This window comes from Neoarius graeffei, chromosome 4 (assembly GCF_027579695.1).
Source record: "Neoarius graeffei isolate fNeoGra1 chromosome 4, fNeoGra1.pri, whole genome shotgun sequence".
Lineage (NCBI taxonomy): Eukaryota > Metazoa > Chordata > Actinopteri > Siluriformes > Ariidae > Neoarius > Neoarius graeffei.
In genome coordinates, this window is record NC_083572.1 from 84,325,510 (window position 1) to 84,397,598 (window position 72,089).

The 72,089-nt window shown below is 42.8% G+C and overlaps 3 protein-coding genes across 3 annotated transcripts; 1 reads left to right on the forward strand and 2 right to left on the reverse strand.

Annotated features, from left to right (window-relative positions):
• Positions 1-6,105: 6,105 nt before the first annotated feature.
• Positions 6,106-6,846, forward strand: cldn34a (claudin 34a). The gene has a single exon (XM_060918345.1). It carries the CDS (start codon positions 6,106-6,108, stop codon positions 6,844-6,846), a length of 741 nt encoding a protein of 246 aa, XP_060774328.1.
• A 14,600-nt stretch (positions 6,847-21,446) lies between these two features.
• LOC132885327 (putative claudin-24) lies at positions 21,447-24,111 on the reverse strand. The gene has a single exon (XM_060919876.1). It carries the CDS (start codon positions 23,931-23,933, stop codon positions 23,259-23,261), a length of 675 nt encoding a protein of 224 aa, XP_060775859.1. The 5' UTR covers positions 23,934-24,111; the 3' UTR covers positions 21,447-23,258.
• Positions 24,112-51,045: 26,934 nt separating this feature from the next.
• LOC132884493 (putative claudin-24) lies at positions 51,046-51,824 on the reverse strand. The gene has a single exon (XM_060918346.1). The coding sequence runs from the start codon at positions 51,747-51,749 to the stop codon at positions 51,075-51,077; it is 675 nt and encodes a 224-aa protein (XP_060774329.1). The 5' UTR covers positions 51,750-51,824; the 3' UTR covers positions 51,046-51,074.
• Between the last annotated feature and the right edge of the window lie 20,265 nt (positions 51,825-72,089).

The following is a 72,089-nucleotide window of genomic DNA, read 5'->3' on the forward strand; positions in this document are numbered from 1 at the left end:
GCCAAATAGTAATGGCTGGATGACTGGGTCTGAGCATTTCCAAAATGGCACATCTTGCAGGGTGTTCCCAGTATGCAGTGGTTAGTACCTACCAAAAGCTGTCCAAGGAAGGACAACCAATGAACCAGCAATGGTTCATGGGTGTCGAAGGCTCATTGATTAATATGGGGCACGAAGACTAGCCCATATGGTCCAATCCCACAGAAGCGCTACTGGAGCACAAACTGCTGAAAAAGTTAATGTTGGCACCTTTCTGTTTTAGCCACCATTAACTTTTTGAACCGGAAAAGCTTGTGTAAGCTTCATCACCCTCAAGAACATCTAGCAGTCTAAAGAGTTTAGAAGGAGGGCCAAGATCAAGATTTTTAATTTGAATGTGAAAACCATGCTGTTGTATGGGTCCGGGACATGGCGAACCACAGAAAGTGCCATGGAAAAGATACAGACCTTTATCAATAGATGCCTCTGAAGGATACTAAACATCTACTGGCCACAGAAGATCAGCAATGCTGCATTATGGGAGATGACAAGACAAGAACCAGTGAAAAGTGGCATCCGGCAAAGGAAATGGAGATGGCTGGGACACACACACGAAGGAAGCCTCCAAATAATATCACAAGGAAGGACCTAACATGGATTCCGCAGGGACAGAGGAAACGAGGAAGATCACAGTACAGCTGGCATAGGGACCTAGAGGCAGAGGTGACAAAAACTGGGCACAACTGGAGGGAACTGGAGAAGATTGACCAAAACTGGGACAAATGGAGAGTGGCCATTAATGGCCTATGCCCCACCAGGGGCTATGAGCTGAAGTAAGTCACTTTTTAAGACCCAGTCATCTAGACATCACAATTTAGCCCTTGTCAAAGTCACTCAGATCCTTACACTTGCCCATTTTTCCTGCTTCCAACACATCAATTTCAAGAACTGACTGTTCTCTTGCTGCCTAATATATCCCACCCCTTGACAGGTGCCATTGTAATGAGATAATCAATGTTATTCCCTTCACCTGTCAGTGGTTTTAATTTTATGGCTGATTGGTGTATTTGTCTTAGACACTGATATCATTTTACATGAAAGTGAAGTTCTGTTAATGTTCTTAAAGGAAAAATCCACCCTGAACACCTGCTGATAATAGCACCAGTGGGAATGAGTCTTTCACCACTTCATGTGTACACTCTGCTTAAATACATCAGCATCCAAACTGTCAACTTTCATGCTCATATCAGCATTAGTGACACTGTGCTCGTCACCTCATAGATCCCTAACTTACAAAACCAAGTTGCCGCTGTAACTCAGTGTAACTGTGTTCAAAAGTCAAATTCAGTTCAATTCAAAGCTTTATTTACGGTACAACCCCAATTCCAAAAAAGTTGGGACAAAGTACAAATTGCAAATAAAAACGGAATGCAATAATTTACAAATCTCAAAAACTGATATTGTATTCACAATAGAACATAGACAACATATCAAATGTCGAAAGTGAGACATTTTGAAATTTCATGTCAAATATTGGCTCATTTGAAATTTCATGACAGCAACACATCTCAAAAAAGTTGGGACAGGGGCAATAAGAGGTTGGAAAAGTTAAAGGTACAAAAAAGGAACAGCTGGAGGACCAAATTGCAACTCATTAGGTCAATTGGCAATAGGTCATTAACATGACTGGGTATAAAAAGAGCATCTTGGAGTGGCAGCGGCTCTCAGAAGTAAAGATGGGAAGAGGATCACCAATCCCCCTAATTCTGCGCTGACAAATAGTGGAGCAATATCAGAAAGGAGTTCAACAGTGTAAAATTGCAAAGAGTTTGAACATATCATCATCTACAGTGCAAAATATCATCAAAAGATTCAGAGAATCTGGAAGAATCTCTGCGTAAGAGTCAAGGCCGGAAAACCATACTGGGTGCCTGTGATCTTTGGGCCCTTAGATGGCACTGCATCACATACAGGCATGCTTCTGTATTGGAAATCACAAAATGGGCTCAGGAATATTTCCAGAGAACATTATCTGTGAACACAATTCACCGTGCCATCCGCCGTTGCCAGTTAAAACTCTATAGTTCAAAGAAGAAGCCATATCTAGAGCCCTGCACTCCCGCAGGAGTCCCGCGGGACTCGCGGGACCCGCTGCAAAGCAGTGAGGCGCGGGACAAATTTTGAAAGCTCATTGCGGGCGCAGGCGGGACCGGAAGTGCACATAAGCGGGTGCGGGCGGGAGTGCACATAAGCGGACACGGACGGGAGCGGACATAAGCGGGCGCGGGCGGGAGTGCACATAAGCGGGCGCGGGCAGGAGTGCACATAAGCGGGCGCGGGCGGGAGTGCACATAAGCGGACACGGACGGGAGCGGACATAAGCGGCGCGGGCAGGAGTGCACATAAGCGGGCGCGGTGATAAGCTGCAGTCCTGCTAACTAAAAACATGTTTGAAATAAAATTTATAAATTATTAATTTATGTCTATCTTATATAATTTGTGCTGGATATTTTATTTGGTATTAATAAAAACATTTTAAGATGCCTAAATTTGCAGCGAGAGTCAGATTGCCAAATTGAGTGAGAAATAGCATCTTAAATTTACCATTAATCACTCTAATGATTTGCTGTTCACACACAGCTAGCAAGAGAACCATGAGTGAAGTGATTTACTGCTTGAGTTAGTCTACAACTCTAATCAGAGAGACAGGTTACACAGTGACGGTAGGCTTGACTCAATGCTATCCCAGAAATCCTTCCTGTAATATGCAAATTTGGCTGTCCAATCAGAGGCGGCCAAATTTGCATATTACAGAAAGGATTTCTGGGATAGCATTGAGATCAAGCCTACCGTCACTGTGTAACCTGTCTCTCTGATTAGAGTTGTTCATTCATAGTTCTCTTGCTAGCTCGGCTTTGCAAAAAAAAAAAAAAAAAAACATTGGTACAAAGCAAGCCCATTCACTTTTTTATGCTGATCAGAGAATTACAATGGTTTCTCATGTGACAAAGATGTGCGATTTGCTATTAAATATTTTAATCGCTTGACAGCACTAATTATTATTATTAGAGACACTACATGCTGAATTCAGAAACAAGGTAAATAATAACAAACGTGAACGTGAGCTGTAGATATTTATGCTCAAATCCACTCAAAGTAGCGGGCGGGGCACCATCACGCTGTGTCAAGACAAGAACTTTCCTGAGAAATGACGCGAACGTCTGCATCATGTGGGATTTGCGGGCGGGAGCGGGACAAAATATGGCAGGCGCGGGTGGGAGCGGGACTGAAAATCATAATTCTTTGTGGGCGCGGGCGGGAGCGGGACTGAAAAATCCGACCTGCGCAGACCTCTAGCCGTATCTAAACATGATCCAGAAGCGCAGACGTCTTCTCTGGGCCAAGGCTCATTTAAAATGGACTGTGGCAAAGTGGAAAACTGTTCTGTGGTCAGACGAATCAAAATTTGAAGTTCTTTATGGAAATCAGGGACGCCGTGTCATTCGGACTAAAGAGGAGAAGGACGACCCAAGTTGTTATCAGTGCTCAGTTCAGAAGCCTGCATCTCTGATGGTATGGGGTTGCATTAGTGTGTGTGGCATGGGCAGCTTACACATCTGGAAAGACACCATCAATGCTGAAAGGTATATCCAGGTTCTAGAGCAACATATGCTCCCATCCAGACGACGTCTCTTTCAGGGAAGACCTTGCATTTTCCAACATGACAATGCCAAACCATATACTGCATCAATTACAGCATCATGGCTGCGTAGAAGAAGGGTCCGGGTACTGAACTGGCCAGCCTGCAGTCCAGATCTTTCACCCATAGAAAACATTTGGCGCATCATAAAACGGAAGATACGACAAAAAAGACCTAAGACAGTTGAGCAACTAGAATCCTACATTAGACAAGAATGGGTTAACATTCCTATCCCTAAACTTGAGCAACTTGTCTCCTCAGTCCCCAGACGTTTACAGACTGTTGTAAAGAGAAAAGGGGATGTCTCACAGTGGTAAACATGACCTTGTCCCAACTTTTTTGAGATGTGTTGTCATGAAATTTAAAATCACCTAATTTTTCTCTTTAAATGATACATTTTGGGCGGCACGGTGGTGTAGTGGTTAGCGCTGTCGCCTCACAGCAAGAAGGTCCTGGGTTTGAGCCCCCGGGGCCGGCGAGGGCCTTTCTGTGCGGAGTTTGCATGTTCTCCCCGTGTCCGCGTGGGTTTCCTCCGGGTGCTCCGGTTTCCCCCACAGTCCAAAGACATGCAGGTTAGGTTAACTGGTGACTCTAAATTGACCGTAGGTGTGAATGTGAGTGTGAATGGTTGTCTGTGTCTATGTGTCAGCCCTGCGATGACCTGGCGACTTGTCCAGGGTGTACCCCGCCTTTCGCCCGTAGTCAGCTGGGATAGGCTCCAGCTTGCCTGCGACCCTGTAGAAGGATAAAGCGGCTAGAGATAATGAGATGAGATGAGATGATACATTTTCTCAGTTTAAACATTTGATATGTCATCTATGTTCTATTCTGAATAAAATATGTAATTTTGAAACTTCTACATCATTGCATTCCGTTTTTATTTACAATCTGTACTTTGTCCCAACTTTTTTGGAATCGGGGTTGTATGTTCAATATGTACAATGAGTCAAAGACTTGTAACAAATACATTCAAACTAATAAAATATCTGAATTAAAAATATTTTTAAAAATATTGAACTACTATAATAGGTAAATATCAAATATATATATATATATATATATATATATATATATATGTATGTATATATATATATATATATCTCATTATATCAAGAAAGTCCTATATAAAACATAAAATAAAAAAAATTTAAAACATTATTAAATCAATAATATAACAAAATGCAATTTAACTCATTAATCATTTAAACTCTAACTCATTAATATATTTAAATGTGTGTCGTACAGAATATCTGCATTGCATTCTGGGACTAAACCAACATTTGCTGACTCGACTACTTCTATATTTAATTTTTTTAAAAAAATATCATATTGAAGAGGGGGCGGCACGGTGGTGTAGTGGTTAGCGCTGTCGCCTCACAGCAAGAAGGTCCTGGGTTCGAGCCCCGGGGCCGGCGAGGGCCTTTCTGTGTGGAGTTTGCATGTTCTCCCCGTGTCCGCGTGGGTTTCCTCCGGGTGCTCCGGTTTCCCCCACAGTCCAAAGACATGCAGGTTAGGTTAACTGGTGACTCTAAATTGACCGTAGGTGTGAATGTGAGTGTGAATGGTTGTCTGTGTCTATGTGTCAGCCCTGTGATGACCTGGCGACTTGTCCAGGGTGTACCCCGCCTTTCGCCCATAGTCAGTTGGGATAGGCTCCAGCTTGCCTGCGACCCTGTAGAAGGATAAAGCGGCTAGAGATAATGAGATGAGATGAGATATTGAAGAGTGAGAACAAGATTTTACTCTTTTGTTTTTAAGCGCTATTATCCTTTACGTTCGAGATTTTTCTCCTGGGCAGCACGGTGGTGTAGTGGTTAGCGCTGTCGCCTCACAACAACAAGGTCCGGGTTCGAGCCCCGTGGCCGGCAAGGGCCTTTCTGTGCGGAGTTTGCATGTTCTCCCCATGTCCGTGTGGGTTTCCTCCGGGTGCTCCGGTTTCCCCCACAGTCCAAAGACATGCAGGTTAGGTTAACTGGTGACTCTAAATTGACCGTGAGTGTGAATGGTTGTTTGTGTCTATGTGTCAGCCCTGTGACCTGGTGACTTGTCCAGGGTGTACCCCGCCTTTCGCCCGTAGTCAGCTGGGATAGGCTCCAGCTTGCCTGTGACCCTGTAGAACAGGATAAAGCGGCTAGAGATAATGAGATGAGATTTTTCTCCTGTTAAACTCCATTGCAACTACACTAACAGTGACAATGTCACCGCTAACTTCTCACAGAAATCCAGTACAAAGTAGCAAACTTGCACGAAACATTTCACACATATTTCAATAATCCTATTCCATGTAGCACTTACTGTAACACTTGGATTTTTGATAGTAACACTGATATTTTGTTCATATAGGTAGCTTAATGAACGTCTAATGTTCCAGAAAGCTACATGCAACAACGTTTACAGATGTCCATGACTGAGTTCTCATTTAAATGATGTACTACCTGGTCCACACGGCCCATTGGCAGTTCTTTGGTTTGGTGCTGGGAGTAGTGGGATTGATCCTGACAGTTGCTACCAGTGGAGTGGATGACTGGAGAGTGTGGCATGTGGGCGACGTGTCCGTCATCACCTCTGGCATGGCCTGGGTCGGCATCTGGAGGGCTTGTTTTTATAGCAACGTCCTCGACACGGCTGAGTTTTGCCGAAGCATAAGCATCACAGACTCGTTCATTCCTCCAGACATTGCTGCAGCACAGGTGCTGTGTATGACGGCCATCCCTGTGGGAATCGCTGCGAACCTGATTGCAGGATACGCCATGAGACGTGCTTACTTTAACATCGATGGAGGGCATGTCAGACGTTTCTTCTCATCAGCAGGAGTTTTGTATTTCCTCACTGCAGTGTGCTCACTGATTCCTGTTTTTTGGACCATGAGCTCAGTGCTGGAGAATCGTACGATTGATTTTCCGCCAGAGTTTCTTCTACCTCCTGCACCGTATAAACAGGAGCTGGGCCTGGGCATTATAACAGGAATTGGCTCCTCTGTCCTGCTTATTATAAGTGGGCTGCTCTTCCTGTCCTACAGCAAAACACGTAAACCCAGGAAACACAAAACTGAAGGAACTGAGGAGAAAAACCAAGGCAACACAAACTTCAGAAGTGGTGCTCTGGGCCCTGCTAGTGTGAGAGAAGGGACTGATAACTTGGCATTCAAGTTAGAGGATAAACTGTAATGTAGATTTATGAACATGTCAAATATAATCTGCACCAGCGTATCTCCTTTGAGTCATTTCAAAACCATGGAATGTAATCCGTTTAAATATGTTTACCTTACATTTGCCAACCAATGAGATTTCACTCCACTCTGTCACAAAGTTTATACAGCACTAGACATGAGATGTGCTCTTTACCTTTCAATTCTATCTCCCACTTCTATTCACAGTCTATCCTGAATCTAGATGCAGTGCACAGTAAACAGGATTATGGGTTAGATTTAGAAGCAAATTCAGCATCAACAGATCTATGTTTTGAATCGCCATGTTTTAGCAATTTTACTGTTTTTATTTTTGCATTTTGTTTGGTCTATGAAGTGTCTTTAGCGCTTTCAGGGCTTGAGGCTGCTGCTGTGCTGTAAAATCACAGGATGTGCCATTACAGTTGGCTGTAGAAGTGTTTATCAGGACTAAAACATCCTCTCCGTTTTTTCCTTTGAATGATCGAGGTGTTTGAACTAAACTACAATAAATGAAAAAGGACGAAACGTGTTGGACTAATTCTGGTTTTCAATATCTAGTGAAAAGAACATTTTAAAAGGATGTGTTTAAAAGCATGCATTTCCAATAAGTGTTGAATTAAAGCATATTAAACCACACCACAGTGCTGGTGAATTCTCTAATCATTTTTGCAGAAGGGAACCATCAGGGCCTTCTAGGCCTTCAGAGACGGCCCAAACAAATCAGCATTTCAAATGTTTATTTAATTTCTTTCATTCTTTAATTATAATTATTATCTTCTAGTTTTAATTAAAATTTTCTATCAAATTTGCTTCAGAAATGAAAGGGTTACTGATCTGAAAACATTAAAACGGAGTTATCCAATGAGATTTTTTGTTTGTTGTGTCTAGGCTGAGAAGAGTTTCGAGCTGGCTCACTCATTGGTTAGGACTTCATTGCCGGGACAGAAGGCCATGTCAATGTATGTTTATGTAGGAAGTGACAGATGAATTAACCAATCAGATTTTGATTTATAGTGGGAGGGACCGGTGACATGGTGGTGTAGTGGTTAGCACTGTTGCTTCACAGCAAGAAGGTTCTGGGTTCGAGCCCAGCGGCTGACGAGGGCCTTTCTGTGTGGTGTTTTCATGTTCTCCCCGTGTCTGCGTAGGTTTCCCCCACAGTCCAAAGACATGCCGGTTAGGTTAATTGGTGGCTTTAAATTGACCATAGATGTGAGTGTGAATGGTTGTTTGTCTTTATGTATCAGCCCTGCGATGACCTGGCAACTTGCCCAGGGTGTACCCCACCTCTTGCCTATAGTAAGCTGGGATAGGCTCCAGCTTGCCTACGACCTTGCACAGGATAAGTGGTTATGGATAATGGATGGATGGATGGGAGGGACCAAAAATTTATCGTCCTATGCCTTTTCGAAGGCCAACGCGAGCTTAACTGTGAGTCGATGCCGTCAGCGTAACAGTGAAGTCACCTTCGAGCCAGTGTAGTTGTTCATCGGTCATGTTAGCAAATGCTAATAAAGCAGTCAAGCCAGTGCTATCGAAAGCAAGTAGCACAGGCTAACAACTGAGAAACTAAGATTTCTGTCTCCAGACTCTTCTTCCACACACACTCAACACAGTATTTTTCACTTATACTTAACTATTCATTTTCTTGTGTAAGTTACTTAGTTTTAAAATCAACATCGACAACTACACACAAAGCCCTGCGATGACATGGTGACTTGTCCAGGGTGTACCCCGCCTCTCGCCCATAGTCAGCTGGGATAGGCTCCAGCTTGCCTGCGACCCTGTAGAACAGGATAAGCGGCTACAGTTGATGGATGGATGGATGGATGGATGGATGAATGGAACTACACACAACAGAGCAAACTAGCACCCTGCCACTAATCCCTTGCAAAATCCTTTGCCCTGTTGCTTTTTTGGTGTGTCTGGCTAGGGTTTGGCTGAGCTCCAGTCCCAGCTCTAATAGTAACTGTTCGCCACTGCATTTTTGATTGGTCAGAAGGTGTTAATTAATTTTCTAGAGCAGCTCTTACAGTAGTTCCAGCTGCAGGGCACATCACAGACTTGTACAATTGTTGGTGAATTTTTCTGTTGATTTAACATTTCTAGAAAAAGGAGAGTCCAGTATCAGTGCATTGTAAAAGTCAGTGGTAAAGCTGTATCTTTAAGTTTTCCAACAGTGCATTTTCTCAGTAACATGATTTTTTTGCCTCATTAACTTAGAGAGAGAGAGAGAGAGAGAGAGAGAGAGAGAGAGGAGGGATGGTAAGGAAATCACTGTATGTAACTGCTCTCACACAAATGATAACAGTAACTAATTTGATTCACGGATGTTCCAAAAATTAAATGTTACTATAAAAAGATAAAAAAGTATACTCTCATTCTTTAATGAATTAAGAATAGTCATTTTTGTTCAATTACTGTAGTATGAGTTATACAATACTTTCCAACTTGCTGTAATTGGAAAATAATCAACTTTGCGACGGGAGCAGTGAATCCGCTTAGTGGAGAGTCCCATCGTACCACTCTGTTGTTGATTATTTTGCTATAAATGCACATTCCATTGTTTTATCTTTTACTTATATTGAGGGAAGGAGTGAATGGTTTATGTGAACAGCATGTGGGACTAAGATCATGTATTACACTTTGATGGAAATGTACCGTAACTCATGGCAAATTGGCGGTAATCATATTGATGATGTAATATAGGTTCACATACGGTAGGTTTGCTGCTTTATAGAGAAATGCTTTCATTTTACAATTAAAGCAAAATGTGTTCATTTTGTAGCTGAAAATCTTTTTTGTATCATGCATCATGTATTGATAGTGTTTTATATCAACACAGATGAAGAAAATTACAGTATATTTGGCCAAAAACAAGCCTTTAACACAGGAACAGATTCACTGAAACCCCATTCTGAGCACATTTCCATGAGTCCTGAGATCTCCACATGTTGTAATTTCACTCCTATTTTCTGTTAATCTTGATAATTCCTTATAATAACACAGAAAATGCAGTGACACTATTGTAAATCCTCCTGAGAACCAAGAAAAAAATGTGTCTCTCAATTTCTCTTTTGTTGTGATTTCCTTACTATGAATTTCCCAGCAACCCTCCTAGTCACATGATATATCATTGGCAAGCCCAGGACGTACTCTTTACAAGACACCAGGATTCAACTGAATAGCTTGAAAGAGTAAGAGGATATGCACGTAAAACAAATGTCAACTACAGGCATAGACACAAGTCTATGGGTTGGTTCTCAGGAGGATATGTACTGAAGGGTTGCCCCACTTCCTATAACCTAAATTCTTCATTCTGCACATGACACTCCATTGTGCAGCCATTTATAGTCGAAAGAGTTGAGTTACTGTACTTTACCTTTTATAATGATTACAATAAAAATCTTTAGTGTAATTTCTCCTGTCATTGTAATAAATGTTAATCTCTTATCTATAACCATGTTTGCATGATGGTGCTTGCACTATAATGATTAGAAGCTTGTTTGAGGTTTGGCTTTCGGCCCAGTTATGTCTCCACGTCACTGCCAAGCCCTGGTTTATGGTGGTGTTTAGACATATGGGCTTGTTTACTATTAAAATGTTTATCTGACCATAATTCTCATTTACAGAGATAATGGGACTAAACCTCTCATCTACCATCAGCCTTCTCTGATGTGACTCCGGTTCAGGTTCAGCTGATTTGTGAACAGAGGGATAAAATGTTTCCTACCTTGAACCGGAGGCTTTTTTGACCCCTGCTAGGACTGGAATGAACTTTGTCATTAGCTCACAGCATGACACCATCCCTTATTACTGTATTTTATTGTAGCCTTACATGGCTTAATCTTATTATTATTATTATTGAAGAACAATCTCAGAAATCTCATTGTGAATTACAGGATGTTCTCTTTTTATAAAACCACATAATCCATCTGATTACACAATAAAGGGAAATTATTTCTTGTAGATTTAAGCTGATTTTATTTTCTCTTTGCGTTGTACTATACGAGGATTTTTTATGTATTTTAGGTTAAGTGTGCAAATTGTGCAAAAGTCTAAGACACCCTCATATTTTTTAAGACTAATTTTGTCTTAATTTGATGACTTGTGCATTATTGTGTCAGTAAATAACATTTCAGCTTTCCAAACGTTACAAACTTTTCCGACAAAAAATGAAGTGTCACAGAAAATTGTTTGGATGTCAGAAAAGGTCATTTATTATATAACAAATGACTCTTCAGACAAAGAAAAGAAAGAAAGCTGGCTGTCAGGTTTTACTCACAAAACCAGAAGCAAGCTGCGACACTCAAAGTCTCCAGAACTGAGGCAGATTCCTCAAGCTGCTGAGTAAAACGTACTCCACAAGTTCTTTATAAAACTGTAGAAAATGTATCTGAGACTCATGCAGTTTTAAAGACAGGTTTATCATGCCAAATATTAACTATGTTTAGATTAGAGATGTTTTCTGCTCTTTCCAGAAGTTTATTTTTATAATAGAAAACATTTAATTGCATTATTTTTGAAGGCATATTTACTTTACACCATTATTTTATACAGTATGGGCCAAAGACTTTTGCACAGCACTGTATGAAATAAGGTTGCTTTGTTTTCCAAATCCGGTCTAAAATAGTTCAATATAATAAAATATCAGGACAACAATTCATTATCAGGCTTTCCGTATGGTCAAAGGCCTGGATATCTGACAGTCACATTAGGAATGGAAGTGAATATGAATCCATAATTCTGACTGAACAAACAGTGTATATACAAATACAGACATGAATAGGAGGCACAGTATTTGTGTGCTTGTTGTTGTTTTTGTCCATCAGTGATTTGCTCCGGTAGCCTAACACAAACCCTGCCTTACACAAGTCAAATGAATTATGAAAATTAAAACTATATTTTTATCATATTTCTATATAAACTGGCCCAAGATTCACATCTATAAAATATATGTTATTTACCAGCTGGGAGGTCCGTATCGTGAAATACTGTGACCGAGGTCTTGAAAGTACTGAGCGAGGCCCTCTGGGCTGAGGTCAGTATTCAAGGCCGAGGTCACAGTATTTCACCATATGGACCGACCTTAAGCTGGTAAATAATATATTTATTTTTTTCTTTATCAAATTCTAACAGAAAACTGAACCGAGGCGAGCCACCATTTTGAATCCTCATTCACGGCTCATGCAAATGGCTTCCTCCTCAGTATACAAGTGCACTTCCATGGCAGGAAAAAAACTACATATTGCCACCTATGTAGTTCCCTATTTATACAAAATTGAGTCATTCAGGATTCAGCCATGTTTTTGTTCGGTGTTACCAACAGTTACAGGTTTTTAGCTTTCTCCTGAAATGTTTTATTTGATTTCTTCTTCCTCAGGGTAGTAAAACTCACTTTTGCTGTGAACACTGTCGTTATCACTGTCCATGATGTAAAATTAATGCTATTCTCCTGAGAAATGAGAAAATAAATGTTGACAAAAATTGCTACTATGTTTGTTGTTGTTGTTGTCAACGAGCGAGTCGCCAGAGGTCCGTAACCGGGGTCTGTAACCGGGATCCATATCATATGATACGGACCCGCTTGCCAGCCAATCAGAGCGCAGGATTTGATGGAAACCAGACCGCGAAAAAAATAATTAACAGTTATTCATGAAATCGAGTCGTACATGAGCTGATAGCTGACAAGGTGCGTAGCGCCAAGTCGGCTATAAGCCATGTACGGCGAGATTGAGTGGAATAACTGCTTTCTTCTATCCACATTCACTGGATTTTGAGAAACAGGGCAATTTTATTTTAATATTTTTGCAAATTCTATAAATAAAAACTTTATACAAAACGTCTGACAAAATCATTTCCACTTAGAATGTAAACAAACCGGGGAAATGACAGTAGCAATTTGTGAAAAGTGCGATAATAATAATTCTTGGAAAAAATGCAAAAAAAGATATGTTCTTACCATTAAATACTTTTATTCCATATTTTGTTGCTTTTTTTTTTTGTATTTTTTGGGGTTTTGTTTTCAAGTAGAGTTTTTAGTTGGTCCTCGGTTGGTTCAGGAACATGTGCCGCCATTTTGTTTTTCTCTACTCACGGTATATGAGCTGATAGCCCAGTAGTAGAGTAACCAATCAGAGTGCGCAATTGCTCATATCCAGTGAATGTGGATAGAATAATAATATGTATACTGATGCCTTTCCATAGAGCGCCATGTTTTTTGAATGTTCTGAAATTAATGTTGTCCATCCTTACTAACAGATAATCTTCCCAGAAATTCAAACAATTATAACAATTATAATGAAGAAATATTATATACAAATATACAGCAGCACTGTAATTGCATCCCAGCATCATAGTAAGTTCTGAAGCATGTCCAGCAAACTTTTCTGATCTTTCTAGAATGCCTTAAAAAAAGAAAAACATTAAATTGGAATAATATTATGAGGTAGCTAATGTTGTCAACTATAAACAGCAGTTTCTTGATTTTAAAAAGACACTGCTGTTTTGAGACAGAGTTCCACAGCTTATTCAGTCGTGGTACAAGTTATATGCATGATATATGCATGCCCTAATGTGCATGACTGTGTCTGGCTATTGTACACTCACTGGCCACTTTAATAGGAACTTGTTCTTGATTCTAAGATTCCTGTTCTTGGCTGCAGGAGTGGAACCCAATGTGATCTTCTGCTGTTGCATGCTGAGATGCTTTTCTGCTCACCACGGTTGTAAAGAGTTGCTATGAGTTGGTATATACTTCCTGGCAGCTCGAACTAATCTGGCCATTTTCCTCTGACCTCTCTTATCAACAAGGCATTTCCACTTACAGAACTGTCACTCATTCAGTGTTTTTTGCTTTTCACACCATTCTGTGTAAACTCTAGAGACTGTTGTGTGTGAAAACCCCAGGAGATCAGCAGTTTCTGAAATACTCAAACCAACATCCATGCCACAGTGAAAGTCACACTTTGAGATCACAATTTTTCCCATTCTGATGTTTGAAGTGAACATTAACTGAAGCTCTTGATTTGTATCTGCATGATTGTATGCATTGTGCTGCCGTCAAGGGATCGGCTGATTAGAGAACTGCGTAAAACCACAGGTGGATGGGTGTAACTAATAAAGTGGCTGGTGAGTGTAGTTGTCATCATATGATATTGTTTGCCCTGTATCTTGTACAACCCATAATAGCCAGTTTTAGATGTACAGTATATTATTTTAAAAGCCAAAACTGTATAAAAGTCAAACAACAGCCAGTGTGCCTTTTAAATATATTCATACACTGTAAAAATGTATTGTGTATTCACACATTTAATAGGTGATGCTGTATGTGTTACAATTTTCTTGTCCAGTTATGCCTTTGGTTTAATTCATCACCTGGCACACTTTTTGTTACTCAAGTTTGGCCTCCAGTACAAATCAAGCTCCAGTAACAAACTTTTATGAATGTACAATAAATCAGTTATTACACAATTACCGGTGCCACAAGGTAAGTAAACAAGGCAAGTATCATCAGTTAATTATATTGGCATTTTCATCAACTAGCACCGACCTTGAACTAAATAAATCTGAAAGATGTCTTAAAGGTTCAGTGTCAGATCACACAACAATGAGCGTTTTCTCAAATCGTTTCTTTTTAGTGTATTTATGTTCATTTTGTATATATTATATTTATTTACTTATCACCTTTCTTAGCTCTCAGGGACCTTTTTTTTTTATCTTTTTTTTGTCTTAATATTTTTTCACCTTAACTTTTTGCATCTTTGGGGCCAGCACAAAAGAAATTTCATTGTGCCTTAACAATGACAATAAAGAACTTGAACTTCTGCTTCGGCTTCCCATCCAGCTGTGTGTGTGTGTGTGTGTGTGTGTGTGTGTGTGTGTGTGTGTGTGTGTGTGTGTGTGTGTGTGTGAATGAATTTGGGGAACCATATGATACTCTAGACTTAACAGCCACTTAATGTTAAATGATACATGGAGTATAATAATACTGCACACTACATTGTGGCCATAGTCAAGGCTCCTACTTGTATTTCTATAACATATGTTCTAAGCAGTACTTAAATGCTATGTGAACATGTACAAATGACGCTTCAGTTTACTGCCACTACAAAGAAGAGATAAGTGTATTTCAGGGACACATTATATCAGTGACTGGTATAATCAGTGGATATCTACATGAGATAAATGAGTAGATTAAAAAGCCTGTAGGTTGCATAAGTAATTTCAACATCTGTGGTGGAAAATAACACCTTTTATTTTTCCCTTTTGGGCGCTCTCGTTTTCTGTTAGAATTTGGTAAACAAAAAAATTAATATATTATTTCTCAGGAGAATAGCATTAATTTTACAGCATGGATAGCGATAACGACAGTGTTCACAGCAAAAGCGAGTTTTACTACCCTGAGGAAGAAGAAATAAAATAAAACATTTCAGGAGAAAGCTAAAAACCTGTAACTTGCTAACGCCAAGCAAAAACATGGCTGAATCCTGAATGACTCCAATTTGTATAAATAGGGGACTACATAGGCGGCAAAATGTTTTTTTTTTTCCTGCCATGGAAGTGCACTTGTACTGTATACCAAGGAGAAAGCCATTTGCATTACAGCCGTGAATGAGGATTCAAAATGGCGGCTCGGCTCAGTTTTCCCTTTCGGGCGCCCTCGTTTTCTGTTAGAATTTCTCATCTCATCTCATTATATCTAGCCGCTTTATCCTGTTCTACAGGGTCGCAGGCAAGCTGGAGCCTATCCCAGCTGACTACGGGCGAAAGGCGGGGTACACCCTGGACAAGTCGCCAGGTCATCACAGGGCTGACACATAGACACAGACAACCATTCACACTCACATTCACACCTACGGTCAATTTTTAGAGTCACCAGTTAACCTAACCTGCATGTCTTTGGACTGTGGGGGAAACCGGAGCACCCGGAGGAAACCCACGCGGACACGGGGAGAACATGCAAACTCCACACAGAAAGGCCCTCGCTGGCCACGGGGCTCGAACCCGGACCTTCTTGCTGTGAGGCGATAGTGCTAACCACTACACCACCGTGCCGCCCCTGTTAGAATTTGGTAAAGAAAAAAATTTATATATTATTTACCAGCTTAAGGTAGGTCCGTATGGTGAAATATCGTGACCTTGGCCTTGAATACTGACCTCGGCCCAGAGGGCCTCGCTCAGTACTTTCAAGACCTCGGTCATGGTATTTCACGATATGGACCTCCCAGCTGGTAAATAAATTTTTTTTTTTTTTTTTGCGGTCCAAATCCTGTGCTCTGATTAGCTGGCGAGCAGGTCTGTATCCTACGGTACGGACCCCAGTTATGGACCCCAGTTACGGCCCTCTGGCTACTTGCTCGTTCACAACAACAAACATAGTAGCATTTTTTGTCAACATTTTTTTTTTTATAAGATTTATTTATAAGATTATCAAAAATCTTATAAATTTTTGCCAGCATTTCTCAGGAGAATAGCATTAATTTTACAGCATGGATAGCGATAATGACAGTGTTCACAGCGAAAGCAAGTTTTACTACCCTGAGGAAGAAGAAATGAAAGAAAACTTTTCAGGAGAAAGCTAAAAACCTGTAACTTGCTAACGCCAAGCAAAAACATGGCTGAATCCTGAATGACTCCTATTTGTATAAATAGGGGACTACATAGGCGGCAAAATGTATTTTTTTTCCTGCCATGGAAGTGCACTTGTATACCGAGGAGAAAACCATTTGCATTACAGCCGTGAATGAGGATTCAAAATGGCGGCATGGCTCAGCTCAGTTTTCCCCTTTCAAGTGCTCTCGTTCTCTGTTAGAATTTGGTAAAAATATATATATATATATTATTTACCAGCTTAAGGTTGGTCTGTATGGTGAAATATCGTGACCTCGGCCTTGAATACTGACCTCGGCCCAGAGGGCCTCGCTCAGTACTTTCAAGACCTCGGTCATGGTATTTCATGATACGGACTGACCTTAAGCTGGTAAATAACATATCTTGATTATTATCTTTTTTTTTATTATTTGATGTGAATCCACAGATAGAGTGTCAGCCATGTCACAAAACCTGGTGACAGAAACTGTCGGCCAACACCTCTGAACTTTCTAATGGAGCATGTGCTTGTCATTACATTAAATCAGAATGGAGAGATTCTCAACTTTTTTGACCATTGACCCTGTTTTAAAAAGCCTTAAATTCCTGCGACCCCAAAACCCTCAATAATTCTTTTTGTGACAGTTATTGTAGAAATGATGTGCATACTATTTTTAAAAAATGACAGTGCATTATTGAAGTACTGTAAATAAGTGCATAAAGCACAGAATGCTGAGTAAATTTCTAATTTAAAGATTCAAATTTATATTAATACATCACGTTCATTTGCTGTTGTTTATGCATAAAATTCATTATATTTACACTTTTATCAATGCTTTAATGAATTGCTGTATGTAAGAGCTCATAACTGCAGGTAACTACTCTGCAGTCCACACATCTAACAGGAGGACTGGGATTGTGCGGTGCACTACAGCATATTAATGTCAGGTGACTTTGTCAAAAGTCGGCATCTCAGCTCTGCTGTTACATACAAACCTGGATTACTACCAGGGGTTAAATTGGGCCGGGGCTGTCCGGGGCTGAGCCCCGGCACATAAGTTCGGAGCGGATGGCATATGATCACGCACACATCAAAAGCAACAAACCCTTTTCACGATTTTCAGTTCTGAATAATTAAATATCGTTTTATTAATCAATAAACCCATGACTTTTATGAGATAGATCATAGTTTTCCTGATAACAAGACGACCTGTCAAAGCTATTTAGAACAGAACTTGCGATCAGAGATTCTGGTTTCTGGAACACTGCGTGGGTTGCCAATTCTGCTTTTTATAAGCGACTTTGGGGTTTCTTTTTTTGTGAGCTCGCTTTAAAAAAAAATCAGAAGTCGTGGTTTGCGGGTTTTTGGGCTTGTGTTTCAGCGTTGTGACTTGTTTATAATTTTCTCCATACACTGTCTCCCCTTTTACCTGCATACGAACATAATCATTATCACGAACATTATTATGAACATAATCATTTAGCAAAACACATACTGTCTAAAAATAAAAACACAACATATTTAGATCAGTATTATTTTTCCCCTCTTCAGTATTATTTGATATTTTGTTTTTAATAATAAAAAATATGATAATGATCATGTTCACTGTATTGTTAATATTATTAGTGTTTTATTATTTATTGTTAATATTTAATTTAATGTTAATTTATTATTATTTATTGTTAATATTATTAGTGTATTATTAGTGTAATTATTATTGTTATTATTATGTATTCAATTATTTATTTGGCATGTGGTGCTTTTTGTATTGTCTAGAACATACATAAGATGAGCATATTATAGCAGCAAAATAGAAGCACAATCATTTGAATGCAGCAAAAGTTTTGCTGCATTCAAATTATTGTGCTTCTATTTTGCTGCTATAATATGCTCATCTTATGTATGTTCTAGACAATACAAAAAGCACCACATGCCAAATAAATAATTGAATACATAATAATAACAATAATAATAAATGCTTCCAATGTTATAGTGTTGTTTGTATTTGGTTGCATTCACTGCATGAATATATTTGATTGACAATTTGACTGACAGTGTTTTGGCATATTTAACATTTATCCTCCAAAATAAATCAACTGTTTTGGTTTAAGATTGTGCAAGCCTTCAAATTTTCTCACTGAACATTTCTCCTTCACATTTTTCACCTGTAGGCATGTGACAAGATTTAACATGATATTGCTCAACCTACCTCTGTAAAGTCAGCTAACAACTTATTAAAATGCACCAGAATTCAGCAAATAACATGTATGATAATAAAAAAACTTCTGGGGGAGGACCCCCAGACCCCCCACTAATCATTTCCTTCAAACCAATGTACAACAACCTGTACAATCTGTTACATTGGCCAACCAATCTACATTCAAACTGCCATAATGTGTAAGGGGGCACTACAAGACACACATAGGCCTACAACACACAGATAAGGTGTATATCTCTGTGCAATATGATATGGTTATCAAATTAGAGGGTTCTTTTCCAAAAAGTATATTGGGGCAGGGCGGTGGGGGCAGGGGCGGGTACGAGGCAGAGCCCCCCCACATAACCAATCCCAATTTAACCCCTGGTTATTTTCCAAAAAGTATATTGGGGCAGGGCGGCGGGGGCAGGGGCGGGTACGAGGCAGAGCCCCCCCACATAACCAATCCCAATTTAACCCCTGATTACTACAGTGACTTGAAGCCCAGAGGTGCACTCAGCTCTGTATCCTATAAACACATATTAGCAAATGGTTGGGTTTATTGGTTTACTCTGCTTCACTACTGCAGTTTCATGAGCATAAAGCCCGGTTTAGTTTATTTTCATTTGGATGCATTGTTTGTCAGAATCATCAAGGAAGTTGGTTTACATTAACCTTTGGACACAGAGCAAATGCAGACTGCATGGAAAGGTCCCAAAAATACTGGAGTGTCTATATACAGACCTGGCTGAAAATCACATTGCCCATACAGTCCAGTTAATTGCACACTAAAACACAAAAAAAGGAGTGTCCATGCATAACACAAAAGGCATATCCTTATAAAACATCATCTCATCTATAAATAAACACTGTGCTGTGCTAAATTAGCTTGTTTAGCTAATGTTACCTCACTAATATGGTAATCAAGGTATGTGAATTGAGTACCTGAGCAAGTTTATCCATCCATCCATTATCTGTAGCCGCTTATCCTGTCCTACAGGGTCGCAGGCAAGCTGGAGCCTATCCCAGCTGAGTATGGGTGAGGGGCGGGGTACACCCTGGACAAGTCGCAAGGTCATCACAGGGCTGATGCATAGACACAGACAACCATTCATGCTCACATTCACACCTACGGTCAATTTAGAGCCACCAGTTAACCTAACCTGCATGCCTTTGGACTGTGGGGGAAACCGGAGCACCTGGAGGAAACCCACGCGGACACGGGGAGAACATGCAAACTCCACACAGAAAGGCCCTCACCGGCCGCTGGGCTCGAACCCAGGACCTTCTTGCTGTGAGGCAACAGTGCTAACCACTACATCACCATGCTGCCCCCTGAGCAAGTTTATGAGCAAGTTCATGATAGGCTAATGTTAGATCACATAATAAAACCTGAGCAAACCCGAGGATAACTCTTGTGTTAGTAGCCAGATTTGCTATCACTGGCTAACTATCATATAAAACTGTGAGCCAGGCAGAAATTATCCATGACTAAACTAAGAGTGTCTGCCCAGTGAAAAACAAAAGAAAGTCACACACTCTAATATCTCACATTCACCGTGGCGTTGTTTCAACAACTTTATGGAACATCACAATATTTATCTCCATCCAGAATTGCATTAAAGGTAGACTGCCTTTCAGATTTTTCAAGTGTAGGCCATAAAAAGAATTTCCCTGACATGCAATTCTTTTTGTTTAGTGGACCGAAAGCTACCGAATTTGAATCACAGACTTCCAATTTTATTTCTTTGTTGTTCTTGTTTTTTAATAGAACAATTAATTAATTTAGGGCCATGTGGCCCTATATTCTCCACTATTTTTTCCTACGTCACACAACGCATTGTGGGATACAAATTTGAAACAGGAGAGAAAAATGGAGGACATAAGTGTGCAAATGAAACGTGAAAGACTGACTACAGTAATGGAAAGCGAGAAGAAAAGACGTTATGTTGTGAAAGGAAAGGAAACACAGGACCAAACTAATAAATATCGGCGGTCAGCGAGCACCTCGGTGTGATCAGCTGTTCGTTTAGCGAAAAATGATGTAACCATCAGTGCATGGTCAAGGTAAACCTGTAGATGGCAGTAATGCAACACTGTGGATGCCAGCTGCCATAAAACCCAAAAGAAGAAGAAAAAGAAATTGAAGGTGAACCTAAGCATGTGCACATGGACTTCCTCTGTCTGGAAGTGAGTGATTTCATGCACATTATTTGCGAGGGACTCCCCTCGAATTAAATACCTTCCCCACCACAGAATGGCCTGGGTTTTTTTTTTTTGAGATATTACAGAAGTCAACATATCTCACACAATGACCAGATTTCAGAGGGAACTAAATTTCACCAATTTTATGCAATCGAAAGGCCGTATAGCTTTAAATCTTAAAGAAAAAAAAAACCCTGGGTGTCATTATCAATGTGTTGATTATGGCTTATACTATTTTATTTCTTCTTTGCATTCAACAATTCACTTCAATTCTGTTTTCGCAAACACAGCAGCCCGTTGCTGTGTTTTGTGTTTACAGCTCCTCGTTCATAAGTTCATAAGGCGGCACATAATGACGTGCTGAAATTGCATTTCCTCTTCCTCAGCAGATGCCCATTTCTCTCCCGCTGGGAATAAGCGGCAATCAGCGGCAAAGTCAAAAGGCTGTTTGTTTTCCTGATAGCTATGCAGTGCTTCTTATCTATTGTCCATCACAGGAAGTTGTACGTGAGTACGCCCCTTTATCTGGCGTCCTGTGGTCTGTGGGCGCCTGGTCTCAGCTGGGATTTCCCCCTGATACCTGATAAGATATAACTGAAGAAAGTAAATCACAAAAATTTTTTATTTTTTTAGCTTAAACATGAAGCAACAAGGTTAAATGGCCTGATATTTTTATTTGTATGAGGAGAAAAAGCTTTATTAGTCAAAATATGATCCTCAGAAAATGTTTTTAAAAGCACTACCAGTGAGTAAACAGACATTTTGATACAGGCTCATTATCTGCTTGTTGAGACAGATGTTTCCTTCAAGCTTTCAGTGTGAGTAATACAAAATATACTGTAGATACCATGCTGCTCACTTATCTCTTGGAATGTAAGTTTGTTTCAAGCTGTGAAAAAATACACACACACACACAATTTCATACACAAACATTTCTAGTATTGCACTAATATTCAGCTATCATTTTTTATGTCACATGTGTTTTTGAAAGCCGAGTGAAGGGTCTGAAAAGTTTTTTTTTTCCTGGGATAGACTGGTCAGTTGTACCCTTAATCAGGTCAAATTGAAATAATCAACAGAAAGAGGAGGCAGTGGGGTGGTTTTATTTGGCATTCCTCATTAGGACATACTCTTCGTTAGGGGCTTCATTAAACGCAGCTTAATCCACTTGCTGATATGGAGAAGCCATCAGGTGTAATTAGACTCAAGCGCACCCTTACTGTTCTTCCAAACCCTGCCCAAACCTACTCCATTTCTTGCACGTAGAATTTATCAACAAGTGATACACATGCATTTAACCAAAATATGACTTTCAGGGAGCCATTTTCTTTTTGTCCATGCATCTATCCATTATCCATAACCGCTTATCCTGTGCAGGGTCGCGGGTAAGCTGGAGCCTATCCCAGCTGACTATGGCTGAGACGTGGGGTACACCCTGGACAAGTCGCCAGGTCATTACAGGGCTGACACATAGAGACAAACAAAAATTCATACTCATGGTCAATTAAGAGCCATCAATTAACCTAACCACATGTTTTTGGACTGTGGGGATAACCGGAGCACCCGGAAGAAACCCACACAGACATGGGGAGAACATGCAAACACACAGAAAGGCCCCTGTCAACCACTGGGTGCAAACCTAGAACCATCTTACTGTGAGGCAACAATGCTAACCACTACATCACCGTGCCATCATTTTCTTTTTGTTTCTTGTGTTATTATGGGTCAACAGCAGATGTTTGTCAAGTGCTAGTTTTCTCCTAGTCCCTTAACAACTTAAGAACAGGTGCTGCATTTGTAAGTGACATGAAGCGGTTTTGTAAGACAGGATTTTCCCAGCAAGTAGTTTTTCTTGTCGACTTTTTATTATATATAAGCTAATAAAATATATGATATTGAAGTATATGATAGCATCTATAGAAATACACTTAAAACTTTTCAGTGTAAATATGAAACTATGCTGTTGTATAATCTAAAGACAACACCAAACATTCATATGTACACACACACACACACACACACACACACACACACACACACACACACATATGCACCATTGCACACTATGCACTGCAAGATGGAAGCTCAGAAAATGTCTCTTGAAAGACATTCAGCAATCTCATAAACTGTTTACACACACACACACACACACACACACACACACACACACACACACACATATATATATATATACATACAGTTTAAGAGAACTAATTCACACCAGCTGATAACAAAACCTATTACTAATAGGAGCAAAGTGCAAAAAACATTAACACATACCAGCAAATTTAATCAAAGTTACCAGCTGGACTGCAGTGTCCAAATAAATGAAAAATCAGTGTCCATTATATTGGGAAATTCATCAGTTCATCTGTCTCGTTACATTAGAAACACTAAGAATGTTTCTTGTCTCCTGCTAAACATATTCTACACGCTTTCTGGACGAGCCATCCACAGGCTGAAACTTTTCTTCGGGATTGTACACAAAGTATGCACCATCTGATTTTCCTTCTTCATTCTCTTCTGACCCACAACATGAGATGAAGAACAACACTGCAAAAACAACATGAAAAAAACCTGCAGCCCAGCCGATGAATATCGCGTCGCCAAACTCCCAGCGAGGCATACTTTCAGGCAAGGTATGATCGTAGAACTGCAAAACAGTCTCATGGGCAATAGTGGAGACAGCATAGAGTTCAAGGCCGCCAGCTGTCAGGCCCATCACCCCTGCGGTGATCTTCATTCCGCGCTTCACCCACCATCCCTCACAACTTCTCACCAGTTTCAGACCTGGGACAGCGATCAGGAGGCCCAAGAGTGCCAAGGCGTCTGACATGCACATGCATATGCGTGTCACTGTGAGGTTGTATGACAGACCCAGCATGGTGTCGAAGGGACGACACTCGGAGGTTGCCCCATCCTGAATCACGCAGGTCTCCCACAGGCCTCGTTCATAGCTCTCCAAAGCCAGCAGTTCAGAGGAGAGACTCAGCCAGTTGGGCATGATTGTTGCAGCAAGTGAGCAGAACCATGCCCCCACCCCCACTATCATACCCAGAAGCTCCAGAATGCCAGAACACGGATTCGACATGGTGCTCCTTGGCCCTCAGGTATGGGTAAAACTTCTGGAACTCTCGTTGGAGGAGAGACAGCGAGAGAGAGAGAGAGAGAGTCTTTGAACCAATTCGTGATGACCACTCCAGCTACTTCACAGTCTGTCTGTTTCCACTCAAAAATGCACACATCATCTCGACTTGAGAGGTAAAATACAAGAAGGAGGAGGTGGAAGAGGAGGAGGTGAGAGAGAAAGTGGGCAAGAGAGGGCACATTGACTTTTAGCCCTGCCCTCGAAACTCCATTCCATCCCACAAAGAGAGAGAGAGAGAGGCCTATGTTCCATGAGCTCAAAGGGATAATTTTTTGCTGCCCATTGTCTGGTCAGTTTCTCTCCATTTTGTCCTCAAGATAGAGAAAACAATGCTTTGCATCAGATACAAACACTACTATCTGCATAGGTTTCCATACTATACCAGAAAACCTCCAAACTTCTGTGAATGCCTGGTAAGCGAGTCAATAAAACTTCCAAAATGTATACAGTCTATCTCTCTCTCTACAGGTTAGGTCTACATTAATTTCTTTATTTAGTCAGATGTTTGTTAATATTTCTCTGATCTGCTGCCAAAAAAGACTGTAAACCCTCCGGAGACTGTACCTTCTCTTGATTTGGTTTTAATAGTAATAGTTATTATTATTATTATTATTATTATTGGTGGCACGGTGGTGTAGTGGTTAGCGCTGTCGCCTCACAGCAAGAAGGTCCTGGGTTCGAGCCCCAGGGCCGGCGAGGGCCTTTCTGTGCAGAGTTTGCATGTTCTCCCCGTGTCTGCGTGGGTTTCCTCCGGGTGCTCCGGTTTCCCCCACAGTCCAAAGACATGCAGGTTAGGTTAACTGGTGACTCTAAATTGACCGTAGGTGTGAATGTGAGTGTGAATGGTTGTCTGTGTCTATGTGTCGGCCCTGTGATGACCTGGCGACTTGTCCAGGGTGTACCCCGCCTTTCGCCCGTAGTCAGCTGGGATAGGCTCCAGCTTGCCTGCGACCCTGTAGAACAGGATAAAGCGGCTAGAGATAATGAGATGAGATTATTATTATTATTATTATTATTGATTGATTATCCTTTTAACCTCTGCTTCCACTTCTAGTGCGTAAGACGCTGCATGGTATTTCAGCAGTCTTCTCCACTCCTTTCTTTCAGTTGCATCCACAGCATTGAGGCCCGTTAAACAGAGATCGTCCTTGATCACCTCCATTCAAGTTTTTTGAGGTCTCCCTCTACGCCTGTGGCCATCCACCTGGAAACCTTGGATGGTGGATGGATGGTGTTGACACAGGCTGATGGTGTTGGCACAGTGTAACAATGGAGTACAGTGGGTGGAGTACAGAAGCACGGCAGGCGGGAGTTAATGTTCACACATACGCTTTATTTTACTTGTTTTTAGCTTTTCAGCTTCACTCAGTCACATATGCAACACACACACACACACACACACACACACACACACACACACACACACACACATGTTGTGGTCGGGAGAGCTCCCCTCTTTCTGCTCTCACCCTCCTTTTCTATCCTCTGTCACTCCAACACAGGCACACAACATTAATTAAGCACAGGTGCATTGACTTTGCCACTCACCTTCCTTGCTAGGCCACGTCCCTGCTGCCACACACAGGCTGTATTATTATTATTCATCCATTATCCGTAATTGCTTATCCTGTGCAGGGTCGCAGGCAAGCTGGAGCCTATCCCAGCTGACTATGGGCGAGAGGTGGGGTACACCCTAGACAAGTTGCCAGGTCATTACAGGGCTGCACATATACACAAACAACCATTCACACTCACATTCGCATCTACGGTCAATTTAGAGCCACCAATTAGCCTAACCTGCATGTCTTGGGACTGTGGAGGAAACCAAAGCACCCGGAGGAAACCCACACAGACACGGAGAGAACATGCAAACTCAACACAGAAAGGCCCCCATCAGTCGCTGGGCTCAAACCCAGAATCTTCTTGCTGTGAGGTGACAGTGCTAACCACTACACCACCGTGTCGCCTAAATGTGTAAATATAAGGAGTTTTTCTACAAAAACAACAGCAATTAAATATCACAGTGGTAACCACTACACCACCATGCTGCCCCACCCAGGGCCGCGTTAACCCTTGCCTAGGCCTTGGGACACACCCCCAAGGCCCCACCCCTGCCTGTTGTCAACTGCGCTCAGCAAATTCACCCCCTCAGACGTGCCTGTCTAACTAGACACAGAAACTTAAATAATGACAGTGGCACAATTAGAAATACTATTGAACGATAAAACTTTATATCCATCAACACCTATTTAATCGAGAAAAAGCAATGGTGAAATAGGCAATTGCATGGTGAAAAAATCCATCAGACATCACGGTTAACAAGTCTAGTTAACTAAAGTTTAGCCTCAAGAAGCCTTTGAATGAGTGAGTCAATGAACAACATGTCAAGAACATGTGGGTTGTTTTACAATCAGGGTACGCAAGCTAAAAATCACATTTAACACTTATTATCTTCAGTATCAAAAGGCTTGACTAAATTAACTTGGTTGTTTATTGTAGCCCTGTGATAGCTCTATTTACCATGCAAAAAAAAATTGGTGATAACGTTATTTTTGGTGAATGTATGGCAATATATACTCAGCAAAAATAAAAACTGGACACTCATTATTTTTCAAATAGTGTTTAGAAACTTTTCTTGAAAGAGTTCTTGTTGTGATTATGGTTAAATGCATTGTCAAGGGCATTACGTCACACATTCATTCTACTGGTCGGGCCTACGTAGCACGTGCGAGAGCACTGCACGCTAAAATCACGTTTCCACGTGACACAAGTGACGTGACCTATTGATACATGTGCAATTGATCTCACGGTAGCAGAGTAGAGTGTCATCTCAGAAAAACAAGGTTTTATGGTTAATTATTCGTTAATTTGCAATGCCACGACTGTCAAACATTCAGCGTGAACGTGCCATTGGCATGCTGAATACGGGAACATCCGTCACTGACGTTGCGAGGGTTATGGGATGCAGTTGACAGACCATCCATAATCTCCAGACACGTCTCCATCAAACTGGCACCACAGCCGACCACCCCCGTCCTGGTCGACCACGTGTGACGTCACACGCAGAAGACCGACAGATTGTCTTACGTCATTTGCGTAATCGGTTTGTCACTGCCACATCCACTGGGAATTAATTGTTTGGAGGTCGAGTGACTGCCCAAACCATTCGAAATCGCCTGCGCTCTGCTCTGCATTAAGTTGTGACTCACAGTTTTTGATCATGGACATTGTCGTCGCATTTCCGGTGGAACCGATTCCATGACAAACATGATCTGTATGCTATAGCATCTTTAATGACAAGATAATTGAATACAATCGTTATTTCAAACCTATTTTCCAAAATGTTCAAATTATTGACTTTGAAACGAGTGTAAAGTTTTTATTTTTGTTGAGTTTATGTCATATTTAGCAAAATTACTCGTGTCATTTAGAAAAAGTGCTTTTTTGACCACAGGTAGCTCCAAAAGGGATGCACTTAAATCATTCTTTATACCATTCCGCATCATTGGAAACATAGTTAAGTTTTAATGTTGAATGCCAGTAAGTTTTCAGATTATTTTGATCAAATTAGTATGTAATTGTGTCAAAAATATGTCCTCTCCGAGACAGCTAATTTTTCAATATAAAATAACATATCTAAAGTGATTATTTTCATCCTAAAATGTGGTCAAGATATTGGGACATAAATATTAGAGACAACTAACGCAAAGCTTACAGCCTTATATTTAAAAGCACTATGGAAGTAATGGATTCTGAATTGTCAAAAAAAAAAGTCCTCTCCGAGAATCACTTCATTTGTTTCTCCCAGCCCTGCTTAAAGCTACACTTAATCTTCATCTTATAGCAGATTACACAAAACTACCATACACACGCGTCAAAAAATTACCTGAAATCTGTTCTTTAACTTGTCCTTCACTTAAAAACTGGTACAAGAACCAGTTTAAATCAATTTGAATTTTGGACCCCTGTGACACAAACTTTGTACCCTGATTGTAAAACAACCCATAACCTAGGCCTACAACAGTTTCTTTAGTATTCAGAACAAGAACATTCATTTGGTATATAACCGTTCGTTTTCATTTTGGAATCCAGGCGACTTTTAACTTGTGAAAACAAAGAGCGATAACAAAGAAAGAAAAATATCTTGCTTCTCAGAAATAAATCTCAAAATGTTAGGCTATGTGAAACATTTCATCCTTTCTCACATGTAATGTCCCAAACAGCAGTGGCACACAGCTTTGTGCATTCAGTTTGACAGCCATGGGTCAACTTATAAGGGCACTTTCCTACTTTTCTGGAAAGCGAAGTCATTAATTAAATCATTGAACTCAAGCTGGCGTAGCTTGTGAAGACATGGTGGACAGTGATCATATTGACAATGACGGGTGATTTATGCGACGGGACAAGGTGGGCTTCCTTACGGGTGGCTAAATGCATCAAAAATGTTATCAATATGATCAAAACTTCTGAAAATATCGTTTCATATTTTCCGATCTCGCTACCTCCGAGGCCCCCTAGTGGCCGAGGCCCTGGGCAGCTGCCCATGAAGCCCATTAGGATAATGCGTCCTTGGCCCCACCGCCATTTTTATGATGATGATGATGATGATGATTATTATTATTATTATTATTATTATTATTATTATTAATAAAGGTTTTTTTTAAGTAGTAAAATGTAATAAAATTACACAAACAGCTAGTATTGCAGAAAGGCTCATGATTACAAATATTAATTGCAGGGTTCAGGCACTTACAGATGCCTGTGCAGGGGATAGCAGGGAAAGCAAACTGGAAACAAAGCCAAAATGTGAGACTAGAATCAAGGTTGTGGGACAGGCGAGGGTCAATCGATCGGTAGATGGGGCAATGCGGACAGGGCTAGAGAATAATGAGAAAGATATGAGAGCAAGGGTCGAGAACATAATAAAGCAGGCAGTAGAATCAAGGCTTGGAATGACAGGAATGAACACTGAAAGATACTTCGCATCGAGTGAGAGTGGGAGAGGTGATTATATAGGAGGGGCTGATGAACCAGGAAATAAGAGAAAGGTATATTTAACAAACAGGTGATAGAGGGCACTGTAGTTTGTGGGTGTTGTAGTTCTGAGCAGCCATGTTTGTAGTTGGGTTTGGACTGGCACTCTCAACAGCATTACTGCCATTAATCAACCTGTTCAAAGACCAGCTAAGAGAATTTTCAAGAAACAAATCTGGCACCACTTTTATAGCATTAAAAACCACTGGGGTTAAGTACTGTAAAAACATATATTTTAGGCTGTCAATTAATTTAAAAATTTTAATGATTTAAGTTGTTGGAAAGCACAGGAGTTACAGTCATGAGGAAAAAAAAGTACATCCCATGGAAACTGTAGACTTTTCTCAACATATTTAAACAAGTAAACATTTCACCCTTTTGATACAGTGCCTAAAAAGTCTATTTTTTCACACGGCTGTATATAGACACTCCGGTGTTCTGATGACATTTCCATATATGCAAACTGTATTTGTTCTGTGTCCAAAGGTTAATGAAAACCAACTTCCTTTAGGATTCTGACTAACAATGCATCCAAATCTGTGAAGGATAGCACTGACGCAGAGTGGCGGCTTCTCCAGTAGCTCCATCCATATCGCCTTTCTTTGACTTTAGTGGTTTTTTTTTAGTCTTTTAGTCTTTCTGGTGTGTATTTATATTCTTTCTTTGACTTTAGCGCTTTTTTAGTGTTTTACTTTTAGTCTTGCTGGTGTGTATTTATATTCTATGGATATTTCTGGTGTCAACATGTGGCGCAGCAGAGATTTTCGTGGTTATACTCGGGAACAACTGCTCACCCTACGACCGGGGGGATGTGAGGGCATTGTCCATTCTATACTTGTAGAACTGAGGAGGAGGTACCGGGGCTGCAGAGCCAGGGCCAAGCGTAAGGACAAGAAGATGGAGGGGCGGTGGAGGTACAAATCCTTGGTTCCGTCGGTGCTTATGGGGAATGTGAACTCGCTAACCAACAAAACTGATGAGCTGGCAGGACTGGTGAAAACCCAGAGGCTGTACAGGGAGTGTAGTTTGTTGTGTTTCACGGAGACGTGGCTTAACAGCGACACACCGGACTTTAATGTGGAGCTACCTGGATCCACTACAGTGAGAGCGGACAGGGACGCGAAGCTGAGCGGCAAGCGCAAAGGTGGGGGACTCGCACTGTTTATTAACACCAGATGGTGCACCAGATGTGCTGTTAGACCCACATGGGGAGGACATTGAGGAGGTGACACACTGCATAACAGACTACTTGAACTTTTGCAGGGATGTTGTTGTTCCCACAAAAACTGTACGTTGCTTTCCAAACAACAAGCCCTGGATTACCAGTGAAGTTAAGGGCCTCCTCAACCAAAAGAAGAGGGCATTCAAAGACGGAGACAGGTCAGAGCTGAATTGTGTACAGGGGGAACTCAAAGTCTGGCTAAAGAGGCCAAGGAGTCATACAGGAAAAAGGTGGAACAGAAGCTGCAAGAAAACAACATGAAGGAGGTCTGGGATGGGATGAAAACCATCACAGGCTACAAGAAGAACAGCGGCAGCTCAGCAGATGGGGGCATGGACAGGACAAACCAGTTTAATCACTTCTTCAACAGGTTTGATTGTCCTGCTCCTGCTGCCCCCTCCTCCTGCAGCAGTTGTCACCTCGTCAACGTCACCATCACTGGCAGATCAGCCCTCACCCCAACCACCAACATCATCAGCATTAGAGCCATCAATACCTCCTACGGATGGAATACACATCCACTCCCCCAGTCCCCCCATCTTCACCGCAGACCAAGGCTACATCCACACGACAACGGCAACGAGATGTTATTTAAAAAAATATCGCGTCCACATGGGCAACGATCAGTAAAATATCAGGTCCATATGGCAACGCAACGCTTGCTGAAAACGATGCAATACACATGTCACACCTCTAGGGGCACTGTAAGACGGTCCCTTCGGAGACACCCAAACAATAGAAGAAGTAAGGACGCATGCGCATAAACTATTATGCGCGAGACTTCATATTAGCCACAAAGTCAGAAAAATCTGTTCGTAAAATTACATTATAATGACCAAATACAATGAAAAGTATTTTTCCAGTCTCACCTGTGAAAGGTGATCCCATGTGATCTCGTTTGGACGGTAAACCTGTTGGTACAGTTAAACGCAGCACATGAATGAGGCATCTTTATTCTCCGCTTTGACCCATCCAATATGGCGGCGAGGATGACGTATGATTCTACGTGGAAGGCGGCGTCTTTAATGGTCCGGAATAAATTGAATGCTACACGTTGATGGATTAATTTGTTCTTCTATGCCCTTTTTGAGGAATGTATTGTAGGACTTAAACCAACATCTGAAGAGGTGAGATTGCTCCTTTTTTTCCCTATTTTTGCTGGCGGGATTGACTCTGCCCTAAGGGCTATTCTCTCTCTCTCTCTCTCTCTCTCTCTCTCTCTCTCTTTCACTTTGCACCATTACACAATAAATATTCACAGTGAAAATATTTTGTAAGCGCATTTCATGTACCAAGTTATAGGATTTGTTGACAACTCACATCGAGTTCGTTACACTTCTACCCGGCGTGAAGCACATGTGGTTGTGACGTCATCGTAAACAAATCCGTTCTACTCATCCAGATGACTTCGCAACGGCAACGTTGCCAGATCTTTCCACTCTGGAACCCGTTCTCAAAAGATTGCGTTTTGGGGCACCCAAAACGCCGGTGCCGTGTGGACGCCAGGCCTAAACGATAAACAATTGTATCGGATTCACCTGAATCCATTGCCGTGTGGACAGGGCCCAAGTCAGGAGAGAGCTGAGGAGACTCCACCCCAGGAAGGCAGCAGGCCTGGACAAGGTATGTCCCAGGATGCTGAAGGCCTGTGCTGCCCAACTGGGGGAGCCCCTCCAACACATCTTTAACCTGAGCCTTCGCCTCGGGAGAGTTCCTGTCATATGGAAGACGTTGTGCCTCATTCCAGTTCCTAAGAAAACACATCCAAAGGAACTGAATGACTACAGGCTGGTCGCCTTGACATCACACGTGATGGAGACCATGGAGCAACTGCTGCTGAACTTCCTCAGACTCCAGGCCCACCATGCTGAGGACCCACTGCAGTTCTCATACTGGGAGAAGGTGGGAGTGGATGATGCCATCCTCTATCTTCTGCACAGGACTCACTCTCATCTGGACAAGGGGAGCAGCGCAGTGAGGGTCATGATTTTTTACTTCTCCAGTGCCTTTAACACCATCCAGCCCCCTCTACTGAGAGATAAGCTGCAGGAGATGGAGGTGGACATACATCTGGTCTCCTGGATCACAGACTACCTCACCGGGAGACCACAACACGTCAGGATCAGGGACAGCATTTCTGACATGGTGATAAGCAGCACGGGAGCACCACAGGGGACTGTGCTCTCTCCAGTTCTGTTCACTCTCTACACATCAGACTTCAAATACAACTTGGAATCTTACCACATGCAGAAGTTCTTGGACAATACTGCGATTGTGGGATGTGTTCATGATGGACAGGAGGAAGAGTACAGGAGCCTGATACAGGACTTTGTGTTGTGGTGTAAATCCAACCACCTGTAGCTGAACACTGGCAAAACAAAAGAAATGCTTGTGGACTTTAGAAGGTCCAGGCCAACTCTGCAGCTGATCTCTATTGAGGGGGTTGATGTGGAGATGGTCAGGACCTACAAATACCTGGGTGTACATCTGGACGACAAGCTGGACTGGACAGTGAACACTGACACCCTCTACAGGAAGGGTCAGAGCAGACTCTACTTCCTGAGGAGGCTCGGGTCCTTCAGGATCTGCCGAAAACTGCTGCTGATGTTCTACCAGTCTGTGGTAGCCAGTGTCCTCTTCTGTGCTGTAATGTGTTGGGGAGGCAGCATTAAGAAGAGAGATGCTGGACGGCTCAACAGGCTGGTGAGGAAACTGGCTCTGTGCTGAGAACTGAGCTGGAGTCCCTTACATCAGTGGCAGAGCGAAGGGCCCTGAGCAAACTGCTTTTAATCATGGACAACGTTCACCACCCTCTGCACGGCGCCATCATCAGGCAGAGGAGCTCGTTCAGTGGCAGACTGTTGTCCCTGCCCTGCACCATGGACAGATTCAGGAAGTCTTTTGTCCCTCAGGCCATTAGACTGTTCAACTCCTCCTGGCTCAGCAAAAATAAGACTCTGTGACTCTGCTGTACTCAGGACTAGTTACACTGCTCTTTTCATGTCCATTGCACTTCTCTGCTGCTTACATAGATGTACATTATATGCATAGATGGGTATATACAGATATTTGTAGATAAGCTGGTATGCTGTACTTTACCTTATTATATACCTTATATACTGTTATAATGTACCTACACTACCGTTCAAAAGTTTGGGGTCACTTTGAAATGTCCTTATTTTTGAAAGAAAAGCGCTGTTCTTTTCAATGAAGATCACTTTAAACTAATCAGAAATACACTCTATACATTGCTAATGTGGTAAATGATTATCCTAGCTAAATTCTACTAAATGTCTGGTTTTTGGTGCAATATCTACATAGGTGTATAGAGGCCCATTTCCAGCAACTATCACTCCAGTGTTCTAATGGTACAATGTGTTTGCTCATTGCCTCAGAAGGCTAATGGATGATTAGAAAACCCTTGTACAATCATGTTAGCACAGCTGAAAACAATTTAGCTCTTTAGAGAAGCTATAAAACTGACCTTCCTTTGAGCAGATTGAGTTTCTGGGGCCAAGTTTACATTAGACCGTATCTGTCTCGTTTTCTTCGCGGATGCACTGTCCGTTTACATTAAAACGCCTGGAAACGCCGGGAAACGGGAATCCGCCAGGGTCCACGTATTCAATCCAGATCGTGTCTGGTCCAGTGCTGTGTAAACATTGAGAATACGCAGATACGCTGTGCTGAGCTCTAGCTGGCGTCGTCATTGGACAACATCACTGTGACATCCACCTTCCTGATTTGCTGGCGTTGGTCATGTGACGCGACTGCTGAAAAACGGCACGGACTTCCGCCTTGTGTCACCTTTCATTAAAGAGTATAAAAGTATGAAAATACTGCAAATACTGATGCAAATACTGCCCATTGTGTAGTTATGATTGTCTTTAGGCTTGCCATCCTTCCACTTGCAAGTGGTAAGTGACGTGCATGCCCGATATGCACTGGGATCACACACACAGCGGCTCAGTCCCGAATCACTGCTCGTGCGCTTCACTCGTGCGCTCTGTGAGCTGCGCAGGGCCGGAGTGCGCACCCTCCAGAGGGCACTCGCTGTTCAGGGCGGAGTGATTTGGAGCGCAGGATGCCTGCGGAGCCGAGCGTATCCGTGTATTGGCGTTGCTGTGTGCACGCGAATCGTGTATTGGCGTTGCTGTGTGCACGCTAATCGTTTTAAAAACGTTAATCTGATGATCCGCTGATACGGTCTAATGTAAACCCCACCTGAAGCATAACATTTGTGGGGTCGATTAAATGCTCAAAATGGCCAGAAAAATGTCTTGACTATATTTTCTGTTCATTTTACAACTTATGGTGGTAAATAAAAGTGTGACTTTTCATGGAAAACACAAAATTGTCTGGGTGACCCCAAACTTTTGAACAGTAGTGTATATATATATAATATTTGGACATCCAGATGATTATAATTTAAAAATATACTTTGCATTATATTGCACTGCACATGTATGTAACTGTCCACAACGTATTTGCACTGCTTATTACACACTTATTTGCACTGTCACTGGTTACTGCCAACTGCACTACCTCACTACCTCCCACCTCCCACAATGAGAGCTGTATATTTTATTACTTGTTCTTACTGGTAATGTTTTATTTCTTTTGGTATTTTTTTTTTGTATTTTAGTTTTTTATACATATAATGCTATTTAGTTTTTGTATTGATCTTGTGCAATGCGGAAATGTTACTGGATACCTAGAATTTCGCTCTGGGATTAAGTATACATGTATGCATGCAGGGCTGCCAACTTTTCGAAATTCCTTGGAGTGAGATTTTTTTTTTGGGGGGGGGGGTCGACGGCAAAATTTTTCCGCACACCATGCAGTAAGTGGGAGTTTTGTATTCAGTTTGATATTCACTTGTCCCCCTGCATTCTGGTGTTTTGTTTGTGGGTCGTCCAGCTGGAGATGGACAGTGGGGGTGGGGTGGGGGTGGGGGGTGAGATTTTGGATTTAGTAGATGTTCCTGCATTCTGGTGGATTTTTGGAGTGGCCTGCTGTGCCATACCTACATTCTTACACACCCTGACTTGCCAGGCCTTCAGCTTGTGGCCAACAAAAGCACCAAGTTTTGGCTTAAAAGCCCCCACACTAGAAAACTACAGATGACTGCCAATGTTCCTGTAGCTCTATAGACCTGTGTTTCAGATTTAAAGGCAAGTTCATGTTTGAAAATATTTCATCAGCTAAGCCTAGACACCTTCTTAATTGAAACTAAATGTTAAGTTTTTAATAACTGTTGCAAAAAATACGATTGTCCCTCACTGACTATTCATTATGCATTTAAGGGCTTTCCCCACCACTGGGTTCAGCAGAAGATTGGCATGGGGAAAAATATCAACAGCAAAAGAACAAATAAAATGCTTAAACAGTAAGCAAAATGTGCATGTGCTACAAGAAACATTAAAATGATTAAGTTTGAACAGTATTGAAACACAAAAAGCTGAACCTTGGCCATAGGTGGGAATGTGCACACAAAGTTGGGCTTAAAAAATTTTGGTCATACTTAAATAAGCTATATTAATATATTTCTTATTAATTTATTTCTTATCTATGTTTCTTATTAGTAATAGAGCATTCGTCAGGGCCTGTTATCTGACAAATATTCTCTACCTGTCTTGCCCTCTTTGAAACCTTGTCTCCTCAGTATATTGTTCTCTGTCTTTTTTTTTTTAATTATTCACAAGTTCAAGTTCTTTGATATTACAGGTGACCATGCTTTATTTACTTTAACTGAGCAATTACATACATCATAAATAATTAAAAATAAATACCCTGTAAATAAACAATAGGTATGGTGGCTAATGGCTCTTCTTGCATTTGTAATATTATCTCTTACTTGCTTTATTTTACAACATTTCCAGTATGGCTTCAAATAAAGTCATAAAGTATGATAACATACAGTAAACAAACTAAAAATGCGCCTTAATAAACGTGTGCTAAGGAGGTGCTCTCCCGTGCTGCTTGTTGGGGAAGATAGGCTGTGGCATAGCAGTAGGCCTATAATGATTTAGCATGCCTAGTACACAGCTCTCGATATGGCATTAAATATTCTCACAACACTTATAGGCTAAAACGATTAAGAAACTTTATATAAGTTCATAATTACGCCAGTAACACCACACATTGGTGTGCATATGTACAAACCTGTCTGAGACACCCGTCTTCAACTTGGATACCTTCTTCTCTCTCCTCTTCCTCTAAATTGATGGTAGGCAATTATCCAACTTCCGGTGAGTGCAGCATCATTAGATGCGCTACCTACCATAGGGGAGTGTGTACAGAAGGGAACACCTCTCTGCCTGTTTAGCTGTGCGTAAGGCGTAATTGATCAATCGCAAGTGGTTGGCGTGACGCAATGGGTAGCCTAGATCAGATAGATACTAGATTTTTTTCTAGCGTGAGAAATTGGAGGTATGGCGTGTGAGCGTGTGAAGACAGTCAAATGCGTGTGTCTCATGCTCATTGCGTGAGAGTTGGCAGCCCAGTGCATGTATGCATCTATCTATCTATCTATCTATCTATCTATCTATCTATCTATCTATCTATCTATCTATCTATCTATCTATCTATCTATCAAACTAAACTAAACTAAACTAAACTAAACTAAACTAAACTAAACCGGGCTTTATGTTCATGAAACTGCAATCAGGCTTGTAGTACTCGAGTCCAGGACTCGGACTCAAGTCTGACTCATGCCCTAATTTTAAGGACTTGTGATTTGATTTGGACTTGAGCACTGATGACTTGGACTTGGACTTGTACATTAACTGCATTCGGACTCATAAATTGGAGTCGAGCACTCTGATTTTTTCTTCGTTTTTCCTAACATTCCATAATAATTTGGCATAATATATTTATATCTACATTAATTTTTATACTAATTTCATGCAAGAGTGTCATACCTGAGTGCCTTGGTGTATGCATCAGATAGACAGCGTGCGCGCCAAGCGGACTCTCTTGTGCATGCTGTAAACGACTCGCACCTGCACAGGACTAAGGCTCAATCAGTGCACCTATATAAAGACTGTGAAAAACACTCTTACTTTGTGAAGTATTGAGATGTGTTATTGATACATTACAGAGTCTTGCTTCCTTCCTTGTTTGTTTTCCTGGTTTCCTGATCCCTGATTTCCTGTTTCTTGTCTCCTAGTCTATGGCTACATCCACACGACAACGGCAACGAGATGTTATTTAAAAATATATCGCATCCAAATGGGCAACGATCAGTAAAATATCAGCTCCATATGGCAACGCAACGCTTGCTGAAAACGATGCAATACACATGCCACACCTCTAGGGGCGCTGTAAGATGGTCCCTTCGGAGACACCAGAACAATAGAAGAAGTAAGGATGCATGCGCATAAACTATTATGCGCGAGACTTCATATTAGCCACAAAGTCAGGAAAATCTGTTCGGAAAATTACATTATAATGACCAAAAACTGTACAATGAAAAGTATTTTTCCAGTCTCACCTGTGAAAGGTAATCCCATGTGATCTCGTTTGGACGGCAAACCTGTTGGTACAGTTAAACGCAGCTAATCTTTATTCTCCACTTTGACCTTTCCAATATGGCGGCGAGGATGATGTATGATTCTACGCGGAAGGCGGCGTCTTTAATGGTCCGGAATAAATTGAATGCTACATGTTGATGGATTAATTTGTTGTTTCTCACCTGTGAAAGGTAATCCCATGTGATCTCGTTTGGACGGTAAACCTGTTGGTACAGTTAAACGCAGCACATGAATCTTTATTCTCCGCTTTGACCTATCCAATATGGCGGCAAGGATGACGTATGAGTCTACGCGGAAGGTGGCATCTTTAATGGTCTGGAATAAATTGAATGCTACATGTTGATGGATTAATTTGCTTTTCTACGCCCTTTTTGAGGAATGTATTGTAGGACTTAAACCATCATCTGAAGAGGTGAGATCGCTCCTTTTTTTTCCCTATTTTTGCTGGCGGGATTGACTCTGCCCTAAGGGCAGAGTCTCTCTCTCTCTCCCTCTCTCTCTCTCTCTCTCTCTCTCTCTCACTTTGCACCATTACACAATAAATATTCACAGTGAAAATATTTTTGTAAGCGCATTTCATGAACCAAGTTATAGGATTTGTTGACAACTCGCATCGAGTTCGTTACACTTCTACCCGGCGTGAAGTACTCACAGTCATGTGGTTGTGACGTCATTGTAAACAAATCCGTTCTACTCATCCAGACGACTTCACAACGGCAACGTTGCCAGATCTTTCCACTCTGGAACCCGTTCTCAAAAAGATTGCGTTTTGGGCACCCAAAACGCCGGTGCCGTGTGGACGCCAGGCCTAAACGATAAGCAATTGTATCGGAGTCACCTGAATCCGTTGCCGTGTGGACAGGGCCTATGATAGTCTGTTTGTGCCTCACTCAACCTATTGCCTGTTTCACCATTTTACGATTTTGTCTGCCATTCTGGATTGTTTACCTGTCTTCACTTGTATTAATAAACACACCTTCTGCACTTACATTTGTCTCCCAACCATCTCTGACAGAATACTTCACACTCCCTGACAAAGATAATGCACATTCACCTGTTCATACATCATGTTCAGGAACAAATTAATGTTAATGGCACTAAAATGCCTAGAGAGAAGCCCCTAGGATTGTCCGCTTTGCTTATATAGACTTCTCGTGCAGTGGGGGGAAAAAAACGCATTGCTCTGTGTTCCATATGTAAACGAACTATCGGAGAGACGATGAGGACAACCTCAACTTCAATCATCATTTGGCAAGACTACACCCAGAGAAGTAAGTGGAACGCTATGTTCATTGCTCTGTTGATAGCGGGGCTTGTTCACTGACCAATGAACTAGCTAGTGTTAACCCTCTCTCATGTTACTTGTTTTGTTGATGACAGGGCTTGCTGAATGATGAACAAGCTTTTTATCTGTAGCCCATTAACTAAAATGACACAGTCAAGCAGTAATGTTAGTCCAACACAATAGCATAGACAGTTTCACATAAAGGCAGCAACAGCCACCGTCAAATGGTGCAGTTGGAGTCTTGTTCTCAGGCTACATCCACACGACAACGGCAACGAGATGTTATTTAAAAATATATCGCGTCCAAATGGGCAACAATCAGTAAAATATCAGGTCCATATGGCAACGCAACGCTTGCTGAAAACGATGCAATACACATGCCACACCTCTAGGGGCGCTGTAAGACGGTCCCTTCGGAGACACCAGAACAATAGAAGAAGTAAGGATGCATATTAGCCACAAAGTCAGGAAAATCTGTTTGTAAAATTACATTATAATGACCAAATACAATGAAAAGTATTTTTCCAGTCTCACCTGTGAAAGGTAATCCCATGTGATCTCGTTTGGATGGCAAACCTGTTGGTACAGTTAAACGCAGCTAATCTTTATTCTCCGCTTTGACCTCTCCAAAATGGCGGCGAGGATGACCTATGATTCTACGCGGAAGGCGGTGTCTTTAATGGTCCGGAATAAATTGAATGCTAATTAAATAATGATTAATTTGCTCCTCTACGCCCTTTTTGAGGAATGTATTGTAGGACTTAAACCCACATCTGAAGAGGTGAGATCGCTCTTTTTTTCTCTATTTTTGCTGGCGGGATTGACTCTCTCTCTCTCTCACTTTGCACCATTACACAATAAATATTCACAGTGAAAATATTTTGTAAGTGCGTTTCATGAACCAAGTTATAGGATTTGTTGACAACTCGCATCGCAATGAGAAGATCATTGGCACTACTGGTGTTAAGAATCAGACCATTTCATAAATGAATATTTTGCTGTAGAGCTGCAGTGTTTGTACAATTGCATGTTTTTGCTTCACTATTACTGTCACTATTCTGCTTCTTGCATTACTACTGTGAACTAACACTGAACATAATAATAATAATAATAATAATAATAATAATAATAATATCTAAGCTCGTGTTTCACTCTCACTAGTGCTCTGTAAGGCTTTTTCCTGGTGATATTCGTTACACTTCTACCCGGCGTGAAGCACTCACAGTCATGTGGTTGTGACGTCATCGTAAACAAATCCGTTTTACTCATCCAGACGACTTCACAACGGCAACGTTGCCAGATCTTTCCACTCTGGAACCCGTTCTCAAAAAGATTGCGTTTTGGGCACCCAAAACGCCGGTGCCGTGTGGACGCCAGGCCTAAACGATAAGCAATTGTATCGGAGTCACCTGAATCCGTTGCCGTGTGGACAGGGCCTCAGACTTGACTTGGATCGATAGAGATCTTGCATGTGACGTCACAGCCGATCCAGATTGTAACGGACGCCATCTTGTCGGTCAAACGCCATATTTCCGCCTTCTACTTCTACTTCTGGTTCTACTTCGGCTGCGGCTACAAGCTCTCCCTACCTGTGCACGTTTTTTATGTTTTTTGTGTGTATTTTTGCATGTTGTTCGTTTGTACCGGACTTCAATATCCACTACAACCGTATGGACTTACTGGACATTGGCTTCCAGCAGAAAATGACGGTTTGTAGCGATTTCCATCGCATGCACAACATTCCGGACGAGATAGCGAGACCAGCGGGGTCTCCATGGATTGTTATCGGGTCTGGCAGGCAAAGGAGGTGGCGTCGGGAGAGGAAGCAAAAGCGAGGCTGCAGGCAGAGCCGGCCTGTTGACTAAGCTCAGAAAACAGCCACTCAAATCTCCACTGCCAAGCCTCTATCTCTCCAACGTCAGATCCGTGGTAAACAAGACGGATGATTTGGAATTACAGCTGGAATTACCTTATTCTATTCTATAATCGGCTGGTCAGTGCTATACTAGATACTACTGATATATCTAGTATCAGTACTAGTAATACTTAAGTGACTTACCCGTCCAATGAGGATTGTTATTTTCTTGTTTACAAGATGCCACATCTGAGGGCAGCTGACAAATCCTGAATTTCTGTAAAGATAACTGTCCAGAGATTTATAAGCACGCAGTGCTTCACCACTGAACAGCAAGGGAAAGTTAATGAGGTAATTATACATGTCTGGGTATTCTGCTGGCAGTTCCATATCCACTGACACGGTCGTGAAAACTACGTCCGGTAATCGATAAGGGTCACTAATCTGTAGGTCGTTTATTTTAGACATATATCTAGTTATCTGTTCATTAGAAAAATGAGCTGTGTAGTCCGTCGGTTGAAATTTATCCATTTTGTACATGAGTGCAGCAGTATTCAGTGGTGTTTTTTACCGACAAGATGGCGGCTGTGTACTTTCCGGTCACGTGACTGCAAGATCTCTATAGTGGACTCGACTCAGACTCAACTCAAAATTTTCTTCAATGACTTGGACTTGACTCGAACTTGAACACTGGGGACTCGAGACTGGACTCGGACTCGGGGTTTAGTGACTCGACTACAACACTGACTGCAATAGTGAACCAGATTAAAGCAATAAACCCAACCATTTGCTAATAGGTCTTTATAGGACACAGGGTGTGTAGTGGTTAGCACTGTCGCCTCACAGCAAGAAGGTCCTGGGTTCGAGCCCAGTGGCTGACAGGGGCCTTTCTGTGTGGAGTTTGCATGCCCTCCCCGTGTCTGTGTGGGTCTCCTCTGGGTGCTCCAGTTTCCCCCACAGTCCAAAGGCATGCAGGTTAGGCTAATTGGTAGCTCTAAATTGACCGTAGGTGTGAATGGTTGTCTGTGTCTATGTGGTGGGGTTTACATTAGACCATATCAGCGGATCATCAGATTAACGTTTTTAAAACAATTAGCGTGCACACAGCAACACCAATACACGATTCGTGTGCACACAGCAACACCAATACATGGATACGCTTGGCTCCACAGGCATCCTGTGCTCCAAATCACTCCGCCCAGAACAGCGAGTGCCCTCTGGAGGGTGCACACTCCGGCCCTGCGCAGCTCACAGAGCGCGCGAGTATAGCGCACGAGCAGTGATTCGGAACTGAGCCGCTGTGATCCCAGTGCATATCACTTACCACTTGCAAGTGGAAGGATGGCAAGCCTAAAGACAATCATAACTACACAATGGGCAGTATTTGCATCAGTATTTGCAGTATTTTCATACTTTTATACTCTTTAATGAAAGGTGATACAAGGTGGAAGTCCGCGCTGTTTTTCAGCAGTCGCGTCACATGACCAACGCCAGCGAATCAGGAAGGTGGATGTCACAGTGACGTTGTCCAATGACGACGCCAGCTAGAGCTCAGCACAGCGTATCCGCGTATTCTGAATGTTTACACAGCACCGGATCAAATCAAATCAAATCAAATCAAGTTTATTTGTACAGCGCTTTTAACAATAAACATTGTCGCAAAGCAGCTTTACAGAATTTGAACGACTTAAAACATGAGCTAATTTTATCCCTAATCTATCCCCAATGAGCAAGCCTGTGGTGACGGTGGCAAGGAAAAACTCCCTCAGACGACATGAGGAAGAAACCTCGAGAGGAACCAGACTCAAAAGGGAACCCATCCTCATTTGGGCAACAACAGACAGCCTGACTATAATATTAACAGTTTTAACAGGTATAACCCTCAACTGTCCTCATGGGGCCGTCCTTCACAGGAGTGGGGCGATAAAACTCCGACCAGACACAGGGCACCAGGATGGATCAAGCAGGTCCGAGGGGCAGAAGAGGCCAGCATCTCAATCCCAGGATCAACATGTAACTCAGAGGGACAGATTGGGGGGGGGGGGGGGGGAGAAAGAAAACATGTTGTTAGGTATGCCCTAAAAATGACAAGTATTAAATCTGTGTGGTAGGCTCGCAGAGACGAGAGTCTTTACATCAGGCATGACACACAATGGCATGTTAATATGGTAAAAAAAATATATCATGACCTGCTCTGGCTGGATGCTTGATTGGGTGATGGGAGCACACTCCTCAGCAATGATGAGATGCAGATGGGACCCTTAGGCCTGGCCAAGACAATTCAGTTACATTTCACCGGGTCTGGGACATGCGACAGAATGTCTGACGGCCGATTCCCTGCAGGCTACGATAGCCAGTCGAGGTCCCCACCGTCTCCACCAAAAGATTTCCTGTTGACTCCATGTAACTCAGAGGGACAGATTTGGAGTGGGGGGGGGAGAGAAAGAAAACACAGGTGGTTAGGTATGCCCAATGTCACCTGAATAAGTAGGAACAGTATACATATTGCACCGAGTACAAGCAGGGACTCCGGCAACTAACTATGACAGCATAACTAAAAGGAGAGAGCCAGAAGGTAACACAGGCATGAGGGAGCCCCGGGACATAAAGCAGCCAGCCACTGCACCGTCAACAAACTCGAGTGAGCAAGCGAGTGGGGACTGACAGCATCCATACATCCCAGTTTACCAAAACACTCTATGTCTGAGGACCCTCCAGATCTACTCCTTTACCTCAAACACCATTAACAAAAGGCTTGACTAAACAGATATGTTTTTAGCCTAGACTTAAATGCTGAGACTGTGTCTGATTCCCGAACATTACTTGGAAGGCTGTTCCATAACAGTGGGGCTTTGTAAGAAAAGGCTCTGCCCCCTGATGTAGCCTTCACTATACGAGGTACCAGCAGATAGCCTGCACCTTTTGATCTAAGTAGGCGTGGCGGGTCATAGAGGAGCAGAAGTTCACTCAGGTACTGTGGTGCGAGACCATTCAGTGCTTTAAAGGTCAATAGTAGTATTTTATAATCAATACGAAATTTGATTGGGAGCCAATGCAGTGTGGATAAGACAGGCGTGATGTGGTCATATTTTCTAGTTCTAGTAAGGACTCTTGCTGCGGCATTTTGAACTAACTGGAGCTTGTTTATGCACTTATTGGAACATCCAGACAGTAAGGCATTACAATAATCCAACCTGGAGGTAACGAAAGCATGGACTAGTTTTTCTGCATCATGCAATGACATTAAATTTCTTATCTTTGCAATATTTCTGAGATGAAAGAAAGCTATCCGGGTGATGTTATCAATGTGAGTTTCGAATGAAAGACTGGGGTCAATAATCACTCCGAGGTCTTTTACTGCTGCACGTGAAGAAACAGAAAGGCCATCCAGAGTTACTGTGTAATCAGAAAACTTACTTCTAGCTGTATGTGGTCCTAGCACAAGTACTTCAGTCTTGTCAGAGTTAAGCAGAAGGAAATTTATAAGCATCCAGTGTCTAATGTCCTTAACACATTCCTCAATTTTATTAAGCTGGTGTCTCTCATCAGGTTTTGCAGAGACATACAACTGTGTGTCATCAGCATAACAGTGGAAACTAATACAATGTTTACGAATAATATCGCCCAGAGGTAACATATATAGAGAAAAAAGCAGTGGACCCAAGACAGAACCTTGTGGAACACCAAACTTTACCTCGGTACGTCTAGAAATATCACCATTTATATCAACATACTGATAACGATCCGTTAGATAAGACCTGAGCCAGGAGAGGGCCATTCCCTTAACTCCCACAACATTTTCTAGTCTATCCAGAAGAATGGAATGATCAATGGTATCAAATGCTGCACTAAGGTCAAGCAACACAAGTAGCGAGACACAGTCCTGATCAGACGCCAACAGTAGGTCGTTTACTACTTTAACCAGTGCTGTCTCTGTGCTATGATGAGGTCTAAATCCTGACTGATACATTTCATGGATGTTATTCCTATGTAAATATGAGCATAACTGCTGTGCCACAGCTTTTTCAAGGATCTTGGAGATAAAGGGGAGGTTTGATATTGGCCGATAATTGGACAGCTGACAGGGATCAAGGTCAGGTTTTTTAATCAGGGGTTTGATAACTGTTAGTTTAAAGGATTTGGGTACATAGCCAATCATAAGAGAAGAATTTATTATTTTTAGAAGCGGTTCAATTACTCCAGGCATTATCTGTTTGAATAGATGTGTCGGTAAGGAATCTAGTACGCAAGTTGAGGCTTTTGATGTAGAGATTAATGAAAGTAATTCAGTTTCTCTAAGGGGAGTAAAACATTCTAACTTTAGATAATGACACAATCTGGATCAGACACAATCTGGATTGAATACGTGGACCCTGGCGGATTCCCGTTTCCCGGCGTTTCTAGGCGTTTTAATGTAAACAGACAGTGCATCCGCGAAGAAAACGAGACAGATACGGTCTAATGTAAACTTGGCCTGTATCAGCCCTGTGATGACCTGGTGACTTGTCCGGGGTGTACCCCACCTCTTGCCAATAGTCAGCTCCAGCTTGCCTGCGACCCTGTAGGACAGGATAAGCGGCTACAGATGATGGATGGATGGATGGATGGATGGAGGACACAGGGCTGAGTACACCTCTGGGTGTAGTCACTATAGTAATCCAGGTTTGTATGTAACAACTGAGATGAGATGCAGATAAAAAGCTTCTTCATCGTTCAGCAAGCCCCACCATCAACAAAGCAAATAACATGAGAGAAGGTTAACACTATGGCTATGTTTACATTAGACAGTATCTGTCTCGTTTTCTTCGCGGATGCACTGTCCGTTTACATTAAACCGCCTGGAAACGCCGGGAAACGGGAATCCGCCAGCGTCCACGTATTCAATCCAGATCGTGTCAGCTCCGGTGCTGTGTAAACATTCAGAATACGCAGATACGCTGTGCTGAGCTCTAGCTGGCGTCCCATTGGACAACGTCACTGTGACATCCACCTTCCTGATTCGCTGGCGTTGGTCATGTGACGCGACTGCTGAAAAACGGCGCGGACTTCCGCCTTGTATCACCTTTCATTAAAGAGTATAAAAGTATGAAAATACTGCAAATACTGATGCAAATACTGCCCATTGTGTAGTTATGATTGTCTTTAGGCTTGCCATCCTTCCACTTGCAAGTGGTAAGTGATATGCGCTGGGATCACACACACAGCGGCTCAGTCCCGAATCACAGCTTGTTCACTTCACTTGCATGCTCTGTGAGCTGCACAAGGCCGGAGTGCGCACCCTCCAGAGGGCACTTGCTGTTCAGGGCGGAGTGATTTGGAGCGCAGGATCCCTGCGGAGCCGAGCGTATCCGTGTATTGGTATTGCTGTGTGCACGCAAATCGTGTATTGGTGTTGCTGTGTGCACACTAATCGTTTTAAAAACATTAATCTGATGATCCGCTGATACGGTCTAATGTAAACATGGGCTATGTCACCTGACATTAATACGCTGCAGTGTACTGCACAATCCCAGTCCTCCCATTAGATGTGTGGATTGCAGAGTAGTTACCTGCAGTTATGAGCTCTTACATACAGCAATTCATTAAAGCATTTATAAATGTGCAAATCCATCCATCCATTATCTGTAACTGCTTATCCTGTGCAGGGTTGCAGGCAAGCTGGAGCCTATCTTAGCTGACTATGGGCGAGAGGCAGGGTACACCCTGGACAAGTCACCAGGTCATCACAGGGCTGACACATAGAGACAAACAACCATTCATACTCACATTCACACCTACGGTCAATTTAGAGTCACCAGTTAACCTAACCCGCATGTGTTTAGACTGTGGGGGAAACTGGAGCACCCGGAGGAAACCCACACAGACACGAGGAGAACATACAAACTCCACACAGAAAGGCCCCCATTGGCCATTGGGCTTGAACCCAGAACCTTCTTGCTATGAAGTGACAGTGATAACCACTACACTATCATGCCGCCTAAATGTGTAAATATAAAGAATTTTTATGCATAAACAACAGCAAATTAACATGATGTATTAATATAAATTTGAATCTTTAAATTAGAAATTTACTCAGCATTCTGTGCTTTATGCACTTATTTACAGTATTGCAATAATGCACTGTCATTTTTTTTAATAGTAGGCACATCATTTGTACAATAACTGTCACAAAAGGAATTATTGAGGGTTTTGGGGTCACAGGAATTTCAGGCCTTTAAAATGGGGTCAATGGCCAAAAAAGTTGAGAATCTCTCCATTCTGATTTAATGTAATGACAAGCACATAGGGCGGCACGGTGGTGTAGTGGTTAGCGCTGTCGCCTCACAGCAAGAAGGTCCAGGTTCGAGCCCCGTGGCCGGCGAGGGCCTTTCTGTGTGGAGTTTGCATGTTCTCCCCGTGTCTGCGTGGGTTTCCTCCGGGTGCTCCGGTTTCCCCCACAGTCCAAAGACATGCAGGTTAGGCTAACTGGTGATTCTAAATTGACCGTAGGTGTGAATGTGAATGGTTGTCTGTGTCTACCGGTATGTGTCAGCCCTGTGATGACCTGGCGACGTGTCCAGAGTGTACCCCGCCTTTCGCCTGTAGCCAGCTGGGATAGGCTCCAGCTTGCCTGCGACCGTGTAGAACAGGATAAAGCGGCTAGAGATAATGAGATGAGACAAGCACATGCTCCATTAGAAAATTCAGAGGTGTTGGCTGACAGTTTCTATTACCAGGTTTTGTGACATGGCTGACACTGTATCTGTGTAAATATGATAATAATTAAAGGTGTTATTTTCCATCAAAGCTGTTGAAATTAGTGATATGACCGAGAGTTCTTTTAATCTATTCATTTATCTCTTGCTAACATTCTCTGATTATATCAGCATTGATCCTTCGACACACTTATCTCTTCTTTGTAGTGGCAGTAAACTGATGCGGCTGTCAAGCATTAACACGGTCATTTGTACATGTGCACATAGCATTTAAGTACTGGTTACAATATATTTATAGAAATACAGGTAGGAGCCTTGACTATGGTCACAATCTAGTGTGCAGTATTATTATACTCCATGTATCATTTAACATTAAGTGACTGTTAAGTCTACAGTATCGTATGGTTCCTCAAATTCGTGTGCACGCCCACCCACCCACACACACACACACACACACACACAGAACTGGATGGTAAGCCAAAGCAGAAAACTCTCTCATACTGTTGTGTGATCTGACATTGAACCTTTAAGACATCCTGCAGATTTATTTAGTTCAAGATCGGTGCTAGTTGATGAAAATGCCAATATAATTAACTGATGATACTTGTCTTGTTTACGCCATGTGGCACAGGTAATTGTGTAATAACTGATTTATTGTACATTCATAAAAGTTTGTTACTGGCGCTTGAGTTGTACTGGAGGACAAACATGAGAAGCAAAGTGTGACAGGTGATGAATTAAACCAAAGACTTAAGTGGAAAATAAATGTAACACATACAGCATCACCTATTAAATGTGTGAATACACAATACATTTTTACAGTGTATGAATATATTTAAAAGGCACACTGGCTGTTGTTTGACTTTTATACAGTTTTGGCTTTTAAAATAATATACTGTACATCTAAAATTGGCTATTATGGGTTGCACAAAATAAGGGATAAACAATATTATATGATGACATTAGTGGTTAGCGCTGTCGCCTCACAGCAAGAAGGTCCGGGTTCGAGCCCCGTGGCTGGCGAGGGCCTTTCTGTGCGGAGTTTGCATGTTCTCCCCGTGTCTGCGTGGGTTTCCTCCGGGTGCTCCAGTTTCCCCCACAGTCCAAAAACATGCAGGTTAGGTTAACTGGTGACTCTAAATTGACCATAGGTGTGAATGTGAGTGTGAATGGTTGTCTGTGTCTATGTGTCAGCCCTGTGATGACCTGGTGACTTGTCCAGGGTGTACCCCGGCTCTCGCCCGTAGTCAGCTGGGATAGGCTCCAGCTTGCCTGCGACCCTGTAGAACAGGATAAAGCGGCTAGAGATAATGAGATGAGATGAGATATGATGACATCTACACTCACCGGCCACTTTATTAGGAACACCCATCCAGCTGTAGTTTTATACAGTTCTCTAATCAGCCAATCCCCTGACAGCAGTCCAGTGCATAAAATCATGCAGATACAAATCAAGAGCTTCAGTTAATGTTCACTTCAAACATCAGAATAGGAAAAATTGTGATCTCTGTGACTTTTACTGTGGCATGGGTGTTGATGCCAGATGGACTGGTTTGACTATTTCAGAAATTGCTGATCTCCTGGGGTTTTCACACACAACAGTCTCTAGAGTTTACATAGAATGGTGCAAAAAACAAAAAACACTCACTATGTTTACATGCACATAGAGAGAATCGAATTTCTGCCGTTGCTCGACTGAAATCGAAGTTCAAAATGCCATGTATACACCTTAATTCGGCTGAAATTGAACCGAACTTGATTTCTCGGAATCGAGCTACACGACCTAGTTTATGCGATTTCTGCCGAGCTACTTTGTGCATGTATACCCTATCGAGCTAGTTGTCGAGCTACTTCCGGAAATGACGAGTGACGAGACCACAAGCGGGAAACACAACAGCCTCGGTCGGCATGACAACAGTAGTAGCGAGCAGCAGAAGAGGTCAGGAGGAACAAACAAAGAAGAGAAAATGGCGATGTAGAGCTCTCTGAAGTGTGGGTGGAGCACAGAGGACGGCAGGACAAAGCTTCTGGTACTAATAGGCTTTTTATTGTCAGACTTTTCAGTTTAACAGCCTACTTTTATTCTTGAGAGAAAAACATACACACACACACACACACACACACACACACACACACACACACACACACACACACACACACACGCGCGCGCGCTGTGTTCTAGTCCCGGGATGAGCTTTCCCCTCTGCTCTCCCTCTGCCTCCTTAAATAGGGCGCGGTTACTGGGAAGACACACAAACACAGGTTAATTACCGTCAGGTGTAGTGATTCTGCCACTCACCTTCCCTGGCTCCGCCCTCCTGTCACAGACCGGCGCTTGACCACGCCCCCACTGCCACAGGCAAGCAGAAACGTGCACTTCTGGAGCAGTGAGGAGACAGAGTTCATGCTCATTCAGCTTAAGGAGTTGAATATATTAAAATTCATGGACGGGAGAAAAACGCGCAATGGAGAACACGGAACTGATAACTTTGTTTACACTCTTGAATAGCTCTTCTTCATGACGACAACCGGAAGTGTACCAACACGATGGGGCGTGTTGCGCCAGCTGTGGCTCGGGTGCACAATGCACTTCACACAATAGCCCGATTTCAGTTGTGTGCATGTACGATTGGATTTCTCTGGCACCCTGCTGGGACCTTCAGCTCGATTACCGACAGCAGCTCGATTTGGATGTGCATGTAAACGTAGTCAGTGAGTGAGTGACAGTTCTGTGAGTGGAAAAGTCTTGTTAATAAGAGAAGTCAGAGGAAAATGGCCAGATTGGTTCAAGCTGCCAGGAAGGATATACCAACTCATAGCAACTCTTTCCAATCATGATGAGCAGAAAAGCATCTCAGCATACAATACCAGAAGACCACATTGGGTTCCACTCCTGCAGCCAAGAACAGGAGTCTTAGAACCAAGAACAATTTCCTATTAAAATGACCAGTGAGTGTACATAGTCATGCACATTAGGGGTTAAAGCAATGCCACTATCAGGATCTGGATTTGACCTGGAAGTGAGGGTGGTCTAGACAAGATTCTTTTCTTTTTTATTGTGAACCCTACCACTGTACCTCAGAAACACTGGAAAACATGAAAAATATCAACCAGGCTTGGTAGAAAATAAATGGCTTTTTTTATGCACTGCTAGATGGAAAATCAGAAAAAGTCTCTTGAAAAAAAATTATAATATTATAAAATTTTTTACACACACACACACACACACACACACACACACACACACACACACACACACATATATCAGTTTAAGAGAACTAATTCTGTTAGGAGCAAAGTGCAAAAAAACATTAACACATACCAACAAATTTAATCAAAGTTACCAACTGGACTGCAGTGACCAAATAAATGAAAAATCAGTGTACATTATATCGGGAAATTCATCAGTCCATCTGTCCTCTCACATTAGAAACACTCAGAATGTTTATTGTCTCCTGCTAAACATATTCTACTCGCTTTCTGGACGAGCCATCCACAGGCTGAAACTTTTCCTCGGGATTGTACACAAAGTATGCACTACCTGATTTTTCTTCTTCATTCTCTTTTGAACCACAACATGAGACGAAGAACAACACTGCAGAAACAACATGAAAAAAACTTGCAGCCCAGCCAATGAACATTGCGTCGCCAAACTCCCAGCGAGGCATACTTTCAGGCAAGGTATGATCGTAGAACTGCAAAACAGTCTCATGGGCAATAGTGGAGACAGCAACGAGTTCAAGGACGCCAGCTGTCAGGCCCATCACCCCTGCGGTGATCTTCATGCCGCGCTTCACCCGCCATCTCTCACAAATTCCCACCAGTTTCAGACCTGGGAGAGCGATCAGGAGGCCCAAGAGTGCCAAGGCGTCTGACATGCACATGCATATGCGTGCCACTGTGAGGTTGTACGACAGACCCAGCACGGTGTCGAAGGGAAGACAATCGGAGGTTGCCCCATCCTGAAACACACAGGTCTCCCACAGGCCCTGTTCATAGCTCTCCAAAACCAGCAGTTCAGGGGAGAGGCTCATCCAATTGGGCATGATTGTTGCAGCTAACGAGCAGAACCATGCCCCCACCCCCACGATCATACCCAGAAGCTCCAGAATGCCGGAATATGGATTCAACATGGTGCTCCTTGGCCCTCAGGTATGGGTAAAACTTCTGGAACTCTCGTTGGAGGAGAGACAGAGAGAGACAGAGAGAGAGAGAGAGAGAGAGAGAGAGAGAGAGATGGATAGCGTCTTTGAGCCAATTCGTGATGACCACTCCAGTTACTTCACAGTCTGTCTGTTTCCACTAAAAACTGCACACATCATCTCGACTTGAGAGGTAAAATACAAGGAGGAGGTGGAAGAGGAGGAGGTGAGAGAGAGAGAGAGAGAGAGAGAGAGTGGGCAAGAGAGGGCACATTGACTTTTAGCCCTGCCCTCGAAACTCCGTCCCATCTCACAGAGAGAGAGAGACAGAGAGAGAGAGAGAAAGAGAGAGAGCTATGTTCCATGAGCTCAAAGGGATAATTTTTTGCTGCCCATTGTCTGGTCAGTTTCTTTCCATTTTGTCCTCAAGATAGAGAAAACAATGCTTTACATCAGATACAAACACTACTATCTGCATAGGTTTCCATACTATACCAGAAAACCTCCAAACTTCTGTGAATGCCTGGTAAGCGAGTCAATAAAACTTCCAAAATGTGCACAGTCTATCTCTCTCTCTACAGGTTGTTTTTTAAAATATTTTTTTATTATGATTTTCCATTGATTTACACATTGACATTTAAACATAAACATTATACCCCAATCTGGCAATAAGAAGAAGAAGAAGAAGAAGAAGAAGAAGAAGAAAGAAAGAAAAAAACAAAAAAAACAGATAAACATTAAATAAAACAAACAAAATGATATTAATGTAAATAAGTAATCTCATCTCATTATCTCTAGCTGCTTTATCCTGTTCTACAGGGTCACAGGCAAGCTGGAGCCTATCCCAGCTGACTACGGGCGAAAGGCGGGGTACACCCTGGACAAGTCGCCAGGTCATCACAGGGCTGACACATAGACACAGACAACCATTCACACTCACATTCACACCTACGGTCAATTTAGAGTCGCCAGTTAACCTAACCTGCATGTCTTTGGACTGTGAGGGAAACCGGAGCACCCGGAGGAAACCCACGCGGACACGGGGAGAACATGCAAACTCCACACAGAAAGGCCCTCGCCGGCCACGGGGCTCAAACCTGGACCTTCTTGCTGTGAGGCGACAGCGCTAACCACTACACCACCGTGCCGCCCTAAATAAGTAATAATAATTAATAAAACAAAACTACATTTCAATTGGGTCACAGCAGTGCACAAATTGCAGAACTTATACAATTAATCACAGTTCAAGGTTGTGAGTCTCCAGAAAGTCCATATAAGGTCTCCATAAATGAGCAAAATTCTTTTTCTTTTTTACAATATATGTAGGTCTCTCCAAAGTGAGACAGGACATCAGTTCTTTTGTCCACATTCCAATAGAAGGTGTGTCCATACTTTTCCACAATAATGCAATTATCCTCCTGGCTTGCAAGAGTCCAAAGTCAATGAGCAGTGATTGCCATTGGGACACAACAAAGTTCTCTGAGTATATTCCCAGTAAACATATTTTGGCTCGCAACGGGACTTCCCTACCAGCTATGAGACTGATACAATGTAATACATTTTTCCAGAATTGGTGCATCTTTGAACATTCCCACAAGCAATGAATTAACATACCCTTTTCTTCTCTGCATTTCACACAAATATCAGGTACATTAAGGTATATATGATTCAACCTGCAAGGTGTAAGATAAGTGCGCATTAACCACTTATATTGTAGCAGCTTATATCTGGTGTTAACCGACTGGGTCTGAGCCTTAAAACAAGCCCTTTCTCAGTCAATTTCCTGGATATCCTCCTTTAAATCAGTTATCCATGCCTCCAGCTTTTTAGAAGATGACTCTTTTGAATGTTGTAACAGTAAATCATAAAACAGTAAAATTTGTCCTCTACCCTCCATGTGGGATAGAGTCAAGTCCTCGATTTTAGATAGTGGGGGTACAGACAATTGCTTATGTGTGGATAGAATAAAATGTTTCAGTTGGAGGTATTTAAAGAAGTGCTTCCTTGGAATATCATATTTCTCACACAGTTGATTATATGACAACAAGCTACCTTCTGCGTATAAATCCAAAAATTTTGCAACACCTTTGTTAAACCACATCCTAAATCCACCATCTGCTCTCCCTGGTGTAAAACAATTATTGCCCCATATAGGGGAAAACTGTGATAATGCTGGTGTGTCTCCAATCTGTTGGTGTGTAGAGTACCACACTGAAATGGTATTTCGAAGAAAGGGATTTTTTGTTTGTTTTACCAGTCTTTTGACACTTGCTGAATATAAATAAAGCTTGAGAGGAAGCCCTAGTGTTGACGTCTCCTCTATAGTCACCCAAGCAGGAACGGAAGTTACTGAAAAGTAATACATTGCTGTCCTTAGCTGGGCAGCCCAGTAATAGAGTTTTAAATTGGGGAGCTGAAGCCCACCTCTTTCATATGGTAAATGCAGGGCTTAATTTGAGCCGGAACATGACGGAACAAGATCCGGAACCTCCGACGTCGGATCCGGCAGCTATTTTCATTTCATTCGGTGTTGTGGCAGCTATTTAAATGGATCAGATCACCTCCGTGACCATCACAAAGGGAAAAAAATCAAACAATAAATTAAATAAATAAGTAAATAAAAATTTGTTTAGTGTTCAGTTTTGATTTTGATATCTGTTGTTGATTTCTCTCCTATGACATCCACAAAATCTATGTGAAAGGGGAAGGGGGGGACACATGGATTAAAGTTTTCCATCGTGTGACGGATTTCCGTCAACTGAACTCTCCCAAGGCCAAATGTGAGGTCGGTGCTGATCCGAGGAGAATTAAAATGCCGGGTGGTTGGGTAGAGATTGGGTTATAACACTGATGTGTTGCAACACCATCAGCTATCAGCAGGGTTTATTATTATCTTTTTTGTTTTTGAGCCATGCTTTGTGTCGTTCATTTCCTATGTTTGATCATGTTTAAACGTTCGCTGTCTACGGTGCGGCATTAAAAAAACGTGCTGTCAAAATTGGCAAAATACATTCCCATGTGCTTGCCGTGCTTGTGTCTGACCATTTCTGTTTTGTATTAAATTAAATCTTGCCAAAATGACTTAGTTCAAACTTGGGCATATAGAAATAGAGCATGTTTAAAAAAAACAAAAAAATAAACCCCGGAAAGCCCGCTCCTCTGCTTCAGCCAGACTTGAAGACCCGACGGTGCAATGCTTGCAGACTGTCAGAAGTAATTAGACCTAAATTTATAGCTAACAAATCGGCAGACGCCCCAACAATTATTATTTTCGTTAGGCCAATGTGTAAGGTATGTTAGAACCGTGCCTTATAGCCTACGTTATATCACAATTTAAAGGACGTTTGAGGAGTTGGAGGCTGCGAGCGCAATGATGTTCCGACATGCGCTAAACTTTATTCCCTGAAAATCATACACCAGCGTTCAATGCCCCAAACAGTCAAAATGTCTAGAAGACTACGGTTAAATAATAATCATAGCCTACTAAGTTAAATTACGTCAAAACATCTGTTTCTGGCCTATGAAATGATGGAGGAAAATGAGAACGAACGCAAAGTAGATAGCAGCCAACTTCACGCGATCTTTCAGGGAACTTAACACTCGTGTTGGCCACAATATTTCTCTTAATAAAATCTTGAATTGTGTTTGAAGTCGTATTCAACACAAAGTAAGGTCAAACCCCAATTTTAATTTAAGCGAAGATCCAAACTTTTTTCTATATTGACGTCGAGCACAGAGGAGCATGTCATTCTGCTTTCGGTTTCGGCAGCATGGATGCGCTTTACATGAAAGAAGGCACTGATGTGTCTGCCATCGATAAAGGTGTAAAAAACAAGTGGAGGTGGGCTTGGCTGGACGAAATAGGTGAAAACGGAAAGCCATTTAGTTCATGGTGCAAAAAACTAAACATTCCAGGCGCTTGCATTTGTGTGGTTTGCCACAAAAAAATAATATACGGAAGCAATGGAAAGAAAGTGCAATAAATTGAATATATTAATCCATTAATTAATTGATAATAAAGTTATCAGTTCTAAGTTAACCATTCTCAGAATTTCATCGAAATCCACCCATAACCCCCCCCCCCCCCCCCCCGTAAATTTTCAGTCAAATAATTGTTTTTTTGCTTTAATCCATGGAAAAGCAATTCAATTTCCAATTTCCTTGTATCGTCATTGCACAATGTACAATGAAATTCAATTTCTCTTGTGGATCATATAAAAAGACATAAAAACATAAATAGGTCATAAGAAACAAAGACATAAAAACATAAAAAGATAATAAAACACCATAAGACAATAAAAGGTGAGGTAAAAGCCATAAATAGGGGACAATCACAAGAACAGTAAAAAAAAAAAAGTGCATATTACACAGGACTGATCATATTGCACATCCAAAGACATATTGCACACTCCAAAAGATCAGTTCTTAGAGTTTAGTTCTCTAATAGCACCTGGATAAAAACTGTTCTTAATTCTGGAGGTGCAAATTTTTAAGGACCTGAAGCACCTCCCAGAGGGCAACAGAATGAAAAGATGGTGACCAGGGTGTGATAAGTCTCTAATGATGTTGGTTGCGTGGCGGAGGCACCGTGTCCTGTAAATGTCCTGTAGTGTTTGTAATGAAGTTCCAATGATTTTCTGTGCTGCTGTGATTACTCTCTGCAGGGGCTTCTTGTCAACTGCTGTGCAGCTCACAAACCACACCAGCATGCCATAGGTGAGAATGATTTCAATAGAACAGCAACAGAGTGAAAGAAGCAGCTAATGTGATATGTCCAGTCTTTTCAATGTCCGAACGAAATACAGTCACTGCTGTGCTTTCTTCACCAGGACAGTGATATCTGTAGTCCATGTGAGGTCCTGTGTGATGTATGTGCCCAGAAATTTAAACAAGGACACTCTCTCAACTGCATCACCCCTAATGTATAGGGGAGCAGGGCCTTCAACCAATTCGGTTGTCTCAAAAGCATTGGGGAGCCCTGGTAATGGGATGAGTCTGAGTGTCTTTGAAAAGCAATCAATGATGACCAGGATGACAGTGTTACTTTGGGACCATGGTAGATCAGTAATGAAATCCAGTGTGATGTGTGACCAGGGTCACTGCAGCACTGGGAGAGGGCAAAGTTTGCCAGCAGGGGGAGCTCTGGGGACCTTGGCTTGGGCACAGATAGAGCATGAGGAGACATAAAGGTTGATATCCATGATCATTTTCTCCCACCAATACTTGCTAGGTGCGATGACTGCTGGGATGACCAGTGGCAGGAGAGTAGTGCGCCCAGGTTATGAGTTTGCCTCTAAGCTTGGGGGTAAACTGCAGAAGCCCAGGTGGACAGTTCTCAGGAGGGCTTGTGGTTTGTGCTTGTCTAATCTCCCTGTCGATGTCCCAGGTGATTGCTTGTAGGAAGCACTCAGGAGGCAGAATAGTGGTTGGTTCAGGTGATTTGAAGAGAGGTTGTGTGAAAGCATGAGAGAACATCAGCCTTGGTATTTCAGGAACTGGAATGATAGGAAATTGTGAAATGGAATCTGGTGAAGAATAGGGCCCATCTGGCCTGACAGGGGTTCAGGCGTTTTGCTGTCTTCAAGTACTCAAGATTTTTGTGATCAGTCAGGATCATGAATGGGTGCACTGTGCCTTCTAACCAATGTCTACACTCCTCAAGGGCTAGTTTGACAGCCAGTAGATCTCAATTGCTGATGTCATAGGTTCTCTCAGTGGGCATGCGCTTCCTTGAGTAAAATGCTATGGGGTGCAATTTCAGTCGTTTGCCAAGGTGCTGTGAGAGAACCCCTCCCACTCCTGTTTCAGAAGTGTCCACCTCCATGATGAAGGGTTTCGAGGGGTCTGGGTGCTGAAGTATGGGGGCTGTAGAGAAAGCAGTTTTCAACTGGTTGAAGGCTTGGTCGTCTGGTGGGTTCCAGTGGAGGCGATGAGGTCCATTCTTCAAAAGAGTGGTGAGGGGGCTGCGATGGAGCTGAATTTGTGGATGAATTGGCAGTAGAAGTTGGCAAACCACAAAAAGCACTGTAATTCCTTGACTGTCATAGGAGTGGGCCATCAAGTCACTGCTGTGACTTTGGACTGGTCCATGCTCATCCCCTCCGAGCTGATCACATATCCTAAGAATCAGATCTGGCTGACATGAAATGCACATTTTTGGCTTTAACATACAGGTGATTTGTGAGGAGGTGAGAAAACACTGACCTGATGTGCTCATGGTGAATGTTCTTGTCTGGGGAGTAAATCAAAGTGTCATTGATGTAGGCGATAACAAACCTCCCCAGCATGTCCCTGAGCACATTGTTGATGAGGCACTGGAAGATGCTGGGAGTGCAAGAAAGGCCATAAGGCATGACAAGGTATTCAAAGTGGCCAGTGGTAGTGTTAAAGGTGGTCTTCCATTCGTCCCCTTCACGAATCCTAACCAGGTTGTAGGCGCTGTGCAGATCCAGTTTGGAGAATATCTTGGCAGATCTGAGTTGTTCTAGTGCTGAAGGGACCAGTGGGAGTGGATAAGGGTATTTCACAGTGATCTAGTTCAGGCCCCGATAGTCTATGCATGGCCAGAGACCTCCTCCTTTCTTCTTGACAAAGAAGAACCCTGCTGAGGCTGGAGATGTAGAATGCCAGATGTACCCTTGTTGCAGGGCTTCTTGTACATACTTCTCCATAGCTGATTGTTCTGTTAGAGACAAAGGATAGATGCGATTACGAGGAGGAGTACTGGGGAGGAGGTCGATAGCTCAGTCATATGGAGAGTGAGGAGGCAGACCACAGGCTTTCCCTTTACTGAATACCTCCTTTAGTTTGAGGTAGTACTCTGAGACATTTTCTAGGGAGTCAGGCTGAGGGCTTTCTACAGAGGTGGATGTGAGAGTGAGTTGAAGAAGTTTCATGCAGTTCTGTAGACAGAAGGGAGACCACTGGAGGATGTCATGTTGTTGCCAGGAGAGTAATAGATCATGGAGTTGGAGCCATGGGTAACCCAGTATTAAGTCATGATGCAAGGTGGGGGTAATGAGAAGGAAGATATGTTCAGTATGAATTGCTCCTACTTGAATTTCGAGGGGCGTTGTATGTGTTGAAACCAATTCTTCTCCTATGGGTCCCCCATCGATGGCCTTGAGTTTGATGGGTCTCAACAGTTCGTGGGTAGTAAGATGGTACTTCTGAATGATTGTGCTATTTATGAAGTTTCCCTCTGCCCCCAAATCCATGAAAGCAGACAGTACATGGGTCAAGTCTGGCAATTTCAATATTACTGGTACTTGGAAAGATTGTGAGTTATGAGACATCTCTGAACTCACCAGATTGGTGGGACTGGAAGTTCTGCTTGGCTGATGGTCTCGCAGGGGTCGAGTCGGGCACTTGAAGATTAGGTGGTCGATCTGACCACAGTAAAAGCAGAGGCTCTCTTGCTTTCTTCTCTCCCTTTCGGATTGTTGGAGTCATGTACGTGAGACTTCCATCGGGGTCCCAGAGTTAGTGTTAGGAGAGGGAGAAGAAGGTAGTTGTAGTGAGAGCCATTTGTGGAAGAGATGATCCAAACATATGGCCAGGTCAATAAGCGAGTCAAGAGAGAGGTGTTCATCATGGCACACCAGTTCGCTGAGTACCTCTGGACACAAACCTTGGTGAAATGTAGCTTTCAGGGCTGGCTTGTTCCAGCTGCTGCTGACGGCTAAGGTGCAGAAGTCTAGTGCATACTCTTCTCTCCCTTTCAGATCATTGGAGTCATGTATGTGAGACTTCCATCGGGGTCCCAGAGTTAGTGTTAGGAGAGGGAGAAGAAGGTAGTTGTAATGAGAGCCGTTTGTGGAGGAGATGATCCAAACATATGGCCAGGTCAATAAGCGAGTCAAGAGAGAGGTGTTCGTCATGGCATGCCAGTTCACTGAGTACCTCTGGACACAAACCTTGGTGAAATGTAGCTTTCAGGGCTGGCTTGTTCCAGCCGCTGCTGGTGGCTAAGGTGCAGAAGTCTAGTGCATACTCTGTGACACTCCTCTCTCCTTGATGGATAGTTAATAGGCACTCCCTGACTTCGATCTCCTCTAGCTCATGGTCGAACACTCTCATGAAAAGCTCCAGAAAACAGACATACGACATGGTGTGTTTGCCCCATGCCTCCACACCGTGCTTGCCCATTGGAGTGCTTTACTGGTGAGAATACTGATGAACTGGGAGATCTTGTGCTCATCTGTTGCACCCACGAGAGATGAAAAATGCAACGAACACTGAAAAAGAAATACTTTACAATGGGAAGCTTCCCCAGAAAACTTTTCTGGCAGAAGAATGCTTCGGGACATGCCGGATGGAGAGGAGGGGTGTGTGAGGATAGCCTGCGACACCACAGCAGTGAGTTGTGTCATCCTGGTGTTGAGATCACTTATCATCTGCTGGTGTTCTCCTAACAGTCACCCCTGTGCATGGACTGCAGTCTGCTTAGCCTCCTCTGCTGCATCCATGATGGCGAAGTAACCTGTCAAAATGCAGGCACTGCAGGGGAGAGCAGGTGTGGCGCAAACTGCAGCTGAAGCTAAATCATGAGACTGAAATCATGGTCAGGAAATGGGTGTGGGTCAATCGATCAGCAAACAGAGTGATGCAGGATAGACGAGAAGACGAGGTCGGACAAATAGCGAGAACTAAGGTCTAAAATCGGGAAGTCAGTCAGGAAAATAAATGGCTCGGTATATTCAGGTACGGGACACAGAACGATACTTTGCGTTGAGTGAGAGTGAGAGCTTATATAGGGGAAGAGATTGCGAGATATTGGAGGCAGGTGCAGTAGTTAATACTCTGGTGATGGAGGGCACTGTGAATCTTGGGAGGTGTAGTCCGGAGCAGCCATGTTTGGAGGCTGCTACAAACTCCAATTTTCAGTGCTGTTACCGACAATTGGTTAATAGTTATTATTATTATTATTATTATTATTATTATTATTATTATTAAACCCACATCAGGAGAAGGTACAGGCTCTGGAGAGTTTACAGTCTTTTTGGGCAGCAGATCAGAGAAATATTAGCAAACTTCTGACTAAATAAAGAAATTAATGTAGACCTAACCTGTAGAGAAAGGGAGGGAGCGGTCACGTGACCCGATGAAGATGGCAGCTTAGAAGTGAGGCTCTGATCAACCCTGCACAAAAATCTGTTTATTCCCCAGACAGTGGCTTGGAATTCAGATTCTCCACTCAGAGTTAAATATGTCAACATCTCACGCGACTAAGGAATGTGACATTTTTATCAGAGCTCAAAAACTGACCGCTCAAAACAAGAAAACGGCCCCGTCACCCGAGCAAGCAGATGCTAGTAACATGGCTGACATAGCGGATGTGCTAAGAGAGCTAAAGTCGCTCCGCTCCAAGTTCGGACTAAAACTGGACGGCATTAATACCCGCCTCGGAGAGATAACCAATGCTATAACTGCATTAGAAGGCAAAGTGACTGAAGTTAAACAAGATGTGTCGGAGCACACTAAACGCATTGGAGAAATGGAGGACTGGGTGATGGCGGCTGAGGAGGAACTTGAGAGTGTGCGGGTGGAGTTGGCTTCAACTGTAAAAAGGCTGTCATATTTGTTGATGAAGACCGGCGACTTGGAGAGCCGAGGCAGGAGGAAGAATCTGCGTTTGTTTGGTCTCAAGGAGGGCGCCGAAAGTACGCAACCTTTGCTGGATTTTATCCGAGAAATGTTACCGAAGTGGCTGGAGCTCACTGCGGAACAGACCCCGGTGTTGGAGCGGGTGCATCGCACCTTGGCGCCGGCAAAGCCTAACCAGCACAGAGCCGTCCTTATACGCTTCTGGAAATTTCAGGATAGAGAGACTGTTTATCATCTTTCATTACAGAAAAATATTCTACACAATGGAACTAAGATCACTCTGGTACAGGACTTTTCAGCAGAAACGATGCGGAAACGTCGGGAATTCAACACCGTCAGAAAGTTGTACAGTGAGATGGGGAAATTTCGAGGATTTCAGTTAAATCCCTGCAAGATGAGAGTGGTTCATGACGGGAAGGTGTTCCTCTTCTCTTCACCGCGTGAAGCAGAGGAATTTCACCGTGAAATTCAGCCTAAAGATTAACTCTTTCCTTCATAGTCAGCCTCTGATGACAGGTAACACCAGTAAGAGGTACAGCAACAGTGAGATGGACTAACGGGACTGGCAATATGAATGTTATAAATGACCCGGCACCCTTTTTTTTTTGGTTTACTAATGAAGGTATAAGTTTATTGTAAATTGTTTATAATGAATAATCCATACGGAATGTGAACTAGGTATGGTCTTATTGAGCCCCCCCCGTTTTTTTTCTTTCTTCTCTTTTTTTTGAGCTTAAAGTTGTTAGTCTCATTGTGACAAAGACAGTTTCTTTTTCTTCTTTTTTCTTACTTTGCTATTGAAGCTCATTTATGCAAAATGATTGCTGGAAAGGGGGGGTAGGTAAGGAAGTAAATTTAATTTCAATTTATTGAATTTTTTTTTCTAATATAGACAAATCCGTCCCTTTTTGAACATCCGGGGAAAAACTATAATATTGATTGTTGTAAGCGTTGTGCAGGGTTGGTGATGAGCTTAAAGACACACGTTGACTAATTACTGCTCCTCATGTAAATGTGGATCAGTGCTCCTCGTTCGTTTAGCAAACATGGGAATGACGGGAACAATGTTCAGTGTTCCGGTCTTAAAACACTTCAGTTGGGGAAGTGTGGGGGCGGGAAGTTGGGATATCTGGCATGGTATGCGGTTTGTTTGTTTTTTGTTTGTTTTCTTTTTTTGTGTGTGTGTGTGTTTGTTTTTTACACACTATCAAGGCTCCTATCAGCAGTGTCTTTGTTTACTTATTTAGTCTAATTGGCAGGACAGAACTGCATCTTGCTCATGAGAATAAAATACTAATATGTCTGAAATAAAAATTACTAGTTGGAATGTTAGGGGGCTGAGAGAAATGACTAAATTGAAGCAAGTCTTAAACAGAATTAAACAACTTAAGTCCCAAATAGTTTTCTTGCAGGAGATACATTTAAGGGCAACAGAAATCGATAGATTAAAAAAAGAGATGGCCAGGTCAGGTCTTGTGTGCTCCATATAGTAATCATGCTAGGGGTGTACTTATACATAAATCTCTACCGTTCCAAACCACTAATGTTATTTGTGATCAATATGGCAGGTATAGAGAGCGTGCACGTGACGCCAAGAGATATTTGTTTATCCGCCATTTTGGACGGCAAGGTCGCGCATAGAACTTAGACGAACCCGTTCTAATTATCAAGTGTGTGGGAGTAAATCTTTCGAGAATGGTTATATCTTGTTCAGCATTTGGTTGTACCAATAGACAGGGCCAAAAGGAGGGCCTGTCATTTTATAGATTCCCCGCAGACGAGGAGAGACACGCAAAATGGGTGTCTGCTGTGCGAAGAGAAAACTGGTACCCCAGTTCTACCAGCCAAATTTGTAGTGAACACTTCATATCAGGTAGGTGTAATCAGTGCTTAATTTGTGAAGTGGGAGGTCCCAGAACGCCAAATATTTTCAAATACATTTTCGTGAGAGCCATATATAAAAAGTGACGCTGAATACAACTAAAATGCATTTTTACGTATGACCAACAATTTGAGTGTAATATATTCTTTTTAATAATGAAGAGGCTCTTGACATGCCGTCTTCCTCCTGTCCCCCGCTGAATATTTTGACGCAAACGTAGCTTGGCGTGTTTCGAAGTGCCGCTTTATTTCATTGTTTCATTGATGCAATCTTGTCATTGTATAGGCCTATTGGACACAAAGCAGAACCCTCTCACCCCACAAAGGCGAATTCCTCTGTCCATTCCTGTTGAAATGTACGGTAGCCCACCAGTCACCTTTTTTCCCTTTTCACCATGTTCTTTGTCAAAAGGCTTTGCTTTGCGGACAGCTAACTGATTTTTTCATTAAATGGAGGTGTACTTCTTGATCTCAATGTGAGCTGATTAATCTGCGAGCCAGATGCAGTCACCAAAAGAGCCACATCTGGCTCCCGAGCCATTGCAGACCCCTGCGTTAAGGCAACAACTGGATCAACAATTAACAAATCAAACACAGGTTACAATATATTGATGGCCATAATAAAACACAGCAGAGTAAAGACTTAATCTTGCTTGTGTATCTGACTGAGATTATAAAGAAAGTAAATAAATAAAACGGTCCTGGCACTTGCACCCACAATGCAGCCCCATAGACCGTAGAACGCATTTGAACAATAGACCTACCATGTGTCGACCGACCCGGCAGTGGCCCCGCTTGGCAAAAAAAAAATAAAATAATATCAGACATTATGATCTTAGAAAACGCTTTAGTGACGAACAGTTACAGACAGTAATATGTTGTGATATTATGTTATATTATTTTTTATTAGGCTATATATTAAATTATATATTAAATTTATCTTCTAAAATTACAGACTGTACTCATATCACAACCGGTTTATTTCACCATTGGAGATCAGATCACACAATACATGAGTTAAATGACTCATTTTAAAGGTCCCATGGCATGAAATTTTCACTTTCTGAGGTTTTTTAACGTTAAAATGAGTTCCTCTGACCTTCTTAAGTCACCCCAGTGGCTAGAAATTTCATAATGTGTAAACCAAACTATGCCCAACATTTGAGAATGGCGCGTCAAAACGGCGCGTTGATAAACTCTTCCCTTTACTACGTCAGCAAGGGAGATGATCCCCACGCCCCCCCTCTGGATTCCCACCCACTGTATGAATTGCCCGCCCAGTTGTAGTGAGGAGACCATAGAGGACACAACATGGCGTCACCTAAGCGAGCGAAACATGGAAATTGCGCTGTACATGGATGTGACAACACAGAAAAGAGTCTGTTTTTACTGCCAACGGGAGAGCCCCTGAAGACACAGTGGCTTAATTTTATTTACTTCAATAATACGCCGTTGAGTCTACCTAAGACGGTGTATGTTTGTCGGAAGCATTTTCCTGATGAATGTTTCCACAACTTGGGACAGTACAGGGCAGGTTTTGCACATCAACTGTCACTGAAGCCTGGGTCCGTACCAAGCATCCCTGCTGCATCAGCCACAAACACCGATCAAGTAAGTGTATAACTGTTAAGTCGTTTTGCCATGTTTTAAAATTGGTGCCACGTTAGCCTTGCAATGGCTACATTAGCTGTGCAGCTAACCACTTCCTGCAGTTAGCCAGGTACTCTGCGCTACAAAACCAAAAAGCATGCAGCATGCTCTGTTAAACTGAGTTTAGTCTGGAAATTGACTGTAACTTATGAGCTTATGTTTTGCCGTGTTTTAAAATCGGTGCCACGTTAGCCTTGCAATGGCTACATTAGCTGTGCAGCTAACCGCTTCCTGCAGTTAGCCAGGTACTCTCCACTACAAAACCAAAAAGCATGCAGCATGCTCTGTTATAATAGCCAATCAAAACAGTTTTTACAAAGACACCCACATTCTTTTTTTTAAGTCACTCGTTCATTTTATTTGTTTGTTTGTTCAGTAAAAACCGAAACATTTGTTGAATTTATTTTATTTCCTCACGTCGCACCTTAATGACGTCAGCGCGCGGTATTTTTCCCTTCGCGGTTTGTTCCTTCTCTCTCGCCATAGTAAGACACCCACATCCGCTTGTTCTGACCCACTGGAGGTAGCGTCACAGTGCTGTTAGCCAATCAGAGGTAACACATTTACATGTCATGAATATTAATGATAAGACCCGCCCCCACCCTCTACCCTTCCCCACCTCCTGCTTCTCATTAGCAAAACGACGCACTGGGAAAAGCGCTGAAATGGGGCTTTCTCCCAGGAGGCTATATCTATGTGCCGAGGGTTCATTTTGAGAAAGGCTGCGGATATAACATCCGGAAACCTCCACGAGCCCGTTTAAAGCATCAACAAACCACCATGCCATGGGTCCTTTAATGATTTAAGTAGGGTATTTAAAAGCATAGCCTAGGATTTCAAGCATATTTCAAGTTTAAAAGCAGTGCCAGCAAACATAAGTGCAATCAATTCAAGTAATAATTAAGAAATAAAGGGTTTACAAAACAAGTTGGAGAATTCATTTTAAGGATTCAAGTTTTACTATATTCCAAGGATTCAAGTAGCAGCCATAAGTGCAATCGATTCAAGTAATGGGTAAGTAATAACGGGTTTTTAAAAAGTGACGTGAACCATTTTTTCTTTTTCAAGTAACATGGTTAATTCTTTTCTTAAGTAATAACGAGTTGACACATAACGTTTTTTTTTCAGGGCAGTGATCCGCCTACCTTTCTTGGTTTTTTTGCCAATTTTTCCACAGCACAAGCTAACGGCTACAAAAAAAAAAAAAAACCCCGGTGTTCTATTGAGCGGAAGTATACACCCCATGTCCATGGATTAAAGCAAAAAAAAATTATTTGACTGAAAATTTATGGGGGAGGGTTATGGGTGGATTTCGATGAAATTCTACGGGGGGTATAGGCCGTAAGGTGAACCTCGAAAAGTCCTTCCAAAAAGGGATCCCGCTCCGACCTCTCCGAACCGCACACGCTTCAGTTCATAAAAAAGAATGAGTTGTGGTAAGATTACAACAAAACAGTTCGCATCACAGAATCAAGCTCATTTCTTAAATCGCAACATTTAATGAAGAACTAGTATCTCCAAGGCGTATGTACATATATCGGCAGGCGTAATAACACTTTGGCTCGCGAGAGGTGCCACGGTTGAAACGTCATCAGACTGGATGAATCGGGTAGCTGGTAGCTACCAGCTGTGCTAGGTAAACAGAAGCAGCATGGCAGCCACCGGAGTAGCAGTGCTATCATGCAGCAGTACCAAAGAAGAAGAAAACTTGGCCGAAACTGTTGAAAAAACTAAATCTTTGACACGTAAGACTTGTTATATGCACATATCTTCTGTGAAGCATGAAAAAACACAGAATTTCACCAGCATACGGTGGAATACTTACCAAAACAGCCTTCGGCAGTGGCTGGAGTTGAGGGGTGAGTGCAGAGATGTATCTGAACATTACAAACACTGTCTTGACTTGGATTTTGATAAAATTCCCGAAGACACGGCTTTCCATCCCACATGTTACCGGAGGTTCATTGACAAGTGCGAAATTGAAAGAGCAAAAAGGCGTCTCGTGCGAGAGAAAGAGCGGGGAGATGATAAACAAGACCCCCAGACCAGCGAGGCTATCCCTGCAACAGTGACTGACATGAGTCCGACAAGGAAACTTCGTTCCAGATCAAGCCTGCCCATCTCGAGCTCTGGCCCTGTCCTTCCTGCCATCTGTATAATATGCAAGAAAACCTGCAAATATGTCATCAAGGCTGGCAGATGACAAAAAGAAGCTTTGTCAAAGACACAGACTTTAACCGCAGGTAAGCTAAAAGGCATCTCACCCTCATCCCTCACTACACAGTAGGTAGTCTATGCAAATGCATCCCATCCCCCAGCACACACACACACACACACACACAGAGTAGTTGAATGACTATCTACACTGCTACTGTGTTAGGACTGGGGACTGTCTTGGCCTCTAGAGGCCGCTGTCATTGCTTTTTCTTGTCATGTTTGTTTTGGCCTCTAGAGGCCGCCACTGCTTCTGTGTTTTGTATTTGTTTTGATTGCTTGTTTTCATGTGCTTTTTGCCTCACCTGGGGCCTCATGTACAAAGCTTGTGTACGCACAAAAAAGCTACGTACGTCACTTTCTGCGCAAACATTCGTATGTACAAAGATTGACTTGGCGTGGAAAAGTGCGGTACTCTACGCAAACCTCATGGCTGGCATACGCACATTTCTGGTGCATCTTGGTACTTGGCGACACTTAGAGGCAGAGCAACGCAACTACATTTAGGCCTACTCGGTCAAGAATCATGACATGGCGATAAGAGGCATCCAAAAATGCATCAGAACATCAGGATGTGTGAATTGAAATGTATGTCAGTCATACGACATTGTCGAGACACATAATGCGAGACTGTTGGGTAAATGCCAACAGATCCATCAACCATCCCTTTCATATTGTAATTACGGGAAATGAGAAACCCCAGCAATATCATTTTGATATTATTCCCATTGACTATTGGTTAATTAATTAAATTAAAGAATGCACATGCAGGACCATGCATTGCAGCTAGCTTAATAGATCTTCCTCGCGCATTTGCCGCGAGGTCTCGTCTCGTCTTCTTCCGTTTATCCAGGACCGGGTCGCGGAGGCAGCAGTCTAAGCATGGAAGCCCAAACTTCCCTTTCCCCAGACACCTCGGCCAGCTCCTCGGGAAGAACACCGAGGCGTTCCCAGGCCAGCCGAGAGACATAGTCCCTCCAGCGTGTCCTGGGTCTTCCCCGGGGCCTCCTCCCGGGGGCACATGCCTGGAACACCTCCCCAGGGAGGCGTCCAGGAGGCATCCGAAAAAGATGCCCGAGCCACCTCAGCTGGTTCCTCTCGATGTGGAGGAGCAGCGGCTCTACTCCGAGCTCCTCCCGAGTGACTGTGCTTCTCACCCTATCTCTAAGGGAGCGCCCAGCCACCCTGCGAAGGAAACTCATTTCAGCCGCTTGTATCCGCGATCTTGTTCTTTCTGTCATTACCCAAAGCTCATGACCATAGGTGAGAGTCGGAACGTAGATCGACCGGTAAATTGAGAGCTTCGCCTTTTGGCTCAGCTCCTTCTTCACCACGACGGACCGGTAAAGCGACCGCATCACTGCGGAGGCTGCACCGATCCGCCTGTCGATCTCACGCTCCATCCTTCCCTCACTCGTGAACAAGATCCCGAGATACTTAAACTCCTCCACTTGAGGCAGGACTTCTCCACCAACCTGGAGAGGGCAAGCCACCCTTTTCCGGTCGAGAACCATGGCCTCGGACTTGGAGGTGCTGATTCTCATCCCAGCCGTTTCACACTCGACTGCAAACCGCCCCAGTGCATGCTGAAGGTCCTGGTTTGAAGAAGCCAACAGGACAACATCATCCGCAAAAAGCAGAGATGAAATCCTGTGGTTCCCAAACAGGATTCCTTCCGGCCCCTGGCTGCGCCTAGAAATTCTGTCCATAAAAATTATGAACAGAACCGGTGACAAAGGGCAGCCCTGCCGGAGTCCAACATGCACTGGGAACAGGTCTGACTTACTGCCGGCAATGCGAACCAGACTCCTGCTCCGTTCGTACAGGGACCGGACAGCCCTTAGCAAAGAGCCCCGAACCCCATACTCCCGAAGCACCCCCCACAGAATACCACGGGGGACACGGTCGAATGCCTTCTCCAGATCCACAAAGCACATGTGGACTGGTTGGGCAAACTCCCATGAACCCTCGAGCACCCTATGAAGGGTATAGAGCTGGTCCAGTGTTCCGCGACCAGGACGAAAACCGCATTGTTCCTCCTGGATCCGAGGTTCGACTATTGGTCGAATTCTCCTCTCCAGTACCCTGGAGTAAACTTTCCCTGGGAGGCTGAGAAGTGTGATTCCCCTATAATTGGAGCACACTCTCCGGTCCCCTTTCTTAAAAAGAGGGACCACCACCCCAGTCTGCCACTCCAGAGGCACTGTCCCCGACCGCCACGCGATGTTGCAGAGGCGTGTCAACCAAGACAGCCCCACAACATCCAGAGACTTGAGATACTCAGGGCGGATCTCATCCACCCCCGGTGCCTTGCCACCGAGGAGCTTGCAAACCACCTCAGTGACTTCGGCTTGGGTAATGGACGAGTCCACCTCTGAGTCATCAGCCTCAGTCTCCTCAGTGGAAGACATGACGGTGGGATTTCCAAGTGCGTACAAATCAGACACAACCGCGGTGTGTGGTGTGTTACACAATGTGGCGCAGCGGCACGGCGTGCCAATAATGGAGCGAGACCTGCCGGAGGACCCAGACCCTGGGCCTCACAACGAGGTGCCACAGCGACATGACATACAAACCCGGCAGTGCTTAATAGCCACAATGTGAAAAGGTAAGGACAGACGGGACACCATTCATTTTTTAAGATATTCTTTTAATGTGTTATTCAGTTCCTTCAATTCCTCGCGGATTCCCTCGAGGTTGTCGTTAATCGCCTCTATCCCCTTTAAAATTTCCCCCTGCGACTCAAGGACCGCACGCGTCAGCACCCGGCCTGTGGACCCGGCGACAGGGGCAGGCGGTGGAGAAGGGGGGCAGGTGACAGTGACGCTGGATCCACTCGGCTGGGGGTCCTCTTCCTGCTCGGGTGGGATGGACTGGGGGCCTCCTGTTGTTCCCTGGCACCCTGCTAGAATACATTTGTCATTAAAATCCTATTGTGGAAAATATGTGCACATGTTTTATTTCTGGTTACATGTGGCTAGGAATATTGGGCCTACTAAGAGAGGAAGACATTTCCTCAAATACAGGGTGTCCCCGAAAAAATGTACACATTAGAGCACTAAAGGTGTTTTTTTGTTTTCAAAACCCATGTAACTCAAATAGACACTCATTGTGGTGCAGGCACTGCGGACGATGTGAATCATACCGTTATCTTGGTATAGGCTACATTCACATTCAGTGGCATACAATCAGTGACCGTTGCATGTCTCATAGCATACACTTTGAACATCACTTTAATTGGAGGTGACAGAACAATTAAGTGATGTATGTGAATTCTATTACACTGTGCTAAAGGCAGGGATTAACGCGAATAAATGTTAATGTTAAATGTTAATAATAAATGTTAAATGTTAATTTGATTAACGCGAGATTTCTAACATTTAATTAACATTAACGCGTTAGTAAAAGTTGCCATGTCTTTTACCTAACGCGGGCCTTACTGCAGGTCTATTTATACTAATTAACATATTCAGTGTGGAATAATTGAGGGAGGAGACGGGGCGGAGAACGGGGCTCATGCATGTGCGCCGAATTCCACGTTGATTGGGATGTACAACAGGAGAGTGCATGGAAACCTTCGTACGCACTGATTGATACATCCGGATTTTTTTGGTCGTACGCAAATTTCCCGATTTTGACGTGCGCACATATTTAGTGGGAAATCCACGCAGGTCTTTGTACATGAGGCCCCTGTTCCTTATTTCCTGCCCTGCCTAGTTTCTAATTTTCCCTGTGTATAAATACTTCCTCAGTTTAGTCCCTAGTCATGGAGTCTTTGTGCTGTTATGTTATCACCTGAGATCTCTGTTCCGTGTTCCTTGCCTTTGTCTTTGTGGTCTTTTGTACTTTGTTTTCTTGTGGACATTTTGGACTTTGTGTTTACCATTTTGGGATCTTCTGAGCGTTTGGATTTTTGCCTTTTCTTTTCTTATCTTTGGCTTTTTGTTTTTGACTTTGAACTTTTGGATTTTTTATTTTTTCTCGTATATCTTCTGAGCAGGTCCTGGGTTCGAGCCCCGGGGCCGGCGAGGGCCTTTCTGTGTGGAGTTTGCATGTTCTCCCCGTGTCCGCGTGGGTTTCCTCCGGGTGCTCCGGTTTCCCCCACAGTCCAAAGACATGCAGGTTAGGTTAACTGGTGACTCTAAATTGACCGTAGGTGTGAATGTGAGTGTGAATGGTTGTCTGTGTCTATGTGTCAGCCCTGTGATGACCTGGCGACTTGTCCAGGGTGTACCCCGCCTTTCGCCCATAGTCAGCTGGGATAGGCTCCAGCTTGCCTGCGACCCTGTAGAAGGATAAAGCGGCTAGAGATAATGAGATGAGATGAGATGAGATGAGATATCTTCTGAGCGTTGGGATTATACTTTTGTTTTTTGCCTTTTTGCATTGTAAATAAACCAGTTTTTTTTCTACTCTACTTTTGCCTCACTCTTCTGTACTTGAGTCATTCCCCTGGTGGCCTAGTGGGAGTTTGCTGGATTACTATACCAGCGACCTGGGTTCGATTCCCAGCAAAGCCCTAACATACTGACTGCACACAATCTCCTTGCATTTGCCTAATTTGAATGTATGTGTGGATTTATAGTACATTGACATATGGATGGCTGTATGAATATGGAAAGATGTCTATTGGTTGTACTTTTGCTGGTGTGTGTGAACTATAATGTGTGGGTGTGAGTAAAATAACATTCCAATACATAACTTCCCCATGCCTATAATATTCCAATACCATAAATGACCAAAATGCAGTGTTTGAGTTAAGGACTGCCCCCCCCCCCCTTCTGTCTTAATGCCTGTTGCAAAGATTTTTGACAATAAAGTACACTTTGACTTTAATAGGGTAGTGTGTATGTTTGTATGGATGTCATAGTATGTCTGTGTGCTTTGATGTTAATATGCCACTGAATACCAGTCTACCAGGAAAAATGAAGTCTGACTGTTTGTCTGCCTATCTATCCATCCTTTTTTCTTTTCTTTTGT

Bases quoted from the DNA above. Each gene is read 5' to 3' on its own strand.
- LOC132885327 (XM_060919876.1), bottom strand. From the start codon at position 23,933: ATGTCGAATCCGTGTTCTGGCATTCTGGAGCTTCTGGGTATGATAGTG.
- cldn34a (XM_060918345.1), top strand. From the start codon at position 6,106: ATGTACTACCTGGTCCACACGGCCCATTGGCAGTTCTTTGGTTTGGTG.
- LOC132884493 (XM_060918346.1), bottom strand. From the start codon at position 51,749: ATGTTGAATCCATATTCCGGCATTCTGGAGCTTCTGGGTATGATCGTG.